This window comes from Nicotiana sylvestris, chromosome 6 (assembly GCF_000393655.2).
Source record: "Nicotiana sylvestris chromosome 6, ASM39365v2, whole genome shotgun sequence".
Lineage (NCBI taxonomy): Eukaryota > Viridiplantae > Streptophyta > Magnoliopsida > Solanales > Solanaceae > Nicotiana > Nicotiana sylvestris.
Window position 1 is genome coordinate 97501498 of NC_091062.1, and position 72089 is coordinate 97573586.

General features: G+C 39.7%; 1 long non-coding RNA gene and 1 other non-coding gene across 2 annotated transcripts; both read left to right on the forward strand.

Moving 5' to 3' along the window:
- The first annotated feature begins 26969 nt into the window (after positions 1-26969).
- On the forward strand, positions 26970-42415 carry LOC138872207 (uncharacterized). Its single transcript, XR_011400666.1, has 3 exons — positions 26970-30769; positions 33690-33757; positions 42168-42415. It is a non-coding gene; the product is annotated as an uncharacterized lncRNA (long non-coding RNA).
- Positions 42416-45660: 3245 nt separating this feature from the next.
- Positions 45661-45767, forward strand: LOC138872240 (small nucleolar RNA R71). Its single transcript, XR_011400708.1, has one exon. It is a non-coding gene; the product is annotated as a small nucleolar RNA R71 (small nucleolar RNA).
- The last annotated feature ends 26322 nt before the right edge of the window (positions 45768-72089 follow it).

Consider the following 72089-nt stretch of genomic DNA (forward strand, 5'->3'; position numbering starts at 1 on the left):
GGTTGACATTTGCGAAGGGTGGGAATTTTCTGAGGGGTTCGCATTTGCGAACAATTTGTCACTTTGGCGGAGCTGTCCCCTTCGCATTTGCGAAGATCTTGTCGCATATGCGACCTTGGCAGGGGAAGTTTGGCTTCAAATTTGTGATGCATTTTTCGCAAATGCCACCATCGCATTTGTGAGCCAGATGTCGCAAATGCGACATGCGACATGCGACATACGACATCTGCGACTGAAGCCAACTGCTTTTTATTCCGAGACTTAGCCCATTTCCCTCATTTCCCACTTGGACTTAGGGGATATTTTAGAGCATTTTGAGAGGTGACTACATCATCATCAAGAGGTAAGTGATTTCTTCTAGTTGTGAGTTAAATACAAGTTTTATATATGGATTTAGACATGAAAAATTATAGAAAATTTGGGATTTTGAAGAAAAACCTAGAAATTGGTATTTTTTGATTTTAGCCAAGAATTTGGGCATGGAATTGAAAATAAATTATATATTTGAGTTCGTGGGGGTTATGGGTAAAGTTTATCTTCGAAATTTTTTGAAATTTGGGCCCGTGGGCCCGAGGGTGATTTTTATCGACTTTTCGAACGGAGTTGGAAATTGTTGTAACTAGGATTATAAGGAGTATTAGAGTATATTTTATTGAATTGCTCAGTTATTGACTAGTTTTGGAGCGTTGGATATCGATTTTTGTTGTTTGAAAGGCTTGGGAGCCAGCAATGGAACTTCGGAGCGAAGTAAGTCTCCTTTCTAACCTTGTAAGAGGGAATTAACCCCATAGGTGAAATAAATTCATATGTTCTTCTATTTGTGGGGGCTACGTATGCACGAGGTGAAGAGTGTCCTTACGTAGCTACTAGCTATGCCTATGTTCGGGTAATTTTATGTTTACATCATGCCTTGTTGATATTGTTATTTGATTTATGGTTATTGTTTGCCTTGAGAAGAAGCAAGATTGATGTTGCATATTAATTGTCTTGAAAAGAATTAAAATTGAGGAATTTAAGATTTTAAAAGTTTTTTTTGAACTTCGTATTTTCGAAAAGAATTGAGGAATATTATAATACTTACGAAATCTATGTGTAACCGCGTTGCAATTATATTCCGTGAGTGGGGTAAATTTCCACTACTCTCATGGGAGAGGGCCGTTCGCCTCGGAAGATTAAATAGATTCATCTATGGTTCGTGTCGTTCGACCCTCGGTAATGCACAATTTATATTTATATGTTGGATTGGGTCGTACGACCTCGACATGATTTGTGCATGATTGTATTGGGTGCTTTGGAATTTGTAATAGTTGACACAACTTCATTGGCCTGAGATATAAATAGATAAATGATGAAAAATGAATTTGAAAAAATTCTTATCAATAAAAAGAATTGTTTACTTACTTCATAATATTGAGCTTACAACCGTTCTATGTAACTCACACTTAACTATATCATTATTATATTATTGTTGGCCCATAGTAAATGTCGGAGTTGACTTCTCATCACTACTTCTTCGAGGTTAGACTGGATACTTACTCGTACGCGTTGAATTATGTACTCATACTACACTTGCTACACATTTTGTTGTGCAGGTGCATAGATGTCTAGTGGCTTTGTGGGCGCAGTGGCGCGGTTGATATGGGGACTTAGGTGAGCTACATCTTATGTTACAATCCGCAGCCAACATAGTCTCCTTCAAAGTATTTATATCTTTTTTCCTGTCCAAATTTGTCTTCTGGATAGATGCTACATTTTATTTTATTTCCTAGTTGATGCTCATGCACTTGTGACCCCAGATTTTGGGGTGAGTATGTGTCGTTCAGTATAGAAATTGTTAACAACATTGTTATTTACACTGAAAAATCCATCTTTTACTATTTAATTGTAGGAAATTAAGATTTCAAAATTATTAAAATGAGAACTAAATTAACTATTTAGTGTTGGCTTGCCCAACAGTGGTGTCCGACGCCATCACGACCTTTAACAGATTTTGGGTCGTGACAACATGGTATCAGATCACTAGGTTCACTTATGACTCACGAGTCATAAGCAAGCCTACTAGAGTTTTGCAGATTGGTACAGAGACGTTTGTACTTATCTTCGAGAGGTTACAGGGCCGTTAGGAGCATCTCCCTTCTTGATTCCTCATCGTGGGATTTAATTCCTTTGAGGCTTATGCCTTTGTTTCTTTCCTACTCTATCTTATGTGATATGAGGCGCTTGTTATAAATCAGGAATTTAGGAATTGTAATGGTACTACCGATGTAGTGCAGGATGTTTCTCCTTGCGTATTTGATTGGACTATTATCATCACCTTGTGTAAGGTCGTCCTATCGTTTCAGCTAAGTATCGGTGCTACATAAGGTTTTGAGAGTTGGCATTGAATGTTATGACGATTTGTGCATTGCTATCACACAGTGTTGGTGTAATGGTATCTTGTCTATGCATCAAAGCAGTGAATGACTTGGAAGGAGGTTTACTCAGTGCATGATTCAAATATTCTGTATTTTATTTTCGGCGGAGGAAAGACAATCAGACTATGAATGTTCAGGTATGGCTTGACGGAGTAACGAGACTTGGTATTTTCATGCGTGGTGGAATTTTCATCTGTGATGTGGTGTCGTTGCACTGGATTGAATGTGTTAAGTTTGTCGGTGTTATGGTCTTCATCAATTTGCCTTCGGGTAGGGTAGTGCGAGATGGTGCCAGGGAAACAGTCATTAGAGATAGCAGAGTACAACAATTTCGGATTCGAATGTATATTTCTAATGTTGATGGCTCGAGAAAAATTGATCTTCGGAAAGGTTTAAAGTTTGTAGCGATCTATTGGTTCAAGTTCTACAGAGATAGATTCTGATTTAAGGCAACAACAAGGCAGGGAAGGATGAGGAAGGACATGTGGGAGGTGTCTAGTGGTGGTTAGATTTCTAGAAGACCAAGTGTGAGAAACAAGAGTGGAGTGGTTGCTTAAAGGAGAGGGTTTGACAAAAGTGGGAGAGTGGCAAGGTAGCATATGGGTTACATGGTAGGATAATTACACTCCTTGAGGAAAGTTAGAGTGATTAGGGATATTATGGTGGATAGTGACTAGGTCTATGCGCTTAATTTGGAATATTGGCTACTATATGGAGGAAGATTAGATGCAACAAAAAGGAGTTTGCTTGATAAGAAGAGGAATGCAACATGACTTTGGATTGAAATGTATTGTAGCACCTTTAATTGATGTCCATGATGAGTGAACGGACTTGCACAACTATTGAATAAGCTCGGGCTCAGGAAGGTCTACTGATTTCGTAGTGATTTTACCTAGTGCATCGACGTTGGAAGATGTCGGTTTGTAATTTTCACATATGGGATATCTCCTGTGAGCAGGTTAGCGGTCGCGTGGTGTTACGAAGCTTTTACGTAGAATTCTACTAGCTATCTAGTAAGAGGTTGGATATGTAAATGTGGCTAGTAATTCAGATTGTTCATAAAAGGTTTAACAGAAAGATTTTGAGAAATTTGGCAGGTTGATTGTGCAAGATCATATCGACGATGAAGAAAAAATCTTGGTGGGTTCCAGGTTTATGCAATGGTAGCTTCAAGCTAAGTGGGAGAGCCCCACCACCTACAATTGGATTGTATGGTTATCTACTTGTAAGGTTTCTGATTATCAGCATATTGATGGGTTATTACGACTAAGGAAAGAGAATATCAGTGGTAATTTGAGCAAAGGATTTGAGGAACGTGTGCTATAATTGGCCTTATCGATTCATGTTCAGGCATTTGGAACACTCAGGATTTATGCTTCGTGTATGGGTGAGTTACAAGGAAGGCGATTCAGTTGGGTGCTTCTTTGAGAGGGTGTTCATATGCTAGTAGAACCTTGGAGTTGATTATATTCGGGACCGAGTCAGAGTGGGTGACTCTCAACAACGGTCCTAGTGGATTCAAAAGTTAAAGTGTGGTGCCTGAGGATTTTGAGTCTGTGGTATGGTTGAGTATCAAGCTTTTGCAGCAGATTATGAAAGGAGCTTGCATTATTCTATGTTATCTTTGGTCTGCGGGGTAATGTAAGAGGAATGGGAGAAAATGACTTCGGATTCATGGAGGAATTATCAGAATGGGTGTACCGGTTCAAGATGCGAATATGCGCACAAGGAGGATATACGATGGTTCGTGGGATTTGGGACAGCGTGGTCTCGTGAAATAAGATCACTCGGGGTGAGTGCGGATCTAGGTTCGTAATGTAATGAATCGAGCTATTATTATTTCTAAGGAAAGTTAAGAGTAAACTGGGAGAAGACGGGTCGGCTAACAATGGTTGAATTGGCATGATGGTGACAATGATTGAGTTATGCATGTAATTTGTGGCGGTACATGCGAGGCTCGACAGCCCATGTAATTGATTTTATTTGGAGGTATTCAAGTATTATGGCATGTTATGTGTAGATTGATCCCGGAAGGATCCTGGTGGTTTAGATCACTGCTTGAGGATCATATTTTCTGCAGTTATGAGAATTCAGTCGTGTGTTGCTATGGTTCTCCTAAAATGAGTTAAATAAAAGGTTTTTATATGATGAAAGGTTCAATCTATTAGTGGTTCAGGAGTTATGATGAAATTCTTATACTCTTGCATATTGGCATGATTAGGTGCAGTGAGTAGCATGGGAATTGGAAGTTGAGGATCAAGGTTGCGGTTCGGTGTTGACAAGAGTGCCACAAGCTCGGATGAACAATAAAGGATTTAGATATTTAAAGTAAGCTTGTATTCTCTTTAAGGTCACTTGGACGGTGACATGTGTAGGAGGCTTTTTGTGCTGATTGCGGATCCTTGATTTGCTTTGCAATGTTTGTGTGGTCGGTGGTATAGATGTGCAGGCTTGTTGCTTGGTATGGAAGGTCATGGGATCGTGTCCCACGGGAAGATTGTATAAGTGTGAAATGTAGTCACTTGATTGATTGAATATTTAAAACCAAGTGTGGAGATTTTTGGTACTATCGCTAATGTGAAAATTTATGTCTGAAGGGTGCTCAATTCATTTGGTTGTGGACAATGGAAGTGTGTTCAGGATTTGTTTCACGGCCCTAACCCCGAACTCGGTCGTGATGGCGCCTCTCGTGAAGACAAGGCCAGCCAAATGAACCAAATTATCATTTTTTTTCTAAATAGCATAAATATAGTCTAAACATGGTTTAATAGCACTAAATAGCGTAAATCCCACCCGACACAGCCCTAACCGGGGTGTCACAAGTCATGACCATCTACGCGTCATAATGTAAGTCTTCTAGATCCAATAACTAGTACAAATATTCGAAAGGAATAGAAAAGACAAGATAATAGAGACACGGGGTTGCGGACGTCAACATCTACCTCGTAATCCCTAAAAACCGCCTGGAATTGGAGGAATCAACACTCAGGACTGGAACCAGCAACGCCTGAATCTGCACACATGGTGCAGGATGTAATGTGAGTACTCCGACCCAGTGAGTAATAAATATAAATAATGACTGAAGATAAGAAATCACGTAAAAACACAAGGCATTCCATACTGAAGTAGTAAAATCACTTTAAATAGTAAAACAGTGAAAAGTCAAGTAAAAATCCTTTTTTCCAACAAGTAAAACAAGTAGTTTATAAGTGAGTAACAAATGGAAATTCACCCCTCGGGCATATGTATCAACAAAACCGCCTCTCGGGCAATATCTCAGAACAGTACCAGCCCCTCAGGCTCAATATCATAACAGTGCCAGCCCCTCGGGCTCAATATCCGAACAGTAATAGCCCCTCGGGCTCAATATCAGAACAGTAATAGCCCCTCGGGATCAATATCAGAACACAATGGGTACCTACGCTCACTGGAGGTGTACAGACTCCAGGAGGGGCCCCTTACGGCCCAAGCGCAATATCAAGCCATCTCGTGGCATCAAAATAGGCCCTCGACCTCATATCAATCAAGCCACCTCGTGGCGTATATAAGTATCTCAGGCCCTCGACCTCATATCAGTACCAGTGTATCCTCACAACTAGGCCCTCTACCTTTAATCAGTCCAAAATCATCACAAGCCCCTCGGGCAATAGTAAAACAATATTTCTCAACCCAAAACATCATTTAAAATATCATTTAAATCTCAAAACTGAGTAAAATGACTGAGTAGTAAAATAGTGGAAAATAACAGGACTGAGTTCAAGTAATAAGTCAAATAGTGAGGAAATGGTAGTAAAAATCCCCGAAGGATTCAAATAGTTGGCACAGAGCCCAAATATAGCAATTAGCCCAAAGCATAATGAAAACAAATAAGTCTCAGTCAAATATGCGGTAAAATCATCAATGCGGGATGGACCAAGTCACAATCCCCAATAGTATACAACCACACGCTCGTCATCAAACGTGTGTCTCACATCAATATAGCACCTCCAAATCTCCAATTAGAGTCTCAAATCCCAAGCCCTATTGCTTCTATTTTTAGCAAGAATTCAATGATTTTTCTAGGTGGATTTCACAACATAAACGAGTTTTAGGTCCGAAATTATTACCTCCAAACGTTTCTCCTTGAATCCCTCTTCATTCTCCTTCAAAAAGCTCTCTAAATGATCAACTATGGCTGAAAAATGGACCCAAATCGTGGACAAGAGGACTTAAAAACATTCTGCCCAGGCTTCATCGAGGTGTACCTTGTGCTGTGCAGGTTGTACATCCTCTTACCATTTTCCCTGTTGTACACCTTCTGTTAAAACGCCTATAATTTCTTGTGAAAATATCCAAATTACAAACGGTTTGAATATTTAAAAACTAGACTCGAAGATCTTTCATTTAATAGATTGTACACCATATAACTCTTTATATATTCCGAGATATGAGCTTCTAAAGTGCATCAGAAAATTCTGTCAAAACTGATCCACCAGCCATATTCGATCCATCATAACCTTCTGATAGAATATCCAAATCCTGAATGGTTTAACTTTCTGAAAACTAGAATGCAATGGCTACAACTTTCATGTTTTGAAATTTTTCTGATTTCTTATAGATTTCATGATACGAGCTTTCAAACTAGACTCCTCGCACCACAAATTTTCTGGTGCACAACTGAAGCTCAAAAAAAATCTGCAACTTTTCCAAAGATGAAATAGTCCGTTTAACCACCCAAAACTCACCCGAGGCCGCCGGGACCTCAACCAAAAGGACCAACACATCCTAAAACCTTATTCAAACTTGTTCCAATCATCAAAACGCCTGAAACAACATCAAATTACTCAAAACACATCGGATTCAAGCCTAAATTTCTAAAATCTTCCGAAATATGTTTTTGATCAAAAACCCAGCCAAATCACTTCCGAATGACCTGAAATTTTGCACACACGTCCCAAATGACACAATGAAACTACTGTAACTCTCAGAATTCCATTCCGACCCCTATATAAAAATCTCGCCTATCAACCGGAAATCACCAAAATATCAACTTCGCCAATTCAAGCCTAATTCTTCTCTACAACTCCAAAACCTATTCCGATCGCGCTCCTAAGTCACAAATCACCTCCCGAAGCTAACCAAACCATAAAAATTCCAATCCAAGATCAAATACAAAAAAGTCAAATCTTGGTCAAACCTTTTAAATTTTAATCTTTCAACAGAGACTGTTCTTCCAAATTCATTCTGATTAACCTGAAACCCAACACCAACGATTTACATAAGTCATATTATACCACATGGGGCAAGTCATGCCCAAGAACTAGAGAGCGAAGTGCAAAAGCTCAAAACAACCGGTCGGGTCGTTACATCCTCCCCCACTTAAACACACGTTCGTCCTCGAACGTGCCCAGAGTTGTTTCAGAAGCCAAACAATTGCTGAATAACTTTAACATGCATATACCCGGGGGTGATCCCATGTCACCTTATCTCATATAGGTCCGATAACACAATGCAACTAAAATTTCACAATCCAACCTAGCCCATAAACCTTAGAACGCCATTTCCACTTCCAAAATCATCCACAAGATCATAATCTCACATCTATATTCAGAATAATCCCGAACCAACTGTAATAACCCATACCTGCAACCTCAGGTAATTACATGATAAACCACATAACTCAAACGTTCGTAGCGATAACTTCTATTCACAGCAGCTGCCCACAACAACAGAATACCGGTAGAAAACCTCTTATTAACTAAAGCCTCATTCCAACACTTTCATATATTGTCAATGATAAATGAAATACGCAATAAACCATAACCATTTCTCAGATCAACCATTCATGAAGCCACTTCTCCTTTGGCAAATACCATAGCAAATTTCCAAGCCGAACCTCGATATTATCCTTCCAACATGCTGAAATCGAATCCGTTCGTATTCATTAATGATCCCAATGATCTTCTCTAATACAACACACCACTCTGGTGACATGACACATCAGTATAGGCCTAAGACACAACTTGCATAATATGCGCACCAATAAGCAACGGACCGAACATAATCAAATCATGAAAATGACTCAAATAAAAGAGCTGTACCTCAAGCTTACTAGTACCACCACAACACAAGGATAAGAACCCATCTCACATTATAGGAACAGAACACACGAATCTAACCTGCAAGGTCATACCTCCACATAAACTCGCTGCAATGCGCGACCTTATCCAAATACTACTCCACATGGAATGAAATTGACGACCACGCGCAATTGATGTCTAGAATCAAAGTAAATCATCATAACCACGGTAAAGCAAGTACATAACACCGCACAACCCGAAAGGGTATAACAAATGTGCCATTCTCAAGCAATATCCAATACTCCTCCTGCTCGAATATTACTGAGAGACCCCAATAACACCGCACCACATGTGCCGATAACCAATAAATCCTAACGCCTCGCAACACGGAAAGGTAACTCATAAGTCTCCCCAGATTACTAATAAGCTCAATAACCAACGAATCAACACCTCTCCCAACAATACAATTCGGAGCCAACCAAGCCGACTCAAGTTAGAACACACATCCACATTGGCCTGCCAACGAACTCCTTATCAAGCAAATCCTGAAGCTGCTCCTTCCACCCCTTTAACTCTGCCGGTGCTATAAAATACGGTGCCCGACATCAAATTAATACCGAGATCAACAACCCTGCCCGGCGACATGCCCAGCCACAAGAAACACATCCGAAAAGTCCCTCACCACCGGAATTGAATCAATGGTAGAAGCCTCTACACTGACATCCATCATGAAAGCCCAAATAAGAAAGACAATCCTTCACAGCTGTCTGCTGGGTCTTCGAAATATAAAACCACTCCACTAGGGAATAATCCTATGGACCTCGCCACTCAATTCGAGGCATTTTCAGCATAGCCAACAATGCCGCCTTAGCGCAATAGTCCAGAATGACACAACACGGAGACAACCAGTATGAACCCAATATCCTATCCAAAATCTAACATGCCAAGCACAAAAGATCCGCTCAGATCTCCAAACACCGATAGTCACTAAACAGTGCTGATACACGCGACTCACATCCACAACATAGCCTGAATATGAGAACTTCCTTGTCTTCAAATCCATATGGCACATAAATCAACATACCTGATCCCAATTCCGCCATCCGAATGCATACCGCCCCTCAAATACCCAATCATTCCATGAAAGATACTCTAAAATTCCCCTGTATTACTAAGCAAATTCGAATATCAATAGTCGATCTAACAAGAAAGCACCGCAATACTACCGAAGTACCATCAACTTAATCACATTGCCTTTCATGAAACATATACCCTCGTCCAATTACTCTAGTTAGCAATACCATTTCCTTAATCATATGAAGATCATCCCCCTAGTCATCTGAAGCTCATTTCTCTAGTCATCTGAAACTGCCTGTGCTGCCTAGAATTTGTATGACTTTCTGCTCAAAACTGAACCGTAACCTTACACACGCAAATCTCAATCCTCCACAACATACCGCATACACCATACCATCCTAGGATAACATGAGAACTTCATCTTCCTTTCGAGCCACAAACATATACGTACTCAACTAGTCAAGAACTTTCCATTGATCCCATCTAGAAGAAAATCACTATACATCCCATGCTCCTCATGCCCATAGAAAATATACATCTCCAACCGAGGTAGAAACCATCAAGAACTCTCCGAGTTCCCCTTGCACAAACCAGACCTGCCAGGACTGAATCCTTCTAACTTGACCAAGCTATGCAAGCCATCAAAACCTAAGAGCATTGTCGCGAAATACCTGTAGGAACTCATTACCTCGTATACACACCCAAGGAACTAATCATATCCTTACCATACCGATCCGGCTTACTACCCAATTATCCCATTTATTCAAGTTTCCTTCTGATTTACCTTCAACTTGATATCCCCTCTTGTTGTAGCACCACAATTCCTCAACCCAGACTTGCCACATGAGACCCAAGCATAAAACCACACTGTCTAAGGCTCATAAGCCGTTGAGTACTCTCTTAAATGTTTCCAAAAGCACCACGTTCAAAATACCTACCCCAAAGGTACTTCTTGCGAATTTGGAATCATTACCTTCCTAATATTGATATATAGAATCCGATAGTTAATGTAGAAAGTACCACAAGTCTTGACATCTTCCAAATGAAAACTCAGTTCCTAACCACATATACAATTTTAAAATACCCAATTGTTACATGTAGAATCTTGAACACATTAGAACCATTCTCGAGAGTCATTCACTCTATTCAAACTGCAATTAGTCTGATCAAATGAACCGAACAACCCGTGCCTCATTGGCACTCTGACACCGCAGAATGTAACCTCATCCCAATATAACCAAGCAACTTCCTTCTCTATGCACTGAGCATTCTTTACAACAACAACTCAAGACATCCCGTGATTCTCACATACCTATGAAGCATAATATAACCTTCGTCAAAATTTTCCTTTATTTGAAGCATCCTCGGTGTCAACCTTCGTAGGCCATAACTGATTCACCTGAACGTCTCAAACCGGAACCAACATAGCACATAACCGTGCAATCTCTTAATCAATAGCAGACTCCCCCACTTGGCTCGGAGCCATAGACCAAAACACACACAATAACTCATAACACATATACTCTATTGCTGCCACAATAGCATAGTGAGATTAAACTCAAATCTTTATAAGCTCGTGAAACACAGACCATTTGATACCTTGAATCTTCTGCAAATATCGTATTCATCCTTACAATAGTCATGCCCACTCTCTTAAGCGACTCAAAATTCAAATTTCAACACTTATATTTCACTTGTAAATGAGACCTTCTAAAAGACACATAAGGATCACACAACCTCGGAACACTTCGCATGAGATAACCCACCTGCCTTGTCTTCAACTAACATTTCTGTATACCTTCCACCGTCACAAATATTACGCAGTCACTTAGCCTTCCTAAGTCTGAACTCATACCGTAACATGAAATTTACTTCACTCCCAACTAGGACACATGAAAAGACTCTTCGCACACCCATAACTCGGGGCAATACCTCAAATTAAGAGAAAATCAAGCACCTAATAGTTCTTCTATCCTCCAACAGACCCTCCTCGTCGCTTCCAATTCATAACAATACATATCGCAGTCACAACATACTCATCACATAGCCATGCAGCCGTCACCTCCACTAATAGGGACACTACCGAACATATCAGTTCGAAGACACTTGCTCACACAATCAGCACCTCAGCGCTCAAGCTATAAGCAAAGATCCCGCCTCAAGTCCTCCAGACTGGCCCAACATCAACTCATAGAGATCATGTATCGCCCCTCGATCGGGGAATCACAAGCCATCAATGCACACCTGATACTGAGTGTTCATGCACGCACACGAACGCGTGGAAGGAATTCAAAGAGTTACATTTCAAGCTGAATCAAAGGACACATGATAAGAATTCAAGAATGTGAAGTTTTTCTAAAGGTTCTGCAGGATCTCGAGGATAAATACAGACATCTCCGTACCAATCCACGAGACTCTACTAAACCTGCTCATGACTTGTGAGACCTATGTAACCTAGGCTCTAATACCAACTTGTCACGATCCTAACCCCGAACCCGGTCGTGATGGCGCCTCTCGTGAAGACAAGGCCAGCCAATTGAACCAAATTCTCATTTTTATTCTAAATAGCATAAATATAGTCTAAACATGGTTTAATAGCACTAAATAGCGGAAATATAGATACAATGCGGAAATCCCACCCGACACAGCCCTAACCGGGTTGTCACAAGTCATAAGCATCTACGAGTCATAATTCAAGTTTGCTAGATCCAATAACTAGTACAAATATTCGAAAGGAATAGAAAAGACAAGATAATAGATACACAGGGCTACAGACCTCAACAACTACCTCGTAATCCGTGAAAGTCGCCTGGAGCTGTAGGAATCAGCACTCAAGAGCGGAACCAACAACGCCTGAATCTGCACACATGGTGTAGGGAGTAATGTGAGTACTCCGACCCAGTGAGTAATAAATATAAATAATGATTGAAGATAAGAAATCACGTAAAAACACAAGGCTTTCCATACTGAACCAGTAAAATCACTTTAAATAGTAAAATAGTGAAAAGTCAAGTAAAAATCCCTTTTTCCAACAAGTAGTTTACAAGTGAGTAACAAATGGAAATTCGCCCCTCGGTCATAGGTATCAACAAAACCGCCCCTCGAGCAATATCTCAGAACAGTACCAGCCCCTCAGGCTCAATATCATAATAGTGCCAGCCCCTCGGGCTCAATATCAGAATAGTAATAGCCCCTTGGGCTCAATATCATAACAGTAATAGCCCCTCAGGCTCAATATCAGAACACAATGGGCACCCGCGCTCACTAGGGGTGTACAGACTCCGGGAGGGGCCTCTTACGGCCCAAGCGCAATATCAAGCCATCTCGTGGCATCAAAACTAGGCCCTCGACCTCATATCAATCAAGCCACCTTGTGGCGTATATAAGTATCTCAGCCACTCGGCCTCATATCAGTACCAGTGTATCATCACAACTAGGCCCTCGACCTTTAATCAGTCCAAAATCAACACAAGCCCCTCAGAAAATAGTAAAACAATATTTCTCAGCCCAAAACATCATTTAGAATATCATTTAAATCTCAAAACTGAGTAAAATGGATGAGTAGTAAAACAGTGGAAAATAACAGGACTAAGTTCAAGTAATAAGTCAAACAGTGAGAAAATGGTAGTAAAAATCCCCAAAGGATTCAAATAGTTGGCACGAAGCCCAAATTTGGCAATTAGCCCAAAGCATAATGAAAACAAATAAGTCTCAGTCAAATACGCAGTAAAATCATCAATGCGGATGGACCAAGTCACAATCCCCAATAGTTTACGACCATACGTTTGTCATCAAACGTGTGTCTCACATCAATATAGCACTACGATGTGCAAATTCGGGGTTTCAAACCCTTAGAGCATCATTTACAATCATTATTCACCTCGAACCGGCTAATTCTTTAGCTCGCGATGCCTTTGCCCCTCGAATTGGCCTCCACGCGCGTCGAATCTATCAAAAATCAGAACGAATACGTCACAATATGCAATGGGAACAAAGCCCAAGCAAAAAAAAATTGAAAAACATCAAAAATTCCAAAATTAGCAAAACCCGAGCCCTGTGCCCACTTCTCGAAATTCAGAAATTTTTACATCAACGGGTTCCTTATCTCCTCACGAGTTCATACATATCAAAAGTTCTCAACTCCGACCCCAAATGGTCCTCCAAATCCCCAATTAGAGCCTCAAAACCCAAGCCCTGTTTCTTCAATTTTTAGCAAGAATTCAATGATTTAGGTCCAAAATTCTTACCTCCAAACATTTCTCCTTGAATCCCTCTTCAATCTCCTTCAAAAAGCTCTCAAAATGATCAACTATGGCTGAAAAATGGACCCAAATCGCGGACAAGAGGACTTAAAAACATTCTGCCCAGGCTTCATCGAGGTGTACCTTGTGTTGTGCATATTGTACATCCTCTTACCATTTTCCCTGTTGTACACCTTCTGTTAAAATGCCTATAACTCCTTGTGAAAATATCCAAATGACAAACGGTTTGAATATTTAAAAACTAGACTCGAAGATCTTTCATTTGATAGGTTGTAAACCATATAACTCTTTATATATTCTGAGATATGAGCTTCTAAAATGCATCAGAAAATTCTGTCAAAACTGATCCACCAGCCAAATCCTGAATGGTTTAACTTTCTGGAAACTAGAATGTAAGGGCTACAACTTTCATGTTTTGCAATTTTTTTGATTCCTTATAGATTTCAAGATATGAGCTTCCAAACTGGACTCCTCGCACCATAAATATTTCCGGTGCACAGCTGAAGCTCAAAAAAAATCTGCAACTTTTCCAAGGATGAAATAGTCCGTTTAACCACCCGAAACACACCTGAGGCCCCCGGGACATCAACCAAAAGCACCAACACATCCTAAAATCTTATTCAAACTTGTTCAGATCATCAAAACGCCTCAAACAACATCAAATTACTCAAAACACATCGGATTCAAGCCTAAATTTCTAAAATCTTCCAAAATAAGCTTTTGATCAAAAACCCAACGAAATCACGTCCGAATAACCTGAATTTTGCACACACGTCCCAAATGACACAACAAAGCTATTGTAACTCTCAGAATTTCATTCCGACCCCTATATCAAAATCTCACCTATCAACCGGAAATCACCAAAATCATCTTCGCCAATTCAAGCCTAATTCTTCTGTACAACTCCAAAACTCATTCCGATCGCGCTCCTAAGTCTTAAATCACCTCCTGAAGCTAACTGAACCATAAAAATTCCAATCCGAGATCAAATACAAAAAGACAATTCTTGGTCAAACCTTTCAAATTTTAAGCTTTCAACTGAGACTGTTCTTCCAAATTCATTCTGATTAACCTGAAACTCAACACAAACGATTTACATAAGTCATAATACACCACATGAGGCAAGTCATGCCTGAGAACTGGCGAGCGAAGTGCAAAAGCTCAAAACGACCGGTCGGGTCGTTACATTTTGACGGCTAATCTTGTGTGTCAGGGGTTATTGTGGATCCTTGAAATGTTATAACCCCAGTGCGGTCAGAATCGGCTTGAGGTCCATGGATGGATCTAAAATATGAAGGAGGGCTCTATATCAAGCTGAATGTGTTCATTTCAGCATAACGCTCCTTATGGAGGAGTATTCGGATGTTGGATGTTATTCCGTCGTCGGCTATTTCATGTAATACTATATTGTGCCACGTGGGTTGTGAAACGGCTTGATAAATTGCATATATGTTGAGGTTCCATGTAACGACGGTGTTATGTGAGCAGGATGGTGTAGACATGTGATTTTTGATCCTCCCCAAGATTTTTCATATTTTAGTGCGTAAATATTTAATTTAGGTATAATATAGATATTTTAAGTAATCTTGACTCTTTTACTTTATTTTATTATAAGAAAACAAAATTACAAAAATAGGTTCATTAATGTTTTATAGTCATTTTTAATCTTAAAAAAAATATATACAACAATAGTATCGTATTTTTATTTTAATATGATATTTGAAAATACCAAAAATAGATTTGTTTTAATGGTTAGTTTTATTTTAATAATCATTTGAATAGTAGTAATAATTAATAAAGGGGCCCGTATTTTTAATCTCGTTTGCAGCAAAAGAATAGAACTTGGGCTCGAGCAACCCATTTTTAGGCCTAATTTTGGACCTAGCCCACAATTGTCAAGCCCATAATTCCTTGGCCCATACCCCTTAACCTAAAAACCCTACAAAAAAACCTACAATAAAAGAAAAATACGCCTAACACTCTAAGACCCCGAAGGAAGGATCAGCGCCGTTTTTGACCTTGAGACCCCCCACCCCCACGTCGTCATCTTCCCCACATCCCTAACGAGACCTAGTGTGAGTCAACCAAAAGCCAATGCCGTTCAACCCAAATGACCCCTGCTCTCTCCTTTCACCCCAAACCAAACGACCCCATCTCCGCCCTACCATATCGAACCAGCAGCCATACACACACACGCATAGAAACGAGAAAGGGACAGTAGCTGCAAGTTAGGTTCGACCGAGGTTCTAGTCGCCTGGTTCGTTTCATTATTATTTTGTCCAAATTCCGGCAGAATCCAGTTGGTTTTCCGTCGAAGTTCCTATTTTTCCGGCGAGATCCATTCGAAGCTTCTGATCTGAGGTCAGTTTGAAGTCGCCGTTTGAGGTTTTCCGGTCGCTGGTTCTGTTCTTCACTGAAATTTCATGCTGGAAATTTTTGATTATTGTGAAAGAAAATTTTCCTCATTAAGGTGATAACTATCAATGGTATGTTTCCTGAACCTCTTCTAAATGCTTCCACCAATGATAATATTCATGTCAATGTGTTCAACGATATGTATCAATATCCTGTTCTCATTACATGGTATATTTTCTTCTTTAATTTACTACCACTATTTATTTAATAGATATTATGTTTACGTTGTTGCTAATTAAATAGACATTTCTTCTTATTATCTGCATTTACTGTTTCATCAGTACAGACTATTGAGATTAGAGGGGGCGGTTATAATTGTCCTTTGATAATCTCTAGTTGCAGTGGAATCTTCATCTTTATTAGACCGTTTTTGTTTTTTTGTTTACAAACTTTAAACTTTACATATATTTCTTAATAACAAATTAGTATTAGTACCCGTATATAGTATGACTATATTTCGATCCTAACTGATTTTTGGATTGAGGTTTAATTGGTTGATTTTGCCTTTATGATTCTAGAAAAATTGGCGAAATCTGGTTATTTTCGTCTATTCACGTTAGAGTAAGTTGAGATGTGCCATAAAATCACATAATCTATAGCCCTCATATTAATTTTATAACTTAGTGTAGAAAACCTTTAGGGCCGTTTAAAATACAATTGTGATTGTGTACACATTCGCGTGACATTATTACAATTCTAAAAACCAATTCGGAGTATGCATTTGCGCAACTTCGAACAAACCTTCTTAATAATAAAAATGGGTTTTCGTAGGTTATTAATTAAATTAGTTCATATAGACCGAGGTGTGTCGTCTACCATTTAATCATACAAAATGACAAATTTTAGTAGTTTGCTTTAGGCACGCGCAACTTTGGCCAAACCTTTCTTTTTTTATAATAATAAAGTGTTATTAATTGTGGACACGTTCGCGTGACATGATTTTTTGACGCACCAAACAAATGGGTACACGTACGCGTGACCCATTTCAAGATAATTTTCTTAATTAAAAAGCGATAAAGGATAAATGCATATAGGGTCTAAAGTCAGTAATTAAACAATTTTAATAAGCCAAGTATGATCAAAGCGACCGTGCTAGAACCACGGAACTCAGGAATGCCTAACACCTTCTCTCGGGTTAACAGAATTCCTTACTCGGAGTTCCGGTTCGCAGACTGTAATACAGAGTCAATCTTTTCCTCAACTCGGGATTTGAACCGGTGACTTGGGACACCATAAATCTCCCAAGTGGCGACTCTGATTTTTAAATAAATAAACAATCCCGTTTCGATTGTCCTTTAATTGAAAAAACTCTCTTATATTTATACCCTTTACGAGGTGTAGTAAAAAGTAGGTGTGACAGCTCTGGCGACTTTGCTAGGGATCGAACCCAGAATCTCTGGTTCAGGGTTCAAGAATTCGATCTTGTTAACATGATTTTTACTTGGCTTTATTTATTGTTGATATTACTGTATTATGTGAACCTTTTGTGCTAAATGCTATATGTTTACCGCTTTGATATTGTTTGAGTTGTATATAACTGTCTTCTTACGCCACCCATCTGAGTCTTCTGGAAATGGTGCATACGTTCGCGTAACCCGCTTTTTTCGTAGAAATTATACCAAATAGAACGAGGCTGGGCAAGCGACAAGGCCGGGTAGACTTCAGTGCTCCCGGTACATCGCCCCCTCCTCAGCCCCAGTTGTCCGGTCGGGTACCCCAAGTCTAGACCAAAACCCCAGGATTTAAACCTAGAAAAACACAGCCTCATGTCAGATCCCTATTAGGAACGTTTGTTTGCATCATGTGCATTTGACTTAGGGGACTCAACACAGGGGTTGGGTCCATCTAGGACAGGTGTACCCAAAATAACAGACCATCTTGATGCATCCTATGTGCTACATGTTGCATTTATTCAAGGGTAAAAGGGTCATTTGGGGGACCAATGATAACTGAGGGTAAATGAAGAAGTGAAAAAAAAGAAAAAAAGAAAAAAAAACAATGAAAAAAGAAAGAAGAAAGAAAAAAAAAGAAAAAAGAGAAGGGGAAGTGTGAAAATAATGCAAGCAGGGTCTAGTTATGTTTTTTGTTACATTTTTAAGAAAAAAGACAAAAAAAAACATGAAGAATTCAAAAAAAAGATTTTGCACTTTTTCATCATTTTTCAAAAATCAAAAATAAAAAAAAAAAAAGAGAAAAAGAAAATCCAAAAAGATTTTGCATGTTTCGTCATTTTTCAAGAAAAAGCAAGAAAAAATGTGATTTCTATGAATTAGTAATTTTTTTTATTATTCTCGCTCGTATCCAATTTGCCCGAACTACGCGAACCTGATTCTCGTCTCTCGGGGCGGGATACGTAGGCAACCCACATACGGTCCGGTTTTCTTAGTAAATCTTAAGTTCTTGGCTTTGCGGGGTGCCAAATTTTACACTTCTAGCCACATTTTGACCAAATAAGTCATTTTGCAAAAATAGTCCAAATTATGTCTTGCATGTGTCTAATAGGGAGTGTTATTATCTCACATAGTGTTGGTTAAAGTTTTCTCATACAGGTGTGGATTTATTTACCGAAGTTTGAGCATGACAGACACCCCGTGACCATCCGGTCAGGATCGCTCAGTCAGGAGTTGCTTAAGGAGATTTGTTTTATTTTTATGTTTTGAGTCTATTCCTCATTTTATGTCATCTTTTACTTTCTACTTTTGTACAGTAATGTCAAGTCTTTTTATTATTGTTATTTTCTGTTTTATATTTGAAAAAAATGTGTTGTAACTCAAAAATCCAAAAAAGAGATGTTGCATTTTATATTTCGTTATAAATTTTCTTTCGAATGCTAATTCTAGAAATGAGAAAATTTTGAGGTTGTTTTTCCTTTAGGCAATTAATATCTAGGACTTAAAATGAATTGTTTTTAAGTTTCCTTTAGTATATTAGGAACAAAATTCAAAAAAAAAGAGAATTTTCTTTTAGTACTTCTTTAAAAGCTTTCTTTAGAGTGTTAATTCCAAAATCCAAAAAGAGTTTCTTTTGAGGTGTCTCTTTGGGAAATTAATGAAAAATGAGAAAAAAAATCTTTTATTTTCATTAGAACTTTAGGATATTGTACATAGAAAAAATACTTTATCTTTTGTTTATCATTAGAATTTTTTGTTTAGGTAATCAAAATTGAAATCCAAAAGCATTTTGTTTTATCTTTTTCATTGCTCATTTCGAAATATCGCGTTAGGATATCAAATGAAAAATTCAAAATATGTTTCTGTGGTTTATTGTTTTGATTTCCTCCTTTAAAAAAAACGAATCAAAAAATATTTGTTTTCTCTTCTAAGGGTTTTCCTTAATAACTTCCCATGGAGTGTTTGTTTAAAAAAAAAAGCAAAAACAAAAAGCAAAATATATGCTTGTTAAGCTTGAGTTTAGAATAGGTTATAGAACATTAAGTCTAGAAAATTGAAAAACAAAAAAAAAAGAGATTCGTTTCTTTTATTTCCCTTTTCTCGTCAGAGTCATTAAGGTAGAAACAGAGAACGTCAGTTTGTTTCCTTTATTCCTGATCTTCCCGCTACGCAAAGATCTGATTCAAGCGGCGTCGTGATACTTAGGCAACCTACATAGGGTTCGATCAAATCATTTTTTTTTATTTTTTTTAAAAATAAAAGAAAAAAAGAGAGAGAGAAAGATGGTGAAATTATGGGATGTGAGAATTGAGAAGGAAGAAAAAAGCGACAATCAGAAAGAAAAAGGGAAAGAAAATGAGCGAGCTAAGAAGTGAGAGGAAAGAAAAGAAAAGAGAAGATTCAAATGGACAAAATTGGGATGATGCCAAGTGACCTTACGACCCTCGAAGTCATTCTAGAACCATTAATTGTTGCTAGGTGCACTGCACGCAATGTGATATTTTTGGTGTTAAATGCCCTAATGCTAACGGGATGACCCCATTTTGTTCCTTCTGATATCTTCATAGCAGAAAGGTGGTTGGTTTGTGGTTCTCGAAGTAGTAACTCCTCTCCACAACATAAAGTCAAAAGGCAATGGCAGACAACAACAAAACTGAGTTGGTTGATACAGGTGCCCAAAAGCAATTGGTTGAACAGGACAATGAGTTGGTTGAAGATGTGAGGATGTTAAGACAACACATGGTGGACATGTATCAGGCCTGGATGACTGGGAAGGCACCACCCCCGCCACCATATAGCTTTCTAAATACTACCCTTACCCAAATACCGGTCACAGTGCCAGATGATCCCTCATACTCTCCAAATCCACCCGCTTATCATGGCTTTCCCAACCACCCTAGTAGTTTCGTCACTCATCTTCCAATTACCTTTCCCAAAAATTGCCCTCCTGTCTTATCCACCATCCCAACAATGAACACCCACTCAAAGCTCACGATGCCCAATATTACCCCTCAGAGGTTGCCCACAAAGTTCCCAACTCATACAAACAGAGCCCTCGGGATAAGTTGCATGTTGAAAATGAAAGGTTCACAGGAAGAGAAGGGAAAGACGGGATACCCAGGAGGCTGAAAGGTATAGAACAATCCTTGAAAGACAAACAAGGAAGGGAAGACCAAGGTAGCATGACTTACAAAGAACTGTCTGTGTCCCCTGACGTTCGCCTACCTGCGGGGTTTAAAGTGCCAAAATTTAACTTGTATGATGGGCGTGGCGATCCGGTAGCCCACCTGAGGGTCTATTGCAGTGAAATGAGAAGCGTTGGAGAGAAAGATGACCTGTTGATGGCATATTTCAGTAAGAGCCTGACTGAGGAATCTTTGGACTGGTATATTTGTCAAGATGTTGGTAAGTGGCCTATATTGGGTGACATGGCTCAAGATTTTGTTCTATACTTTCAATACAGATCAGGCGTTACCCCAGACCGCTCCTCCCTATCTAGAATGGAAAAGAAGCCGGAGGAAAACTTTAGAGAATTTGGACTCAGATGGAGGGAGCAGGCTACTCGAGTCAATACCCCGATTGGGGAAGAAGAAATGGTTGTACTCTTCCTAAAAGCCCAGGGGCCCACCTACTTCAGCCATTTGATCCCGGCCTTGGGAAAGCCTTTCAATGATATGTTAAAAATGGGGGAGATGGTAGAAGAGGGAATCAAATCAGGCAAAATCATGAGTTTTTCGAAAGACATTCAGAACATCCCAGTAAGCTTGGGTGGAATAAAGAGAAACAGAAAAGATGATCTGATGGGCTTTCCCGATCAACACTTCCAACCTCGACATCGTCCCCGTGGATATCCTTGTGCACCAGATGATCCTCACAAATGCCACTTCTCTCCACAAAACTCCCAAAGTCGTACATCATTTTCCCAGTACCCAGCTCCACGAAATGCCTATCCACCCCCACGGGCCTACCGAAAACCCCCTGGATCAGGTTTTCGGCCCAATCAAGCATTTAAGAATGAGAGGTTGCTGAAAAAAGAAAAGGCTTTCACCCCTATTGGAGAATCATATGCCAGTTTGTTCCAAAAGTTGAAGCAATTGGACATGTTGAAGCCGATTCATATAAAAATGTCAAACCCTCTGTCAAAGAAGTTTGATTTTTCTCAAAGGTGCGCATATTGCTTAGATGCCCTGGGGCATGACATAGAGAAGTGTTGGAATCTGAAGAAAGATATTCAGAAGCTTATTGATGTAGGCGACATTGTCGTACAAAATCCAGATATAGCAAACACTAGCTAAAGTCCATCACCTGTGCATAATGAGACGCATATGGTGGGTATGGTTTATTCTGAAAAGGAATGTGATAATTCTTCTGGGAGCCTTGGAGGTCCACGTGCTACTAAGCTTTCAGCGCTATCAGGGGTTGATCTTAAGAACGAGCCAGTAAAAGGAACCCAAAAGCAATTTGTTAAGAATAATGTGATGAAGACTTGTGGAGGTCCTAGTATTGCTGATGTAGAATTCAGTGGCTAAGATACCATGATTGGTAATTGGAAAGACGCTCCAGTTCTTGGTCAGCCGGAGAGGAGGTTTTGGTGGTTTAGTTTGTTGTCATTTCTATTGTCTGGGTTATTGCAGGGTTGTAATCCGGACATCGTCTTGTGATTCAAATCCTTCTATCCTTTATTTTGTCTAGTTCCTTTAGTCATATTATCTCACTTAGTGTTTTCTAGGTTTGTAGCCCCAGTTTAGTTTGTCTGTTTTGTTGTCTAAACCCTTTCACCATCTGTCTAATGCCATTTTCTGTTTTCTGTGATTTCTAGTCATATTCATTTAGTTCTTTTTTCTTTTTATAGTTCTTTTCCTGTTGACTCTAGTGACATGACATGCACGCGTAATTCTTAGCCTGATCTTAAAAAGTCAGTTTAGTCATGAAGCGATAAAATAATTTTGAAGATGACAGGGACATCTGAGGGGGATAATTAAAGGCATTTTGATATCACTTCAAGCCCGAATTGTGTGAAACGGGGGTAGACAGAACATAAAAATACACTATTGAAATGCATCATGCGGCATCAGGTGAAGATAACGACAAGTTTGCCCCAAATTTGTAGGGGGCCGTTCGTGGTAGTGAGAGTGAGAGTGTTATCTAATGGTGCTTCGTATTTAACAGATATAGAAGGCAAATGTGTAGATATGGCTATCAATTCTGATGAAGTCAAAAGATATTACGTATGATTTCTTTGGTTTGTTTAATTGTGTTGTTTGTGTTTGGCATGCTTTGAAGATTGGAATGACGAAGGCATTTTATTCTGCTATCTAAACACTTTATCCTTTGTCACCCCTTTGAGCCTTATTTATTTTCTTTCATATCCCTATTTTGTAATCAGAAGCAGAGTTTAGAAATGTGATACAGAAAAAGGGAGAGAAAAGAAAAAAAAGAGAAAAAGAGAAGGAGAAATGGAAAAAGAGTAAAGAAATGAAAAGAAAATGAAAAAGAGAGGAAAAGAAAAGGAAAAAGGAAGAGAAAACAAAAAAAAAGGAAAAAAAAAACAAAATTTTCCATGAACTACGTTCGACATGATTCCTTTTAAGGATACGTAGGCAGCCTCACGGTTCGGTCCTATCAGAATAAAAATCCAAAAGTTCCCAAGCAAGAAACTGGGGCAGAAGTTGTGGTTGTTGTAAGAATCTAATTCCGAAAGTTGTAATTTTGAACCCATGTGAATTGTTTTGAGCCTTTGATACCCTTTCTTTTTAACCCTATCCAAAAGTCCACGTTACAGTCCAAAGAAAGACCTTCCGATCAGTCTTCGAGAGGTGCCAAATCAAGTAAGGAGAGGTAATTCATACCGGAGGCAACACTCTAGTCCAAGCAGAAAAATAATAAAATGAGAGAGTCTTATTGGTGAAAACCCTCACAGGCACCGTAAGGCAACGGGAGCTGAGAGAAGTCAAAAATGAGAGAGTCTTATTGGTGAAAACCTTCACGGACACCTTGAGGCGACTGTAAGTTAAGAAAAAGAACAAAACGAGAGAAGCTTGATGGTGAAAACCCCTCAGGCACTACATGTCGAATAAGGATTGTGAATCAGATTGGATAATCGGAGCATGGAAGCCCACTTTCACGGTTTGGAGTATAATAGGAGTTGAAAATTAGACTTGCTCAACAGAATAGGCCACAGGTGCATGTCATGGTCATTAGAGTTGGTATCCACAACTGATAGTTTTCTACTTTGTAGTTTTCTCGTTAGGAATCATCCTTTTCCATTGTCCTTCACTCTGTTCTTTTTGTCTTGTTCACTTCCTCTTCCTGAGTCTGTGCGGTTAGAACAAGTGAGAAATGACTTCAAAATTTGTCACCGGCTGTCCAATTGCACAAAACAGGGTTTGAATAACACATCAAATGTCATAAGTCAGAAAAGAACAACAAGCACATTGAGCTAGTAATAATCAACATGCTTTGGGGTCCATGAGAAATACAAAGGTTTGGTATATTTCAATTCGTGAACAGTGCAACAGATAGAAGATGTTGGGTGAACAGGTCAAAGGTATTCTCTGCGATGAGATTAACAAAGAAAGTGGTTAACTAGTGACAAGCGAGGTTTTTCAAGCAGAAATCAAAGTTATCGTGACAAGTGAGGGAGCAATAGACCTCAAGGCCAAGACCAGTGATTTAAATCAGGAAAGAATAGCATGCATACTGAGTGGATGTCAATTGACGTGCTTTGGGATTCATGATAAACACAAAGGTTCGGTACATGTCAACACAAGAGCACGATGCAGCAGATGGAGGGTGTTAGGTGGACGGATCAAAGGTATTTTCGGTGAAACACAAAGGTTGGTAAATGTCAGTTCATGAGCAATGCAAAAGATAGAGGGAATTGGGTCTGAACGGAGAAGGGGTATTTTTGTGATAAGGACGACAGAGAAAGTGGTTAGTCCATAAACAAGCAAGGTCCTCGAGTGGAAATCAGTTATCATGAGAAGTGAAGAAGCAATCGCCCTCAAAGTCAAGGCCACAAACCAACCACCACATTTTAAACTAACAAGATTTTTCTTTGATTGAAACAGGGGCAGAAATTTCGTTTGTTTCAGAGAAATCCTCCGTGGAGAAAGGCTGTCACCAAACAGGTTTGATTTTTGATTTTCAGGACCCTCATGGTAAATAGGACCTAGTTTAAAGTTCAGAAAATAGCATAATCTAGCATAAATGTATCCCAAAAGAATATAAGTTGGTTTAGAAGTTTGCATGTTCGAGATAGGATTCAATTAGGAGTTTCCACGACTCTCCTGAATAATGGGACTTAGCTTTAAGATTTCGATTAGATAACAACATTTAGCGTAAACTCTGCTGTAAGGTAGTATAATTCAGCCATGAAAGTTGTCACCCTTAAGATAAAATTTGACCTTTGATTTTCAGGACCCTCCTGGATAATGGGGAGTAGTTTAGAAACCCTCTTAGATAACAAAATTTAGCAGAAGTCACACCTTTAGAAGATATAATGTAGATTTAAAATTGTCATTTAATTAAGAGTTGTCAAGACCCCCATGGATAATGGGACCTAGCTTTCAAATTCTTAGTAATACTTGGTAATATGACTTAATTTTACACTCACATCTGTGCCCAGCCACCAAACTGGGGCAGAAAATTTTTCTTTGTCTATTTTGTTGCAGTCAGGAGCCCGCCTGAAAAGCAGGAAATACATTCAAGTTTAGTAGTCAGGAGCCCGCCTAGAGAGCAGGGAATACATTTCAAGTTCAGCGGTTAGGAGCCCACCTGGAGAGCAGGGAATACATTTCAAGTTAGCAGTCAGGGCCCCCGCCTAGAGAATAGGGTTAGTTTTACTTTAGTCAAGCTTAGTTTATAGTTTTCCTAGTCTATTCTTTAGTTTAATTTCATCATTGCATCAATAGTACAAGTGGTTTACAATTTTGCTAACAACTCACAAATCTTCCTAGTGCAAACTGGGGCAGAAAAATTTCTTTGTTTTGTCTATTTTGTTGTAATCAGGCGCCCACCTGGAGAACAAGGGGAAACAACTCAAGTTTATAGGGAAAGCAGTTTCGAAGGAAGACAGTTCAAGTTTCAGGTGAAAATGGTTTAAGGTGCAAGGGAAAACAGTGTTAAGTAACAAGAGAAGACGGTTCGAGTTCAACAGTCAGGCGTCCACCTAAAGAAAAGGAAAAGCATCTCAGATTGCAAGTCAAGTCAGCAACCAAAGAATCTCGCGGCAAGAATGCAAGTCAGCAGTCCTAGATGATCAACAAAAGTTAATCAATAAAGGAAAAGAGAGAAAGGCAACAAGTTAATCCAAATGCAGAAGTTGATGAAGGATGTGAGCTGCTCAAGACATGGCCAAGGCCACTGTCACTACATGTCCGGTCTTGGTCCAAAAATCTGAAGAAGAATGAGCTAGCACCTGCAACTGGCAAGCGTTAAGGTTCAAATCTAAAGTCTGCATGAAGAACCACTCAAGACTCAAGATCAAGCTTCAGAAGACTTATAGATAGGAATCTTGTAACTCGTAATTGATAGGCTTAGCTAGTCTTTTTCATGTTTTGATTTTTGATGTAATAACAGGACTGCGGACCGGAACCTCGACAGAACGGCACCTCGACCGGCTCTCCACCTTGGTATACTTCATCACCTCATTCACTTCTGAACTACACATGACCTGATTCCTTTATAGCCAAGGATATGTAGACAGCTCAGATACCAGGGCTCGGTCACATTCCCCTTTTCTCTTAATTTTAGTCTCTCCAAATAAGGGTCGGGTCAAAAACTGTCTAGTCATTCTTTGTCAGAAAATACTACGTCTTTCTAGTCAAAGAGGGGCAGCTGTAGACATGTGATTTTTAACCCTCCCCAAGATTTTTCATATTTTAGCGCGTAAATTTTTGATTTAGGCATAATATAGATATTTTAAGTAATCTTGACCATTTTACTTTATTTTATTACAAGAAAACAAAATTACAAAAAATAGGTTCATTAATGTTTTATAATCATTTTTAATCTTAAAAAAATATATACAACAATAGTATCGTATTTTTATTTTAATATGATATTTGAAAATACCAAAAATAGATTTGTTTTAATGGTTAGTTTTATTTTAATAATCATTTGAATAGTAGTAATAATTAATAAAGGAGCCCGTATTTTTAATCTCGTTCGCAGTAAAAGAATAGAACTTGGAATCGAGCAACCCATTTTAGACCTAATTTTGAACCTAGCCCACAATTGCCAAACCCATAATTCCTAGGCCCATACCCCTTAACCTAAAACCCTACCAAAAAAACTACAAAAAAAGAAAAATACGCGTAAGACTCTTAAGACCCCGAAGGAAGGATCAGCGCTATTTTTGACCTTGAGACCCCCCACCCCCACGTCGTCATCTTCCCTACATCCCTAACGAGACCTAGCGTGAATCAACCAAAAGCTAGCGCCGTTCAACCCAAACGACCCCTGCTCTCTCCTTTCACCTCAAACCAAACGACCCCATCTCCGCCCTACCATATCGAACCAGCAGCCATACACACACACGCATAGAAACGAGAAAGGGACAGTAGCTGCGAGTTAGGTTCGACCGAGGTTCTAGTCGCCTAGTTCATTTCATTATTGTTTCGTCCAAATTCCGGCAGAATCCAGTTGGTTTTCCGTCGAAGTTCCTATTTTTCCGGCGAGATCCGTTCGAAGCTTCCGATTTGAGGTCAGTTTGAAGTCGCCGTTTGAGGTTTTCCGGTCGCTGGTTCTGTTCTTCACTGAAATTTCACGGTGGAAATTTTTTATTATTGTGAAAGGAAATTTTCCTCATTAAGGTGATAACTATCAATGGTATGTTTCCTGAACCTCTTCTAAATGCTTCCACCAATGATAATATTCATGTCAATGTGTTCAACGATATGGATCAATATCCTGTTCTCATTACATGGTAAATTATCTTCTTTAATTTACTACCACTATTTATTTAATGGATATTATGTTTACGTTGTTGCTAATTAAATAGACATTTCTTCTTATTCTCTGCATTTACTGTTTCATCAGTACAGACTATTGAGATTAGAGGGGGCGGTTATAATTGTCCTTTGATAAGCTCTAGTTGCAGTGGAATCTTCATCTTTATTAGACCGTTTTTGTTTTTTTGTTTACAAACTTTAAACTTTACATATATTTATTAATAACAAATTAGTACCCGTATATAGTATGACTATATTCTGATCCTAACTGATTTTTGGATTGAGGTTTAATTGGTTGATTTTGCGTTTATGATTCTAGAAAATTTGGCGAAATCTGGTTATTTTTGTCTATTCATGTTAGAGTAAGTTGAGGTATGCCATCAAATCACATAATCTATGGCCCTCATATTAATTTTACAATTTAGTGTAGAAAGCCTTTAGGGCCGTTTAAAATACAATTGTGATTGTGTACACGTTCGCGTGACATGATTACAATTCTAAAAACCAATTCGGAGTATGCGTTCGCGCAACTTCGAACAAACCTTCATAATAATAAAAATGGATTTTCGTAGGTTTTTAATTAAATTAGCTCATATAGTCCGAGGTGTGCCGTTTACCATTTAATCATACAAAATGACAAATGTTCGTAGTTTGCTTTAGGCACGCGCAACTTTGGCCAAACTTTTTTTTTTTTTATAATAATAAAGCGTTATTAATTGTGGACACGTTCACGTGACATGATTTTTTTGACGCGCCAAACAAATGGTTACACGTACGCGTGACCCGTTTCAAGATAATTTTCTTAATTAAAAAGCGGTAAAGGATAAATGCATATAGGATCTAAAGTCAGTAATTAAACAATTTTAATAAGCCAAGTATGATCAAAGCGACCGTGCTAGAACCACGGAACTCGGGAATGCCTAACACCTTCTCTCGGGTTAACAGAATTCCTTACTCGGAGTTCTGGTTCGCAGACTGTAATACAGAGTCAATCTTTTCCTCGACTCGGGATTTGAACCGGTGACTTGGGACACCATAAATCTCCCAAGTGGTGACTTGATTTTTAAATAAATAAACAATCCCGTTTCGTTTGTCCTTTAATTGGAAAAACTCTCTTATATTTATACCCTTTACGGGATGTAGTAAAAAGGAGGTGTGACAGATGGCTCTCGAGATGCAGATCATATATCGCACCTTAGTCATACTTGAGTTTTGTAGCGTATGACGCTATCTGTCTCCCCGAGAATTTCATTATGCACTTCGCGTGCTTGTGGTTGATATTCGGGTATTTTACAGGTATGAGCATTTTAGCTCGATAAGTAATTCCTTTATAGATTATTATGTGTTGATCGGGTGGCACTCCACCATCGGTACGTTGTTTAGATCGGGTTGCACGCCGCCACGGGTACCATGGTTGGATCGGGTTGCACACTGCAATGGTATTATGTGTGGATCGGTTTGTACGCTGCAACAATGTGATCTTGAGTATAGTTTCCCATATCTATTCTGGTGTGTTTTGTTTCTCATTTTCTGAGAAAGGTTCATAACACTTTTTGGATGCTAATTAGTTAAGTGGGTTGAGTAGTTCTTTCCAGAGTTCATATTTCCCTTTGGTATGACATTCGATTTTGTAGCTTGTTGGCACATTGTGGCATCATATGAGACTTTTGGCAATGTCTGAGGTGGTTTATTGCTTGAGCAACTTGTACTGGGTGAGACGAGATTATTGGACCTGGGATTAGTGCGATCAGATTTATATGAAGCATTACAGAGCAAATATAGATATTCAGTCCAGGATGAGGTAATAGTTCTTGTTAAGAGGAGAAACTTAATGAATTGTTGAGCAAATATACATTGTGTGGGCATTTGCGACATTTGCGACTGGAGCCAAGGGCTTTTTATTCCTAGACTTAGCCCATTTCCCTCATTTCCCACTTGGAATTAGACAATTTTTGAGAGCATTTATAGAGGGGATTCCATCATCATCAAAAGGTAAGTGATTTCTTCTAGTTGTGAGTTAAATACAAGGTTTATGGATTTAGACATAAAAATTTGTAAAAAATTTGGGATTTTGAAGAAAAACCTAGAAATTGGTATTCTTGGATTTTGACCACGAATTGGGGCATGAAATTTGAATTATATATTTGAGTTCGTGGGGTTATGGATAAAGTTTATCTTCGAAAATTTTCGGAATCGGGCACGTGGGCCCGAAGGTGATTATTATCGACTTTTCGAACGGAGTTGGAAATTATTTTAAATAGAATTATAAGGAGTATTAGAGTGCTTGGGAGCCGACTATGGAACTTCAGAGCGAGATAAGTCTCCTTTCTAACCTTGTAAGAGGGAATTAACCTCATAGGTGAAATAAATTAATATGTGCTTCTAATTGTGGGGGCTACTTACATACGAGGCGACGAGAGTCCATACGTAGCTTCTAGCTATGCCTATGTCCGGGTAGTTTTAGGTTTACATCATGCCTTGTTGATATTGTTTTTTGATTTATGGTTATTGTTTGCCTTGAGAAGAAGCAAGATTGAGGTTTACATCATGCCTTGTTACACTTTGTATTTTCAAAAAGAATTGAAGAGTATTATAATAACTTAAGAAATCTATGTGTAACCGCGTCACAATTATATTCCTCGAGCGGGGTAAATTTGCACTACTCTCATTGGAGCGGGTCGTTCACCTCAGCAGATTAAATAGATGCATCTATGGTTCGGGCCATTCAACCCTCGGCAGTGCACAATTTATATTTATATGTTAGTTCGTGTCGTTTGACCCTCGACAATGCACAATTTATATTTACATTTTGGATACTGCTTCATTTATACTGCTATGGTTTAGAATTTATAATAATTGATACTACTTCATTGGTCTGAGATATAAATTTATAAATGATGAAAAATGAATTTGAAAAATTCTTATCAATAAAAGAATTGTTTACTTACTTCATGATATTGAGCTTACAACCATTCTATGTAACCCATGGTTAAATATATCATTGTTATATTATTGTTGGCCCATAGTAAGTGGCGGAGTCGACCTTTCGTCACTACTTCTTCGAGGTTATACTGGATACTTACTGTATATGTGTTGAATTACGTACTCATACTACACCTACTGCATATTTTATTGTGCAGGTGCATAGATGTCTCATGGCTTTGTGGGTGCAGTGGCACAATTGATATGGGGGCTTAGGTGAGCTGCATCTTATGTTACGATCCGCACCTAGCAGTGTCTCCTTCAGAGTATTTATATCTTCTTTCCTTTCCAAATTTGTATTTCGGATAGATGTTGTATTTTATTTTATTTCTCAGTTGATGCTCATGCACTTGTGACACCAGGTTTTGGGGTGATTATGGGTCGTTCAGTATAGAAATTGTTAAAACATTGTTATTTACACTGAAAAGTCCATCTTTTACTATTTAATTGTATGAAATTACTATTTAAAAATTATTAAAATGAAAACTAAATTAACTATTTAGTGTTGGCTTACCTAACAGTAGTATCCGACGCTGTCACGACCCAATAACCATTAAAGGTCGTGATGGCGCCAGACACCGCTGTTAGGCAAGCCAACAATAAATAATTAATTTGGTTCTCATTTTTAGTATTTTTGAAATAATAATTTCTTTAGGTTAAATGATACATGAAGAACTTCACAGAGTAAATAATAATATTTTTAACAAATTTCAATATTAAATAATCCCCTAATAATCCCAGAACCCAGTATCACAAGTACATAAACATTTACTAGGAAGTAAAAATAACATACAACAACTGCCCGGAATACAAATTGGACAGAAAAGAAAATACAAGTACTCTGAAGGAGACTCTGGTGGCTGCGGATCGTCTCATAAGATACAACCCAACTAAGTCCCCGTATAAATCGCGCCGCTACACCAACAAGGCCACTGAACATACATGTGCTTGTACAACAAAATGTAGAGCAAGTGTTGTATGAGTACGAAAATAGCACGTACCCAGTAAATATCCAGTCTAATCTCGAAGAAATAGTGATGAGAGGTCGGCTCCAACACTTACTATGGCCATCAATAATGTTATTAGTTGTGGAATTATTAAAAACGACAGTAAACTCAGGGAAATCATGAGGCAAGTAAACAATCCTTTTGGTAACAAGATATTTTGCTAATTCATTTTTTTCCATATTTATCAATTTATCTCAGACCAGGGAGGCAATATCATTATTCATAAATTTCAAGGCAAGCAATACAAGCATGCAAAAATCATGCCGAGGTCTTATGGCCCAATCCAATAATTATTTAAACTATGCATTACCAGAGGGTGGAATGACGCGAACCATAGATGCATTTATTTAATCTGCTAAGGCGTTCGGCCCGTTTTACAAAGATAAACACATTCAAACAGTCAATCGAGAATTTATCAAGGGGGAGTTATACAAGGAAATGCAATTTCTCTTTTAACAGCCACGAAATGATGATTAGCCTTTTAAAAAATTTATTTACCAAGTTCGATATGATTTAAGCATTTTAAATTGACAACAAGATTGCAAATATTACAAGTAGAGCATGCTTTTAGGTCCTAGACTACCCGGACTTAAGCATAATAGTAGCTACGCACGGACATTCGTCACGTCGTGCGTATGTCGCCCCCACAAATAGGAGCACATATTGATTTATTTCACCTATGGCGTAAATTCCCTCTTACAAGGTTCGAAAGGAGACTTACCTCGCTCCGAAGTTCCATAAGCGGCTTCCGAGCCCGTTAAACAACTCGAATCAATGCTCAACGCTCCAAAACTAGCAAATAATTATGCAAACCCATTAATATATACTCAAATACTCATTATAATCCAATTTATAACAATTTCTAACCTCGATCGAAAACTCGATAAAAATCACCCTCGGGTAAGCTTTACCCATAATGCCACGAACTCAAATATATAACTTATTCCAAGTTCCATGTCAAAAATCGTGGTCAAAATCCTAAAATATAAATTCTAGGTTTTTCCACCGAAACCTCAAATTCCCACTAATTTTCCATGATTAAATCCATATAAAATCATGTATTTAACTCAAATTGGGAAGAAAGCACTTATCCCTTACTAGTTGATGAAAATGGCACTCCACACTGCTCCAAAATCGGCTTCCATGGATGAAATAAAATGAAATTGAGCCAAACCTTTCGTTTTAAAGAAGACGCTGCCCAGCCCTAACCTTCGCACCTGCGGTCCAATAGCCGCTTTTGCAGCTCCGCACCTACGAAAATCCATCGCAGGTGCGGCTCTAACTCAACCCAGCAGCTTCCGCTTTTGTGATCTCCCTTCCGCATCTGCGCCTTCGCAGGTGCGGATCTTCCCTCGCACCTGCGCTCCTGCCCGCTTCTGTGACTACTAGGCCGCTTCTGCGGCTTCGCACCTACAGCCAAAACCTCACAGGTGCGGTTACACCAGATGTTAGCTTCCTCAATTCTTTTTAAAATTCTAAATTCGATCCGTTAACAACCCGGAATCCATCCGAGGCCCTCGGGACCTCATCAAATCACTCCAACCTGTCCCAAAACATAACGTGGACCTATTCGAGGCCTCAAATCACATCAAACGACATCGAAATCATGAATCACACCCCAATTCGATATTTATGAAGTTTAGAACTTCAAACTTCTTCGTCCGATGCCAAAACCTATCAAATCACGTCCAATTGACCTTAAATTTTGCTCACAAGTCATATTTGATATTACAGACCTGCTCCAACTTTCAGAATCAAAATTTGATCCCGATATCAAAAGGTCCACTTCCGGTCAAACTTCTCATAACATTTAAATTTCTAGCTTTAGCCAAATGACTCGAAAATGACCTACAGACCTCCGAATAAACTTCTGGACGCGCCCCCAATACCAGGATCACCATACAGAGCTATTTCCTGGCTCAAAATCCCAAACGGACATCGAAAACATTGAAAGGTACTTCAACCTAAATTTATGAAATTCCTCCCAAAATGAAAATTTTATCCGATACTAAAACATGGGCCAGGGGGACTTTTTGGGTAATTTTCTTAATTTCGTGTGTTAGCTTCGAATTAATTAGTGGAATTAGTTACTTGAAGTTATATTTACATTATGCAATTGATTTGAATAGATTTGGGCCATTTGGAGTCGGCTACTCATGGCAAAAACATGATTTCGAGTTGATTGGGCCGGTTCGAGGTAAGTGGCTTGCCTAACCTTGTGTGTGGAACTTCCCTTAGGATTTGGTATTGTTGTTATATGAGTACCGTGTACGTGAGGTGATGAGTGCGTACACGTGCTAATTGTTGAAAATCCCATTTTCATTAAGCTAATACCATACATTCTTGTAGTTTAGCAAATACTTGTACTTGAAGCCTCTTATTTAGATTAGGGAAAGCATTGCTACGTGACTTAATTGCCTTTCCTGCTTTAATTTCCTACTTGTACTCTGTGTAGCATGTTAGAGTAGAGATTCTTGTCTAATTCTTGAATAGAACTGTACACTTTTCTGAGATGGTTGTGTATTTACTTTGGGACTACGGGACGATATACCGGGAGATCCCCCCTGCTTGTTTACTTTGGGACTACAGATCGGTGTTCCAGTAGATCCCTCTGCACATTTATGATTGGGACTACGGGATAGCACCTGGTAGATTCCTCGTATTGGATATCTACTTTAAGACTACGAATTTGGTTTTCGGGAGTTTCCCTTGAACATTTATAATTTGGACTACGGGACGATATCCTGGGAGATCCTCGATCGAGGTTAGGCTTGGCTCTTATTGAGTACCGCTATGGTGTACTCATGCCCTTCCTGCACATGTTTTTCGTGTACAGATCCAGGTTATTTCGCTCAACCATACCATTAGTGAGGTGAGGTGATCTTCAAAGACTTTGAGGTATATCTGTCGTGTCCGCAGACCAAGGAGTCCCTCTCTATTCTCCCCTATAGCTTTAGCTCTCCCGTATTTACTTTCGTTTAGACATTCTGGAGATTAGAATACTTGTAGTTATTCAACAGCTTGTGATTTCATGAGATTTCAGGTTTTGGGAGTTAATTCACTTTGAGAGTTTATATTTTTATATGCCGAGCGGCATCTTAAATGTTTTATTTATGTTTATTCTACAGTTTTTGGCTAGTTTTATCTTTCATTTCTTTTTTCACAAATCGTTAGGCTTACCTAGTCGTAGAGACTAGGTGCCATCACGATAGTTCACAGAGGACGAACTTGGGTCGTGAAAGTTGCTATCAGAGCTCTAGGTTCATATGAGTCATGAATCACAAGCCAGTTTATTAGAGTCTCGCGTATCAATACAACTACGTCTGTACTTATCTACGAGAGGCTATGTATATGTTTGTAAAATTCCACTACATTTGATCTCCTTGTCGTGTGAGATTGATATCACAATTCTAAACTTATGTCTTCTATTCTCTGACAGATGGTAAGAACATGTGCTACCGGAGATGACCAGACACCCGCGCCCCCTGCTAGAGTTGTCAAAGGTCGGGGCTGGGGTAGAGGCCAAGGACGCGCCCGTGGTGCAGCCAGAGCACCCACGCGAGCTGTCACAGAAGAGCCACACGCCTACTGCTACTACTATTCCAGCTCTTCAGGAGACTCTTGCACAATTCGTGAGCATGTAAACCACTCTAGCTAAGGTAGGGCTGATTTCCCTTGCTGCAGCCACATCCCAAGCTGGGGGAGGAGCACGGACTCCCGTTGCCCTCACTCCTGAGCAGTGGGTCCAGGTTGATCAGATCCTAGAGGTTATATCAGTACCGCCGGTGGCCCCAGTTCAACCTGAGGACAAGGCATCGGCTTCAGAGGATGAGCAGTGGAGGCTTGAGAGATTCAAGAAGTATAAGCCTCCTGTATTCAGTGGTTTAGAATCAGATGATGCCTTGGGATTTTTGGAGGAGTGCTACTGTATCCTCCGCACTATGGGTATATCAGGATCGAGTGGGGTTTCTTTCATTACCTTCGAGCTTCGAGGAGCCGCCTACCAGTGGTGGCGTACTTTTGAGCTAGATAGTCCAGCTGAGGCAACATCCCTTACTTGGACTCAGTTTTTAGATATGTTCCTGAGATACTTTGTCCCTCAAAGCCTTAGGGACGCATGGCGTGCAGAGTTTCAGCATTTGTGCGAGGGCACTATGACTGTTTCGGAGTATGCTGTCTGTTTCGTTGACTTGGCTAGGCATGCACCAGCCTTGGTTGCTACAGTTCGTGAGAGGGTTCATCGGTTTATTGAGGGGCTTATTCCTAGTATCAGGTCTAGCATGGCTCGTGAGTGGGAGATGGATATCTCTTATCAGCATGTGGTGAGCATTGCTAGGAGAGTGGAGTGTATGCATGCTCGGGATAGAGAGGAGAGAGAGTCCAAGAGGTCTCGAGAGTCGGGCCATTATTCTGGTTCCCGTGCTCCAGCTACAGTTCGTTAGTTATATAAGTCGCCCCGTTCATTCAGCTCTTCCAGCAGCCAGTGGCATTTCAGCTCCTCCTAGATCTTAGGAGACTTATTATGCACCTCCAGTATCTAGTGCGCCTCCTGCGTGGGGTATTTTCAGTGGTCAGTCCAGCAGACCTGGCCCGAGCCACTCATAGCCACCACACCATCCCAAAGCTAATTTTGAGTATGGCCACACTTGCCATATGGTGAGGGATTGCCCTAGACTTAGGAGGGGTGCACCTCCACAGACTCCTCAGCTACATCGTGCCCCGTAGAATTTCCAGGCTATGGTTCTAGTACCAGTTGCTACCCCACCTGCTCAGCCAGCTAGAGGTGGAGGTCAAGGAAGTAGAGGTCGCCCTAGAGGAGGAGGCCAGGTGAGATATTATGCCCTTCATGCCCATACTGAGGTTGTCGCCTCCGATTCTGTCATCACAGGTATTGTCCTGGTTTGTCATAGAGATGCATCGGTTCTATTCAATCCAGGCTCCACTTATTCTTATGTGTCTTCTTATTTTACCCCACACTTGGGTATATCTCGGGATTCTTTGAGTTCGCATGTTTATGTTTCTACTCCTGTGGGGGATTCTCTTATTGTGGACCGCGTTTATCAAACGTGTTTGGTTGCTCTTAGTGGTTTTGAGACTAGAGCCAATTTATTATTGCTCAGCATGGTAGACTTCGATGTTATCTTGGGCATGGACTGGTTGTTGCCCTATTATGCTATTCTTGATTGTCACAACAAAACCGTGATGTTGGCTATGCCAGGTGTACCGTGAGTAGAGTGGAGGGGTACGTTAGATCATACTCCTAGTAGAGTTATTTCTTTCCTTAAAGCTCAGCGAATGGTTGAGAAGGGGTGTGACGCGTATCTGGCCTATGCGAGAGATGTTAGTGTTGATACCCATATAGTTGATTCAGTCCCAGTAGTACGGGACTTCCCTTATGTGTTTCCAGCTGATCTTCCGGGTATGCCACCCGATAGGGATATTGATTTTGGCATTGATCTGTTGCCGGGCACTCAGCCCATTTCTATTCCTCCGTATCGTATGACCCCTCCTGAGTTGAAGGATCAGTTACAGGAATTGCTTGATAAGGGTTTTATTTGGCCCAGTGTATCACCTTGGGGTGCTTCTGTCTTGTTTGTGAAGAAAAATGATGGTTCTATGCATATGTGCATTGATTATTGCCAGTTGAACAAAGTTACAGTGAAGAATCATTATCCTTTTCCTTTTATTGATGATTTGTTTGACCAGCTATAGGGTACACGAGTGTTTTCTAAGATTGACTTGCGTTTAGGTTACAATCAGTTGAAGATTCGGGAGCCAGACATCCCAAAGACTACTTTTAGGACTCGGTATGGTCATTACGAGTTCCTTGTTAAGTCATTTGGGCTTACCAATGCCCCATCAACCTTCATGCATTTGATGTACAGTGTGTTCCGGCCATATCTTGACTCGTTCATCATTATCTTTATTGATGATATTCTGGTATACTCCTGAAGTCGGAATAATCATGGGTAGCACCCGAGGACAGTGCTTCAGACTTTGAGGGAAAAGAAGTTATATGAAAAGTTCTCGAAATGTGAGTTTTGGTTGGATTCCGTGGCATTCTTGGGTCATGTGGTATTGACTGAGGGTATACAGGTGGATCCAAAGAGAGTGGAAGCAGTATAGGGTTGGCTCAGACCATCCTCAGCTATAGATATCCATATTTTTCTTCGCTTGACGGGTTATTATCGTCGATTTGTTGAGGGGTTTTCATCTATTGCAGCACATATGACCAAACTGACCCAGAAGGGTGCTCCGTTCCAGTGGACAGAAGAGTGTGAGGCGAGCTTCCAAAATCTCAAGACAGCTTTGACTACAACCCAGTATTGATATTTCTTACAGTTTCAGGGTCTAATACTGTCTATTGTGATGCCTCGAGGATTGTCCTTGGAGCGGTATTAATGTAGGACGGTAGGGTGACTACCTATGCATCCAGATAGTTGAAGGTACATGAGAAGAATTATCCTGTCCATGATCTCAAGTTAGCTGCTATTGTTCACGCCTTGAAGATCTGGCGTCATTATTTGTACGATGTTCCTTGTGAGATCTATACTGTCCACTGGAGTTTGCAAAATCTGTTCAAGTAGAAGGATCTTAATTTGTGCCAGAGGGTGTGGTTAGAGCTACTGAAGGACTATGATATTAGTATCTTGTATCACCCAGGCAAGGCCAATGTGGTGGCCGATGCTTTGAGTCGCCGGGCGGAGAGTTTGGCTTATTTACCAGCAGCAGAGAGGCCCATGGCAATGGATGTTCAGGCGTTAGCTAGCCAGTTTGTGAGATTGGATCTTTCGGAGCCCAGTCGGGTTCTAGCTTGCGTGATTTCTATATGATCGTATCAGGGAGAGTCAGTATGATGACCCTCATTTGCTCGTCCTCAAGGACAAGGTTCTACACGGTGATGTTAGAGATGTGACTGTGGGTGATGACGAGGTAATGAGGATGCAGGGTCGAGTATGTGTACCTAATGTTGATGGGCTTCGGGAGTTGATTCTAGAGAAGGCCCATAATTTGCGGTATTCCATCCATCCGGGTGCCACTAAGATGTTCCAGGATTTAAGGCAACACTATTGGTGGAGGCGGATAAAGGAGGATATAGCTGGGTTTGTAGCTTGGTGCCTCAATTGTTAGCAGGTAAAGTATGAGCACTAGAGACTGGGTAGGTTGCTTCAGTAGATAGAGATTCCGGAGTGAAAGTGGGAGCGGATCACCATGGACTTCATTGTTGAACTCCTACGGACTTTGAAGAAGTTCGATACCATTTGGGTGTTTGTGGATCGGCTGACCAAATCCGCGCACTTCATTCCTGTGTGTACTACCTATTCTTCGGAACAGTAGGCGGAGATTTATGTCTGGGAGATTGTTCGTCTGCATGGTATTCTAGTTTCTATCATTTCAGACAGAGCTACTCAGTTCACATCGCGGTTCTGGAGGGCCGTACAACATGAGTTAGGTACTAGGGTGGAGTTGAGCATAACATTTCATGCCCAGATAGACAGACAGTCCGAGTGCATTATTCAAATTCTTGAGGATATGCTCCGTGCGTGTATGATGGAGTTGGGAGGTTCTTGGGATCAGTTCTTGCCACTGACGGAGTTTGCCTACAACAATAGTTATCAGTCCAGCATTCAGATGGCACCGTATGAGGCTTTGTATGGTAGGTGGTGTAGATCCCCGGTGGGTTGGTTTGAGCCGGGTGAGGCTAGATTATTAGGCAGAGACTTGGTTCAGGATGCCTTAGAGAAGGTTAAGGTGATTCAGGATAGACTTCAGACAGCCCAGTCTAGACAGAAAAGTTATGCGGACCAGAATGTTCGTGATGTTTCCTATATGGTTGGAGAGTGGGTCTTGCTTCGGGTTTTGCCTATGAAGGGCGTTATGAGATTTGGGAAGAAAGGGAAGTTGAGTCCGAGGTTTATTGGTCTTTCTGAGATATTGAGACGTGTTGGGGAGGTTGCTTATGAGCTTGCCTTACCTCCTAGCTTGGCAGGAGTTCATCCGGTATTTCATGTTTCGATGCTCCGAAAGTATCACGGCGATCCGTGACACGTATTGGATTTCAGTTCAGTCCAGTTGGACAAGGATCTATCTTATGTTTAGGAGTCGGTGACAATATTGGACAGGCAAGTTCGGAAACTGAGGTCAAAGAACATTGCATCAGTGAAGGTTCAGTGGCGGGGTTAGCCAGTTGAGGAAGCGACCTGGGAGACTGAGCAGGATATGCGCAACTGTTACCCTTATCTTTTAACTACTTCAGGTATAGCTCTATGCTCGTTCAAGGACGAATGAATATTTTAAGAGTGGAAGGATGTAATGACTCGGCCGGTCATTTTAAGAATTAATGCCCCGATCCCCTATTAACTGCTTTCCCTGTGTTTATTTCTGCTATTATAAATTGTCGGGAGGATTCGTTTGGGGTTTCATAGTGTTTTGGGATACTTAGTCCCTAAATGAGAGCTTAAACTTTAGAATTTGGACCATAGTCGGAGTAGTGTGAAGACGGCCTCATAATGGAATTTTGTTGGTTCCTTAGCTCCGTTAGGAGATTTCGGGCTTAAGGGCATGTTTGGATTGTGTTTTGGAGGTTCGTAGGTTAATTAGGATTGAAATACTGAAAGTCGAATTTTTGAAGTTTCCGGTTTGATAGTGAGAATTCGATATTGGGGTCGGAATGGAATTTCGGAAGTTGGAGTTGGTCCATTGTGTCATTTGGGACGTGTGTGCAAAATTTCAGGTCATTTGGACGAGGTTCGATAGACTTTTTGATCGAAAGCGGAAATTGGAAGTTTTTGGAATCCTTAGGCTTGAATCCGAGGGTGTTTTGATGATTCGATGTTGTTTTGAGTGTTCCAAAGATTGGTACGAGTTTGAATAGTGGTATATGACTTGTTTGTATTTTTGGTTGAGGTCCCGGGGGTCTCGAGATGATTTCAGAAGATTGTCGGAAGAATTGGGAGTTGTTTAGAGCAGCTTCAGCTCCTAAACTTCTATTATAACCGCACCTGTGGATTGGGGACCGCATGTGCGTGATCGCAGAAGTGTGGGAGAAGCTGTATATGTAGCCATGCGCTAGAGGACCAGAAGTCGCAGGTGCGAGAGGTTGAGCGCACCTGCGAGACCGCAGGTGCAGTAAGTGAAGCACAGGTGCGACCCCAGTGCAATAAGTGATTTCCGCAGATGCACACCTGGGACTGCAGGTGCAGGTCAGTAGGTGCGAGGAAAAGGTCGTAGGTGCAGAAAGATTGGGCTAGAACCTATATAAGGGTTCCTTAGCAATTTTAAGCTCTATTTCACCATTTTTATCCGGGATTGAAGCTTTTTAGGAGATTTTTGAGAGAGAATTCAAGTGAGCTTCGAGGAGGTAAGATTTTTGGAACCAAGACTCATTTATATGGTGTTATTTCATTGATTTGACAAAGAATTTATGGAAAATGATGGTTAGAATTAGGGGGTTTAGGGTTTGAGATTTGAGACTTCGATTTTGGGATTTGAGGGGTTGTTTGTGGTCCGATTTTGATGTATTAGGTGTGTATGAACTCGTGAGATTGTAAGGACTCTAGTTTTGCAAATTTTATCCGATTCCAAGACATGGGCCTGAGGGACTTTTTGGGCAATTTTCTTAATTTCGCGTGTTAGCTTCAAATTAATTAGTGGAATTAGTTACTTGAAGTTCTATTTTCATTATGCAATTGATTTGAATAGATTTGGGCCATTTGGAGTCGGGTACTCGTGGCAAGAACATGATTTCGGGTTGACTGAGCTAGTTCGAGGTAAGTGGCTTGCCTAACCTTGTGTGGGGGAACTGCCTTTAGGATTTGGTGTTGTTATATGAGTGTCGTGTACGTGAGGTGACGAGTACGTACACGTGCTAATTGTTGAAAATCCCGCTTTCATTAAGATAATACCATGTTTTCTTGTAGTTTAGCAAATACTTGTACTTGAAGCCTCTTGTTTAGATTAGGGAAAAAATGCCTACGTGACTTAATTGCCTCTCCTGCTTTAATTGCCTACTTGTATTCTGTGCTGCATGTTAGAGTAGAAATTCCTGTCTAATTCTTGGATAGAATTGTACACTTTTATGAGATGGTTGTGTATTTACTTTGGGAGTACGGGACGATATCCCGGGAGATCCCCCCTGCTTGTTTACTTTGGGACTACAGATCGGTATTCCGGTAGATCCCCCTGCCCATTTATGATTGGGAATATGGGATAGCACCCGGTAGATTCCCCATACTGGATATTTACATTGGGATTACAAATTTGGTGTTCTGGAAGTTTCCCTTGCACATTTATGATTTGGACTACGGGATAATATCGTGGGAGTTCCTCTGTAGATTTACGTTTGGGACTACGGGACGATATCTCGGGAGATCCTCTATTGCTATTTTTATGTACTGAGTTAGGTTCTTTTCAGTGATTTTATTCGTTAGAGACTGTTAGCATTTTAATTATATTGTCGTATTATATACTGTTTTACCTTGTTTTTCATCTATAATCAGTAGGGCCCTGAACTTCCTCGTCACTACTCAATCGAGGTTAGGCTTGGCACTTACTGAGTACCGTTGTGGTGTACTCATGCCCTTCCTGCGCATGTTTTTCGTGTGCAGATCCAGGTTCTTCGGCTCAACCATACCATCAGTGAGGTGAGGTGATCTTCAGAGATTTCGAGGTATATCTGCCACATCCGCAGACCGAGGAGTCCCTCTCTATTCTCCCATCTAGCTTTAGCTCTCCTGTATTTACTTTCGTTTAGGCATTCTGGAGATTAGAACACTTGTAGTTATTCAACAGCTTGTGATTTCATGAGATTCCGAGTTTTGGGAGATGATTCAATTTGGGAGTTTATATTTGTATATGCCGCGACATCTTAAATATTTTATTTATGTTTATTCCGCAGTTATTGGCTAGTTTTATCTTTCGTTTCTTTTTTCGCAAATCGTTAGACTTACCTAGTCGTAGAGACTAGGTGCCGTCACAACAGTTCACAGAGGGCGAACTTGGGTCGCGACAACTATACCACAGCGGTACCCAGTAAGTGGCAAGCCTAACTTCGGTCGAATAGTGACGAGAAAGGTCAGAGCCCTACTGGTTATATACATAAAACGAGGTAAGACAGTATAAAATGTAAGAATATAATTAAAGCACTAACAATTGATCGATAATAAAATCACAGGGAGAATGTAACTTAGTACATAGAAATAGCAACAGGGAATCTCCGGGATATCGTCCCGTAGTCCCAAACATAAATGTGTAGAGGATCTCCCGGAATACCAATCCGTAGTCCCAAAGTAAATATCCAGTGCAGGGAATCTCCCGGGTGTTGTCCCGTAGTCCCAAATATAAACGTGCAGGAGGATCTCTCGGAATACCGATCTGTAGTCCCAAAGTAAACATGCAGGGGGATCTCCCCAGATATCGTCCCGTAGTCCCAAAGTAAACAAATAACAGTAGCAAGAAGGAATCTACATTTCTATTCATAAATAAACATGAATTTTACTCTAAACATTCTGCACATGATACAAGTAAGCAGTTTGAGCAGGTAAAACAATTAGAACACATAGGCATGCGTTTCCTAAGCTAAACAAGAGGCTTCAAGTACAAGAAATGCTAAATTACAAGACAGACATAGATATTTACTTAATAAAAATGGGGTTTTTCAGCAATTAGCACGTGTACGCACTCGTCACCTCACGTACACGACACTCATATAACAAACAACACCAAAATCCTAAGGGGAGTTTCCCCACACAAGGTTAGGCAAGCCACTTACCTCGAACCAGCTCAATCAACTCGAAATCACGTTCTTGCCACGAGTACACGACTGCAAATCGATCACTCACGAGCACACTCGAACAAAAATCACGAAAATTCGATGTCAGAATCTCATTCAAAACTCGGATTATAAATTGGGGAACTTTTCTCCCATTTTCAAACTTTTATCCCCTAAATTCCGTATTTAGAAGAGGAAAACAACAATAGATTATAGCTCTAACATCAAAATCAAGATAGAAATTGTTACCCAATGTTTCTCCTTCAAAAACCCTCGAGAAATTGCCCTAAACCGAGCTCCAAATTATTTTTCCCAAGTTATGAGTTCAAACCCTCGTTTTTCCCTTTTACTGCACAACAATTTTTGCACCTACGAGGGCTCTACCGCACCTGCGGTCCCGCTTCTGCAGCCTTTTATCCGCACCTGCGACTTTTCATTAAACGACTGTAAGTTGCACCTGCGACGCTATACTCGCAGATGAGGTCCGCTTCTGCGGTTCTTGGGCCACATTTATGACCAGCTTCAATTGGGTCTCAGACCGCACCTGCGGTCATCATACCGCTTCTGCCGCGCAGCACCTGCGGTCCTACACACGCAAGTGCGGTTATGACAGGTTCAGCAACTCAGATTTTTGCCTTGGTCCAAATTCTAATCCGTTAGACATCCGAAACTCACCCGAGGCCCCCGAGACCTTAACCAAATATGCCAACCAATCCTAAAACACCATACGAACTTATTCCAACCCTCGAATCATATCAAACAATGCTAAAACCAGGAATCACCCTCCAATCCAAGCAATATGAACTAGAAATCTCAAGAATCCTACACTCGATGATAAAACTAACCAAATCAAGTCCGATTGACCCCCAAAATTTATACACAGGTCACATTCAACCCTACAGAGCTATTGCAACTCTCAAAATCGGATTTTGACCCCGATATCGAAATTTCACTATCGAACTGGAAACTTCAAAAATTCAACCTTCGGTATTTCAAGCCTAAATAAGCTACGGACCTCTAAAACACAATCCGAACACGCTGCTAAGCCCGGAATCACCTAACAGAGTTAACGGAACAAACCGAATTCCATTCCTAGGCCGTCTTCACACTGCTCCGACAACGGTCCAAATTCTAAAGCTGAAGCTCTCATTGAGGGACTATGTGTCCCAAAACACTCCAAAACCCAAAACGAATCCTCCCGGCAACTCACAATAGCAGAAACAAAGACAAGAAAAGCAGTTAATAGGGGATCAGGGCGTAAAATTTTAAAACGACCGACGGGGTCGTTACATAGTAGAGTCTCCTTGAGAGTATTTATATTTTATCTTCCCGTCCAATTTGTATTCCGGATGGATTATGTATTTTAATTTATTTTTCCTAGTTGATACTCATGCATTTCTGACACAGGGTTCTGGGATGATTATGGGATTTTTCAAAAATGAATTTTTTAAAGACATTATTATTTACTCTTTGAAGTTCATCACTTATTATTTAATTGAAGAAAATTATGATTTAAAAAATACTAAAATAAGAACGAAATTAACTACTCGGTGTTGGTTTGCCTAACAGTGGTGTCCCACGCCATCACGACCATTAATGGATTTTGGGTTGTGATACTTTCCTGACACAAGAGTTGCCAGTTGGCTTAACTGAACTTCCAATTTTTTGAGGGATGCGTTGTGGCTTCCCATCTTTTCATCAGTCGCCTTAATGTACTTGTATAAGAGGTCATCAAGATTTGAATGAGTTCATTGAGGCCTTTGCTGATATGGGGCAGCTTGATGATAAGGTCTGAAATTCGTTTGGCCACAATTTTTGATTCTGGTATCCCGGTGGACCCTGTACTTGTTGCTTTTGGAAGCTATGAGAGTTTTTGGCACCATTTGGGTTACTCCATTGAAATCCTGGATATTTTTGTGCCATTGAACTTCCAAAAGGGTACTGTTTGTAACTGATGACATTAACTTGTTCATCACTTTGGTTGATCGCTTGGCATTCATGGTTCAGATGATTTCCTCCACATATGTCACAAGTTTCAGTCTGTCTTGGTTGTTGTGTATTCACCTGAAAATATTCAAACTTCTGTGCCAAGGAAACAATCTGTTGTGTTAGTGTATTTAGAGCATTTACCTGATTTACCGTAGTAGCCTTCTTGATGATTACACGCTCAGATGGCCATTGGAAGGCATTCTCAGAATTCGCATTCAACAATTGCAATGCTTATTCTGTAGTTTTACCCATTATGGAACCTCCTGCGGCTGCATGAATAACATTTCTAGAAGAGGGTTTTAACCCGTGATAAAAAAATATACAACTACATTTGTTCAGGAATGTCATGATATGGATATTTTCTCAGCATTGCTTTTAATCTTTCCCATGCTTGATAAACCGACTTAGTGTCAGTTTGCAAAAAATTAGATATATCTTGTCTTGACTTTGTTGTTTTAGCAGGAGAAAAATATTTGTTCAAAAATTTCTGAGTCATCTGGTCACATGTGGTAATAGACCCTTGAGGCAATATTCGCAACCAAGTCATGGCATCTTCTTTTTTTTAAAAAAAGAAATAGCCTTAAATTGATAGCTTCAGGAGGTACTCCATTATACTTAGCAGTTTCAACAATTTTCCAAAAATCAATCAAATGACTATGTGGATCTTCACTTGAATCTCTTGTAAAGATACAAGATTGTTGAATTGTTTGAATCAGGTCGGTCCTGATTTCAAAGTTGTTAGCTGCTACTGGAGGTTTCCTAACACTAGATTCACAGTTGAAGCGGTCAAGTCTAGCATAATCCCTTAGGATTCTATTTGTTGGTCTTGACCCCACTTCATCAAACAACTCATCTAAGTGGACTTGTGGTGGGATTTCTTGTGGGTTGTCATCATCACCTAGTTAATGCTCCATTCTATTGCAGGGTACGTGTTGAGAAGAAGATGCTTGTCCTTTCTTGCATAATCAAAGAGATCTTTCAACTTCAGGATCGTAACTCACCAGCTTTTTGTAGAAGAACGCATAATAAACTACCTGGAATTCTTAAAGTAAAGAAAATTAAACATTTTTTACTTAGTTCCTAGAAATGAATAGTACTAAAATAAAATACTAGAAGTAAAATCAAAATAATAGTAGTAATTAATTAGTAGCATGTGGTAACCATAAATAATAATAGTAAAGATGATTACAACGATGAAAGAATAAGGTAGTTATTGGAAAAGAAATACTATTGTTATATGTATTACTGAATAATTACAATAGATATTATATAATATAAAAAACATAATGTCACGATCCCAAATGCCACGGTTGTGATGGCGCCTATCACAGTACCAAGCAAGCCAACCGAATATTTACCACAACGAAATCTTTTATAAAAATTATTTTCTAGTATCGAATAATTCTTAACTTAGTCATATGAAATAGATGAGTAAAACAGAACATGCGGAAAAACCAGTACAAAATACCAACACAGCCCAACAATCCGGTGTCACAAGTAAAGAGCCTCTAAATACAACCCAAACGGCCTGACTAATACATCATAAGTCTAAAATAGCAGAAAACTAAGATAGGAAGGAGGAAAGCAGGGCTGCGAACGCTGTGCAGTTACCTTGCAGTCTCTAGTAATGCTCTGAGAGTGCTGGGAACCCTCACTCTGCTACTCGGGCACCTGGATTTGCACACAAGGTGCAAGGAGTAACATGAGTATGCCAACTCAGTAAGTAACCAATGTAAATAAGGTCTGAGTGCAGTGACAACAAGTAAAAATTATATAATAAGTTTCAACAGAAATTTCAAGTCGAATTCTGCAATTTAAAAGCCAATCATCTCATAAAACTTCAGTTTCAATTAAAAATACTTTGAAATCATTTATTTAATAGTTTTCAAGAGAGGCTCAGTATAAAAAGAAGAGTAAAAGCAAAAAATGTCATAAATGGGCCCCTCGGGAAAGGTATCACTCATAAGTATAGCCTCTCGGGCAAGCCTCTCAGTTACTCATGACTCATCTCTCGTTAATCAGTACTCACACTCAGAACTCCAGCTCAATAGATATCTCATAATAACAGTAATAGTAATAACTGCTGCGGTGTGCAGCCCGATCCATAATTTATAGTCGACTACGCTCACTGGGGGTGTACAGACTTTGGAGGGGCTTCAAGCCCTAACTCCCCAATTTTAGACTTCAAATCCCCCAAATTTCATTTTTAATTAGGTAGGAATCAGAATAGGATCAAGTATTAAGTCCATAAACCTTACCTCCAAGAAGTTCTCTTTGATTCCCTCTTCAATCTCCCTCAAGAAGATCCCAAACCGAGTAAAAAATGGTGAACTTTGGCCAAAAATCGCAAAAATGGCCTGTTAAACATTCTGCCCAGCTTTAAAATTACTTAATCGCGATCACGAAGCACAAACTTCGCTGGCCCACAATTTACCCTACACGAACGCATCGTTCCCCACACGAACGCGATACATAGCAGCCTACACCTACGCGATCGTGGACCAGGGATCGCGTTCGCGAAGAACAACGTGTGGTCAACCTCTGGTCTACTTTACCTTACGCGAAAGCGACCTACCACACGCGTTCGTGAATAAGAACCTTGCAGCCTTATGCGATCACGTCCTCAGCTATGCGATCACATTGAACAAAATCTCACCCCCGCTGGCTAAGCCTATGCGATCACGATCCCCTTTACGCGATCGCACAGAACAAATGTCTGCAACACCAACAACAGAAATCTACAACTTTCCAAACATAAATTTGATTCGTTTAACCACCTGAAACTAACCCGAGGCCCTCGGGACCTTAACCAAACATGCCAATATATCCCATAACATCATTCAAACTTGTTCCAAACTTTGGAACGCTCAAAACAACATCAAAACACCAAATTAACATCGGATTCAAGCCTAAGAATTCCAAAAACTTCCAAATTTCGCTTTCGATCAAAAAGTCTATCAAACCTCGTCCGAATGACCTGAAATTTTGCACACACGTCACAAATGACACAATGGACCTACTCCAACTTCCAAAATTCTATTCTGAACCCTATATCAAAATCTCACCTAACAACCGGGAAAACGCCAAAATTCCAATTTCGCCAACTCAAGCCTAAATCTACTCCGGACCTCCAAAATACATTCTGATCACGCTCCAAAGTCCAAAATCACCTATCAGAGCTAACAAAATCATAAAAATTCAAATCCGAGATCGAATACTAAAAAGTCAAAACTTGGTCAAACTTTTCAAATTTAAAGCTTCAAACATAGAATTTTTCTTCCAAATCTATTCCGAATATCATGAAAATCAAAACAGACGATTTACATAAGTCATAATACAACACATGGGGCTAGTCATGCCCGAGAACTGGCGAGCGAAATGCAAAAGCTCAAAACGACCGGTTGGGTCGTTACATCCTCTCCCACTTAAACATACGTTCGTCCTCGAACGTGCTAGAGTTGTTTTGAAACCCATCTAATCGTTGTGTAACCTTACCGTGTGCATACCCGGGGGTGATCCCACGCCACCCTATCTCATATAGGTCTGATAACACAATATAACTGAAATTTCACAATCCAACCTAGCCCATAAACCTTAGAACCACATTTCCACTTCTGAAATCATCTTCAAGATCAGAATCTAACATCTATACTCTGAATAAGCCGAACTAGCTATAACAAACCATACCTGCAGCCTCAGATGCAATTACATGATATACCATATAGCTCAAACTCTCATAGCGATAACTTCTGACCACAATAGTTTCTCAGAACAACCGAATATCAATAATAAACCTCTTATCAAATAAAGCCTCATTCCAACACTTCCGTATACTGCCAATGATAAATGAAACACGTAGAAAGTCATAACCATTCCTTAGATCAACCATTCGTGAAGCCAGATCTCCTTTGGCAGTGACCATAGCAAATTTCTGATCCGAACATCGATATTATCCTTCTAACATGTTGAAACCAAATCCGTTTGTATTCATTTTAGATCCCAACGATCTCATCTAATCCAACACAACTACTCTGGTGACATGACACATCAATACAATCTAAAGCCACCACTCGTGCAATCCGCGCACCAATAAGCAAATATCCGAACGTACTCAAATCAAGAAAAATGACCTAAATGATGTATCGCAAGCTCACTAGTACCACCACACACAATGCTGAGACTCCATCACACATCGTAGAAATAGAACACACGAATCTAACCCGAAGTGTCATACCTCCACATAACGTCGCTGTAATGCGCGACCCTATTAAAACACCGGTCCACATGAAACACCTCAGGTCACTATGCTCAAAATCGACAACCACGTGCAATTTGATGTCTAGAACCAAAGCAATCATCATAACCACGGTGAAGAAGTTGACATAACATTACACAAACCCAAAAAGACACAACTATACGCCATCCACCAAGAAATACCCAATACTCTTCCCGCTCGAATCCCACTAAGAGACCCCAATAAAACTGCACCACATGTGCCTATAACCAACAAATCCTAACGCCTCGCAATACGGAAAGCTAACTCATAGATTTCCCCCGATCAATAACAAACTCAATAACAATCGAATCAACACATCCCTCAACAATAAAACTTGGAGTTAACCAAGCCGACTCCATGTAGAACACACATCCCTATTGGCCTACCAATGAACCCCTTATCAAGGAGTTCCTGAAGTTGCTCCTTCAACTCCTTTAACTCCGTTGGTTTCATACGATACGGTGCCCGGTACCAAATCAATACCGAAATCAATAATTCTATCCGCTGACATGACCAACAGCAAGAAACACATCCAGAAAATCCCTCACCACGAGAACTAAATCAATGGTAGGAGTCTCTACACTGACATCCATCACGAAGGCCAAATAAGAAAGACAATCCTTCCCAGCCATCTGCTGGGTCTTCAAAAATGAAACCACCCTACTGGGAACATAATCCGTCGAACCTCGCCACTCAATCCGTGGCATTCTCGGCATAGCCAATGTCATCGTCCTAGCGCAACAGTCCAGAATTATCATGACACGAAGACAGCCAGTCCATACCCCATATCACACTAAAATCTAGCATACTAAGCAATAAGGATCCACTCGGGTCTCCAAACCTCCAATAGTTACCACAAAAGCCCGTTATACGCGGTCCACAACAACGACCTAACTTGTTATGAGGACTCCCAGTCTCCAAATCCATACAGCACGCGAATCACCATATCCGATCCCAACTCCACCGTCTGAATATACAACACACCTCTAATACCCAATCATTCCACGAAAGGTACTCCTATAATTTTTCTGTGCCACCCAGCAAACTCGAATATCAGTAGTCGATCCAACAAGAGAGTGCCACAATACTAATGAAGTATCCTCAAATCAAACACAACGCCCTTTCTAAAATTCACACCCTCATCAAGACACACCAATCAGTGATCTCATTTATCTAGTCATCTGAAACTGTCCATGCTACCTAAGAATTTATGACCTTCCTTTCAAAACTGAACCGTGACCTTACACATGAAAATATCAATCCTACACAACATACCGCATATACCATACCATCCTAGGATAAACATGAGAACTTCATCTTCATTTCGAGCCACAAGCAACTACGTACTCAACTAGCCAAGAACTTTCTAGTAATCCCATCTAGAAGAAAATCACTATAAATCCCATGCTCCTCACGCTCATAGAAAATATACATCTCTAACAGTGGTAGAAACCATCAACAACTCTCTGAATTCCATTCGCACAACACTAAACCGTCAGGGTTAAATCCTTCTAACTCAACCAAGCTACGCAAACCATTAAAACCCATGAGCATTGCTGCGAAACACCTATAGAAACTCATTACCTCGTAAGCACCCAAAGAACTAATCATATACTTACTATGCCGACCTAGCCTACTACCAAGTTATCCCGTCTATCCAAGTTTCTTCTGATTTACCTTAAACTTGATACTTCTTCTCACTATAACACCACAATCCCTGACCCAGACTCGCCACACGAGACCCAAGCATAAAGCCACACCTTCCTACGGTTCATAAGCCGCTGACTACTCTCTCAAATATCCTCAAAATCACCACATTCAAAATACATTCCCTGAATAGACTTCCTGCGAATATAAAGCCATTACCTTCACCTTCCAGATACTGATGTGTAGAATCCATAATGATATAGAAATACCATGAGTCTTGACACCCTCCAATGCAAACCTCAGTTTCTAACCAAATATAAAACCTGAAAATCTCCAATTATTACATGTAAACTCTTGAACCTATTAAAACCATTATCGAGAGTCATCCACTCTACTCAAACCGCAATTAGACCGATCAAACGGACTAAACGACATGTGCTCCAATAGCACTCTGACACCGCAGAATGTAACCTTACCTTAATGCAACCAAGTAACTTCCTGTTCTATGCACCGTACATCCTTTACCAATAACATCTCAAGTCATTCCGTGATTCTCATACACCTATAAAGCATAAGATAACCTTTATTGAAATTTCCTTTACTCGAGCCATCCTCGGTCTCAACCTTCGTAAGCCATAACTAATTCACCAGTATGCCTCAAACTGGAACCAACATAGCACATAACCGTACAATCAACTAATCAATAGCAAACTCCCCCACTTGGATCAAAGCCATAGATCAAAATACATAATAACTCATAATGCATATACTCTATTACCGCCATAATATCGTGGTGAGTTTAAACTAAATCCTTCATAAGCTCGTGCAACACAAACCATCTATTACTTCAAATCTTCTGCAAATCTCGCATTCACCCTTGTAACAGTCAAGCCCACTCTCTTAAGCCACCCAAATTCAAATTGTAATACATATATTTCACTAGTAAAAGAGGTCTTCCAAAAAATGACATAAGGATCACACAACTTCAAACGCTTCGCAGGATATAACCCACTTGCTTCGCCTCAGACTAACATCTCTGTATACCCTTCCACCGTCATAAACTTCATGCAATCACTCAATTCTTCCTGAGTCTGAACTCATATCACAACGTGAAATATACTTCACTCCCCAACTAGACAACATGAAAAGATCCTTCAACACACCCACAACTCGGGGCTATACATCAAATCAAGATGGAAATAAAGCACCAAATAGTTCTTTCTACCCTCAAAAAGACCCTCCTCATCACATCCAATTCATATGAACACATCTCACAGTTACATCATACTCATCATGTAGCCATCCAGCTATCACTTTCACTAATAGGGACACTACCAAACATATGAATCCAAAAGCACGTGCTCACACAATCAATGCCTCAGTGCTCAAGATATAGGCAAAACTCGGCCTCAAGTCCTCCAGACCGGCCCAATATCAACACTTATAAATCACATCTCGCCCTCCAGTCAGGGAATCACAAGACATCGATGCACATCTGATACCAAGCGCTCATGCATGCATACGAACGCGTGGAAGGAATTTCAAGAGTTACATTTCAAGCTGAATCAAAGATGCACGATAAAAATTCAAGAATGTGGGATTTCCTAAAGGTTCTGCAACCTCCCAAGGATAAATACAGACATCTCTGTACCAATCCACGAGACTCTACTAAACCGGCACATAACTCGTGAGACCTATATAACTTAGGCTCTGATACCAACTTGTCATGATCCCAAATTCCCCGGCCGTGATGGCGCCTATCACAGTACTAGGCAAGCCAACTGAATATTTACCACAATGAAATCTTTTATAGAAATCATTTTCTAGTATCGAATAATTCTCAAATTTGTCATATGAAATAGATGAGTAAAACAGAACATGCAGAAAAACCAGTACAAAATACCAGCACAACCCAACAATCTGGTGTCACAAGTCATGAGCCTCTAAAGACAACCCGAACTGACTGACTAATGCATCATAAGTCTGAAATAACAGAAAACTAAGATAGGAAGGAGGAAAGCAGGGCTGTGAACCCGTGCAGCTACCTTGCAGTATTCGGTAAAGCTCTGAGAATGTTGGGAACCCTCACTCTGTTGCTCGGGCACCTGGATCTGCACACAAGGTGCAAGGAGTAACGTGAGTATGCCAACTCAGTAAGTAAGTAAATTAAATAAGGTCTGAGTGCAGTGATGAGCAATAAAAATCATATAATAAGTCTCAACAAAAATTTCAAGTCGAATTCTGCAATTTAAAAGCCAGTGATCTCGTAAAACTTCAGTTTCAACTAAAAATACTTTCAAATCATTTATTTAACAGCTTTCAATAGAGGCTCAGCATAAAAAGAACAGTAAAAGCAAAAAATGTCATAAACAGTCCCCTCGAGCAACCTCTCAGTCACTCGTGACTCAGCTCTTGTCAATCAGTACTTACACTCAACACTCCAGTTCAATAGATATCTCATAATAACAATAATAGTAATAACCGCTGCGGCGTGCAACCCGATCCATAGTTTATAGTCGACTATACTCACTGGGATGTACAATCTCCGGAGAGGCTCCTACAGCCCAAGCGTCATATCACTGCAGCGCGCAACCCGATCTAATATATATATATTGATGTGGCGTGCAACCCCATCTATATAAGTATCGCTACGGCGTGCAGCCAAATCTATAATATATACATATAATATTAATGTGGAGTGCAACCTGATCCATAATATATATATATATATATATATATATATATATATATATATATATATATAATCCTCACCGTTAGGTCCTCAACCTCTCTCAGTCATTAAACTCACAGCCACTCGGGCATATTAGTGGAAATCAGGAAACTCAGCCCCAAACAGTTTTCATATTCAAGAAGTAGAGTGATGAAACCGGATAAAAATAATAAATAGGTAAAACATGACTGAGGATATGCTTTCAAAACAAATAGAGGAAAGTAGTAAAAATACCCCAAAGGGTCTAAATAGGTGGCACAAGGCCCTAAACATGGCATACAACCCAAAATATAGTATCAATCTCTAAAATATGGGATATCATAAGATTTCAAATCACATACACGGCTTAATAGCCGCTACGGGACGAACCAAGTCACAAATCTCTAGAGGTGCACGCCCACACGCTCATCACCTAGCATGTGCACCACCTCATTTATCAAAACAATACGAAATACCGGGGTTTTATACACTCAAGTCCAGATTTACAATGGTTACTTACCTCAATCCGGATTAAATACTACTCCACGACGCCTTGGTCTCTCGCCTCGGCCTCAACTCACGCCGAATCTATCCATAATCAGAATTATAACATCAATATATGCTAAGGGAACGAAGCCCATGCGAAAATAATTAAATTATACCAAAAATTCCAAAATTGGTACAACCGGACCCCCAAGTCCACGTCTCGAAATTCGATAAAAGTCACATCAATGGAATCTTTATCCTCCCACGATTTCATACATACCAAGAATACCAAAATTCGACCACAAATGGCCCCTCAAATCCCTAAATTAAGGTCTCCAATTTCCAAGCCCTAGCTCCCCAATTTTAGGCTTCAAATCCCCCAAATTTCATGTTTAATTAGGTAGAAATAAAAATAGGATCGAGTATTAAGTCCATAAATCTTACCTTCAAGAAGTTCTCTTTGATTTCCTCTTCAATCTCTCTCAAGAAGCTCCAAAACCGAGTAAAAAATGGTGAACTTTGGCTAAACATCGCGATAATGACCTTTTAAACATTCTGCCCAGCTTTTAAAATTACTTAATCGCGATTGCGGGAAATCTATCGCGATCGCGAAGCATAAACTTTGCTGGCCCACAATTTACCATACGCGAATGCGTCGCTCCCAACGAGGACGCAATACACAGCAGCCTACACCTACGCGACCGCGAACCAGGGATGCGTTCGCGAAGAACAACACATGGTCAACCTCTGGTCTACTTTACCTTATGCGAACGCGACCTACCACACGCGTTCGTGAACAACAACCTTGCAGCCTTACACGATCGCATCCTCAGCTATGCGATCACATTGAACAAAATCTCACCCCCGCTGGCTAAGCCTACACGATCTCAGAGAATAAATGTCTGCAACACCAACAATAGAAATCTGCAACTTTCCAAACATAAATTTGATCCGTTTAACCACCTGAAACTCACCCGAGGTCCTCATGACCTCAACCAAATACGCCAACATATCCCATAACATTATTCTAACTTGTTCCAACCTTCGGAATGATCAAAACAACATCAAAACACCAAATTAACATCGGACTCAAGCCTAAGAATTCCAAAAACCTCCAAATTCCGCTTTCGATAAAAAGTCTATCAAACCTCGTCCAAATGATCTGAAATTTTGCACACACGTCAAAAATGATACAACGGACCTACCCTAACTTCCGAATTTCCATTCCGACCCCTATATCAAAATCTCACCTATCAATCGAAAAACACCAAAATTCCAATTTCGCCAATTCAAGCCTAAATCTACTCCGGAGCTCCAAAATACATTCCAATCACGCTCCTAAATCCAAAATCACCCAACAGAGCTAACCAAAGTAAAAAAATCCAAATCCAAGATCAAATACTAAAAAGTCAAAACTTGGTCAAGCCTTTCAAATTTAAAGCTTCAAACTGAGAATTGTCCTTCCAAATCTATTTCGATTATCCTGAAAATCAAAACCGACGATTTATATGTCATAATACAGCACACAGGGCTAGTCATGCCCGAGAACTGGTGAGCAAAATGCAAAAGCTCAAAACGACCGGTCGGGTTGTTAAAGATAATAAATAATAGTACGTTATTATTATTATTATTATTATTATTATGATATAAGGTAAAAATGATAGTTTAATTATAATACTAATAGTTATAATACTATTAAGTTGATAGTGATATTACAAAAAATAATAAAAGTAATAATAGTTATAATAATAAGTTCTCAAACTAGTAACAAAACAATTAATCTAGACTAGATGTCTGCCAATCCCGGTAACGATGGCAAACATTTGACGAGCGTCTAGCGTATATGAATTTTAAACTCGTACTATATCGAATTATAGTATAGAAAGATGTCGATCCTATAGAGATTGGTTTATCTATTCTACAAATGGTTTTTGTTTTAATTACTATTTGAGAGAATCGAAAAAGTTGAGTTGAGAGTTAACTAGCAAATTCTCACGACCCAAAATTCATTAAAGGTTGTGATGACGCCTAACTCCGTTGTCATGCAAGCCAACAATAATTGATAACTTAATTACTCCTTTTAGTATTTTGAAATCATAATTTCATTCAATTAAATAATAAAAGATAAAACTTACAGAGTAAATGATAATATTTTCACGATTACAATACTGAACAACCCATAATCACCCCCAAAATTCGGTGTCACAAGTGCATGAGCATCAACTAGGAAATATAGTAAAATACATCATCTGCCTGGAATACAATTAGATATGAAAGTGTAAATGACTCTGATGGAGACTCTATGCGCTGCAGACAAGTAACATAGGATGCAACTCACCTATGTCCCCGCAATAACCGCAAAACTACTATCTATATATGTACTTGCATAAAATATGCAGCAAGTATAGTATGAGTACGTAAATTAATGCGTACTCAGTAAGTATCTAGTCTAACCTCGAAGAAGTAATGACGAGAGGTCGACTCCGACACTTACTATGGGCTAAAAAGAAAATACTGATATTATAATTAAGCATGGATTGTATACAATAGCTGAAAACTCAATAACAAGAAGTAAGTAAACAACTCTTTCATTAATAGGGAATTTTCAAATTTACTTTCGTCATTTAACAATTTATATCTCAAGCCAATGAAGCAATATTATTTATTATTAATTCCAAAGATTTATCATGCACAAATCATGCCAAGGTCGTACGGCCTGATCCAACATAAAATATTTAAACTATGCACTGCCAAGAGTCGAACGCCACGAACCATAGATGCATCTATCTGCTACCGAGGCATTCAACCCGCTCCACAAGAAGAGAAATACATTAAAACAACCAATTCAAGATTTATTAAAGAGCAAATATTCAAAGAAATACCAATTCTCATTAACGGTCAAGTAAATGAAGCTTAACCTTTTACAATTCCTTTATCAAGTTTTAAAATGATTTAAGCAATTAAATTAACAAGTAAGGTGCAAACATCACAATGATAACATGATTTGGGTCCTAGACTACCCAAACATAAGCATAATTAGTAGCTATGTATGGACTATGATCACCTTGTGCATACGTAGCCCCACAAATAGAAGTACATATTAAATCAACTCACCTATGGGGTTAATTCCCACTTACAAGGTTAGAAAAGAGATTTACTTTGCTCCGAAGTTCCATAACCAGCTCCGGCGCCACTCTTACACCCCAAACCATTGCTTGACGGTCCAAAACTATGCAACCAATGTGCAAACCAATCAAAACGTGTTCTAATTCACATAATTAATTAATTTAAACAATTTCCAACTCCGCTCAATAAGTCGATAAAATCAATCCTCGGGCCCACGTGCCCAGATTCCAAAAAATTTCGAAGATAAACATTACCCATAACCTTACGAACTCTAATATATAGTTTATTCTCAAGTCCATGCCTAAATTCGCGGTCAAAATCCAAAAATACCAAATTTCTAGGTTTTCCACCAAAACCCCAAATTTCCACAAACTTTCCATGAATTCCCATGTTAAAATCTATGTATAATCCAAGCATTTAACTTGAAACAGGTAGGAATCACTTACCTTGGAATATATGATGAAAATCTTCCCTTGAAGCCTCTCTAAATTCGCACAAACCAAGAGAGAAATGGGCTATATCACGCTTTTAAAACATTATGCCCAGCACAGTTGCCCCTTCTTCAGGTTCACGACCAAGGACTCGCGTTCACGAACCTTTGTGACCACCACCCTTCACGTTCGCGTTCCACTAGCCGCATTCGTGAAGGCCAACTTCTCTAGGCCCCGCTCCCTTTTCCTTCTATGCGTTCGCGATAGCTCTCTCGCGTTTACGTAGGTTGTTCCAGACTCCCTTCTGCGTTCGTGGCCCTTGTGCCACATTTATGATGAACAACCATCAGCCCAAAAATCCTTCCTTCGTGAATGCGGGACTCCCTTCGCATTCGCGAAAGACAATACTAGAACCAATAACAACAACAGCCAAAACAGCCCGAATTGATTCGAAACCACCCCGAATCACACCCGAGGTCCTTGAGACCCCGTCCAACCACACCAACCAGTCTCACAACATAACACAAACTAGCTCGAGGCCTAAAATCACTTTCAAAGAACATGGAAATCATAAATTGCACCCCAAATCGAGCTTAATGAGCTTTAGAACTTCAAATTTCTACATTCGATGCTGAAACCCATCAAATCACGTCCGATTAACGTCACATTTAGCACAAAAGTCACATTCGACATTACAGACCTATTCTAACTTCCGGAATCAGAATCCAACCCCGATATGAAGTGAAGCTACTCAAGATCTCATGTAATGGTCCGACTGGTCGTTTTGAGCTCTAGCGTGTCATTCGACAGTTTGAGGCAATGAGCATCTTCATTTAAGGTATTATCACTTGTACACATGGTTGAAATTGGAATTTTGGAAGTTCAAAGTTGATTTGGAAAGATAATTTCTCATTTCAGAAGCTTTAAGTTGGAATAATTGACTAAGGTTGGACTTTTAAGTAAACAACCTCAGAATAGAGATTTGAAGGTTCCAGCAGGTTCGTATGATAATTTTAGACTTGGGCGTATGTTAGAATCGGATTTCGGATGACCCGGGAGCGTTTCAGAGCCTATTGTGGAAGTTAGCATTTTGGAAGAATTTCATAAATTTGGGTTGAAGTGCATTTCAATGTTATCAATGTCCATTTGGGATTCTGAGCCTAAGAATAGCTCTATATGGTGATTCTGGTATATGAAGTACGTCTGGAAGTGGATTTGGAGGTCAGTAGGTCATTTTGGAGTCGTTTGGCAAAAGTTAGAAATTTGAAGGTTTTTGTGAAGTTTGACCGGAAATGGACTTTTGATATTAGGTTCGGATTCTGATTTCGGAAGTTGGAGTAGGTCCGTAATGTCGAATGTGTCTTGTGTGCAAAATTTGAGGTCAATCAGATGTGATTTGATAAGTTTCGGTATCGAGTGTAGAATTTTGAAGTTCTAAAGTTCATTAATCTTGAATTCGAGTGCAATTCATGGTTTTAGCGTTGTTTGATGTGATTTGAGGCCTCGAGAAAGTTTGTGATATGTTTTTAGACTTGTGTGAGTGTTTGGCTTGGAGCCCCAGGGGCTCAGGTGAATTTCGGAATAGCTTCGGAGTGTTTTGTGAAGAAGTTGGATTGTTGGTTCAGGTGTGATCGCATTTTCAATGTATTGGTCGCAAATGCGAACATCAGATTTGCGAGGAGGGATTGACATTTGCGAAGGGTGGGAATTTTCTTAGGGATTCGCATTTGCGAACAATTTATCACTTTGGTGGAGCTGTCACCTTCGCATTTGCGAAGATCTTGTCGCATATGCGACCTTGGCAGGGGAAGTTTGGCTTCAAATTTGTGATGCATTTTTCGCAAATGCCACCATCGCATTTGTGTGCCAGATGTCGCAAATGCGACATCTACGACTGGAGCCAACTGCTTTTTATTCCGAGACTTAGCCCATTTCCATCATTTTCCACTTGGACTTAGGCGATATTTTAGAGCATTTTGAGAGGGGATTCCATCATCATCAAGAGGTAAGTGATTTCTTCTAGTTGTGAGTTAAATACAAGGTTTATATATGGATTTAGACATGAAAAATTATAGAAAATTTGGGATTTTGAAGAAAATCCTAGAAATTGGTATTTTTTGATTTTGACCATGAATTTGGGCATGGAATTGGAAATAAATTATATATTTGAGTTCGTGGGGGTTATGGGTAAAGTTTATCTTCGAAAATTTTCGAAATTTGGGCCCGTGGGCCCGAGGGTGATTTTTATCGACTTTTCAAACGGAGCTGGAAATTGTTGTAACTAGGATTATAAGGAGTATTAGAGTATATATTTATTGAATTGCTCATTTATTGACTAGTTTTGGAGCGTTGGACATCGATTTTTGTTGTTTGAAAGGCTTGGGAGCCAGCAATAGAACTTCGGAGCGAGGCAAGTCTCCTTTCTAACCTTGTAAGAGAGAATTAACCCCATAGGTGAAATAAATTCATATGTTCTTCTATTTGTGGGGGCTACGTATACACAAGGTGAAGAGTGTCCTTACGTAGCTAATAGCTATGCCTATGTTCGGGTAATTTTATGTTTACATCATGCCTTGTTGATATTGTTATTTGATTTATGGTTATTGTTTTCCTTGAGAAGAAGCAAGTTTGAGGTTGCGTATTAATTGTCTTGAAAAGAATTAAAATTGAGGAACTTAAGATTTTAAAAGTTTTTATTTGAACTTCGTATTTTCGAAAAGAATTGAGGAATATTATAATACTTACGAAATCTATGTGTAACCGTGTTGCAATTATATTCTGTGAGCGGGGTAAATTTCCACTACTCTCATGGGAGAGGGTCGTTCACCTCGGAAAATTAAATAGATGCATCTATGATTCGTGTCGTTCGACTCTCGGCAGTGCACAATTTATATTTATATATTGGATCTGGTCGTACGACCTCGACATGATTTGTGCATGATTGTATGGGTTGCTTTGGAATTTATAATACTTGGCACAACTTCATTAGCCTGAGATATAAATAGATAAATCATGAAAAATGAATTTGAAAAATTCTTATCAATAAAAAGAATTGTTTACTTCATGATATTGCACTTACAATCGTTCTATGTAACCAATGTTTAACTATATCATTATTATATTATTGTTGGCCCATAGTAAATGTTGGAGTCGACCTCTCGTCACTACTTCTTCGAGGTTAGAATGGATACTTACTCATACGCGTTGAATTATGTACTCATACTACACTTGCTGCACATTTTGTTGTGCAGGTGCATAGATGTCTAGTGGCTTTGTGGGCGCAGTGGGGCGGTTGATATGGGGACTTAGGTGAGCTACATATTATGTTACAATCCGCAGCCAGCAGAGTCTCCTTCAGAGTATTTATATCTTCTTTCCTGTACAAATTTGTCTTCTGAATATATGCTATATTTTATTTTATTTCATAGTTGATGCTCATGCACTTGTGACACCAGCTTTTGGGGTGAGTATGTGTCGTTCAGTATAGAAATTGTTAACAACATTTTTATTTACACTGAAAAGTCCATCTTTTGCTATTTAATTGTAGGAAATTAAGATTTCAAAATTATTAAAATGAGAACTAAATTAACTATTTAGTGTTGACTTGCCTAGCAGTGGTGTCCGACGCCATCACGACCTTTAACAAATTTTGGGTCGTGACAACATGGTATCAGAGCACTAGGTTCAGTTATGTCTCATGAGTCATAAGCAAGTCTACTAGAGTCTTGCAGATCGGTACAGAGACGTCTGTACTTATCTTCGAGTGGTTATAGGGCCGTTAGGAGCATCTCCCTTCGTGATTCCTCATCATGCGATTTAATTCCTTTGAGGCTTATGCCTTTGTTTCTTTCCTTCTCGATCTTATGTGATGTGAGGCACTTGTTATAAATCAGGAATTTAGGAATTGTAATGGTACTACCGATGTGGTGCAGGATGTTTCTCCCTGCATATTTGATTGGACTATTATCGTCGCCTTATGTAAGGTCGTCATGTTATTTCAGCTCAGTATCAGTGCTACTTAAGGTTTTGAGAGTTGGCATTGAATGTTATAACGATTCGTGCATTGCTATCGCACAATGTTGGTGTAATGGTAGGATGCTTGTCTATGCATCGAAGCAGTGAATGACTTAGAAGGAGGTTTACTCAATGCATGATTCAGATATTCAGTATGTTATTTTCGGCGGAGGAAAGACAATCAGACTATGAATGTTCAGGTTTGGGTTGACGGAGTATCGAGACTTGGTATTTTCAAGCGTGGTGGAATTTTCATCTGTGATGTGGTGTCGTTGCCCTGGATTGAATGTGTTAAGTTTGTCGGTGTTATGGTCTTCATCAATTTGCCTTCGGGGCAGGGTAGTGCGAGATGGTGCCGGGGAAACAGTCATTAGAGACAGCAGAGTGCAGCAATTTCGGATTCGAATGTCTATTTCTAATGTTGATGGCTCGAGAAAAATTGATTTTCGGAAAGGTTTAAAGTTTGTAGCGATCTATTGGTTCAAGTGCTACAGAGATAGATTCTCATTTAAGGCAACAACTAGGCAGCGAAGGATAAGGAAGGACATGTGAGAGGTGTTTTGTAGTGGTTAGATTTCTAGAAGGCCAAGTGTGAGAAACAGGAGTGGAGTGGTTGCTTAAAGGAGAGAGTTTGACAAAAGTGGGAGAGTGGCTAGGTAGCATATGGGTTACATGGTAGGATAGTTACACTCCTTGAGGAAAGTTAGAGTGATTGGGGATATTATGGTGGATAATGACTAGGTCTACGGGCTTAATTTAGAATATTGGCTACTATACGGAGGAAGATTAGATGCAACAGAAAGGAGTTTGCTTGATAAGAAGAGGAATGCAACATGACTTTGTATTGAAATGTATTGTCTCGCCTTTAATTGATGTCCATGAGGAGTGAACGGACTTGCACAAATGGTGAATAAGCTCGGGCTCAGGAAGGTCTACTGATTTCGTAGTGATTATACCCAGTGCATCGACGTTGGAAGATGTCGGTTTGTAATTTCCACATGTGGGTTATCTCCTGTGAGCAGGTTAGCAGTCGTGTGGTGTTGACGTAGCTTTTACGAAGAATTCTACTAGCTATCCAGTAAGAGGTTGGATATGTAAATGTGGCTAGTAATTTAGAGTGCTCATGAAAGGTTTAACAGAAAGATTTCAAGAAATTTGGCGGGTTGATTATGCAAGATCATATCGACAATGAAGAAATAATCTTGGTGGGTTCCAGGTTTATGCAATGGTAGCTTCAACCTAAGTAGGAGAGCCCCACCGCCTACAATTAGATTGTATGGTTATCTAATTGTGAGGTTTCTGATTATCGGCATATTGATGGGTTATTACGACTAAGAAAAGAGAACATCAGTGGCAATTTAAGCAAAGGATTTGAGGAACGTGTGCTATAATTGGCCTTATCGATTCATGTTCAGTCTTTTGGAAGACTCAAGATTTATGTTTCGTGTATGGGTGAGTTACAAGGAAGGTGATTTAGTTGGGTGCTTCTTTGAGAGGGTGTTCATATACTAGTAGAGCCTTGGAGTTGATTGTATTCGGGACCGAGTCAGAGTGGGTGACTCTCAACAACGGTCCTAGTGGATTCAAAAGTTAAAGTGTGGTGCCTGAGGATTTCGAGTCTGTAGTATGGTTGAGTATCAAGCTTTTGCAGTGGATTATGAAAGGAACTTGCAGTGTTTTGTATTATCTTTGGTCTGCGGGGTAATATGAGAGGAATCGGAGAAAATGACTTTGGATTCATGGAGGAATTATCAGAATAGGTGTACCAGTTCAAGATGCGAATATGCACACAAGGAAGGTATACGATGGTTCGTGGGATTTGAGCCAACGTGGTCTCGTGAAATAAGATCACTCGGGGTAAGTGCAGATCTAGGTTCGTAATGTAATGAATCGAGCTATTATTATTTCTAAGGCAAGTTAATAGTAAACTGGGAGAAAACAGGCCGGCTAACAACGATTGAATTGGCATGATGGTGACAATGATTGAGTTATGCATGTGATTTGTGGCGCTACATGCGAGGCTCGATGGACCATGTAATTGATTTTATTTGGAGGTATTCAAGTATTATGGCATGTTATGTGTAAATGGATCCCGGAAGGATCCTGGTGGTTTAGATCACTGCTTGAGGATCTTATTTTCCGCGGTTATGAAAATTCAGTCACGTGTTTCTATGGTTCTCCTAAAATGAGTTAAGTGAATGGTTTTTATATGATGAAATGTTCAGTTTATTAGTGGTTTAGGAGTTATGATGAAATTCTTGTACTCTTGCGTATTGGCATGATTAGGTGCAGTGAGTAGTATGTGAATTGGAAGTTGAGGATCAAGGTTGCGGTTCGGTGTTGACAAGAATGTCACAATCTCGGATGAACAAAAAAGGATTTAGATATTTAGAGTAAGCTGGTATTCTCTTCAGGGTCACATGAGTATGGTGAAAGGTGTAAGAGGCTTTTTGTGCTGATTGCGGATCCTTGATTTGCTTTACAGTGTTTATGTGGTTGGTGGTATAGATGTGCAGGCTTGTTGCTTGGTGTGGAAGATCATGGGAGCATGTCCCACGAGAAGATTGTATAAGTGTGACATGTAGTCACTTGATTGATTGAAGATTTAAAACCAAGTGTGGAGATTTTTGGTACTATCGCTAATGTGAAATTTATGCCTGAAGGGCGCTCAATTCATTTGGTTGTGGACTGTGCAAGTGTGTTCTGGATTTGACGGCTAATCTTGTATGTCAGAGGTTATTGTGGATCCTTGAAATGTTATAAGCCTAGTGCGGTCAGAATCGGCTTGAGGTCCGTGGATGGATCTAAAATATGAATGAGGGCTCTATATCAAGTTGGATGTGTTCATTTCAGCATAGCGCTCCTTATGGAGAAGTATTCGGATGTCGGATGTTATTCAGTCATCGGCCATTTCACGTAATACTATATTGTGCCGCGTGGGTTGTGCAACAGTTTGATAAATTGCATATATGTTGAGGTTCCGCGTAGCAATGGTGTTATGTGAGTAGGATGGCTCTCAAGATGCAGATCATATATCGCACCTTAGTCATACTTGAGTTTTGTAGCGTATGGCTCTATCTGTCTCCCCGGGAATTTCATTATGCACTTCACATGCTTGTGGTTGATATTCGGGTATTTCACATGTATGAGCATTTTAGCTCGATAAGTAATTCCTTTATAGATTATTATGTGTTGATCGGGTGACACGCCACCATGGGTACATTGTTTAGATCGGGTGGCATGCCGCCACGGGTATTATGGTTGGTTCGGGTTGCACACTACAATGGTATTATGTGTGGATCGGCTTGTACACTACAACTGTGTGATCTTGAGTACAGTTTCCCATATCTATTCTTGTGTGTTTTGTTTCTCATTTTCTGAGAAAGTTTCATAACACTTTTTGGATGCTAATTAGTTAAGTGGGTTGAGTAGTTCTTTCCAGAGTTCATTTTTCCCTTTGGTATCACATTCGAGTTTGTAGCTTGTCGGCACATTGTGGCATCATATGAGACTTTTGGCAATGTCTGAGGTGGCTTATTGCTTGAGCAACTTGTACTAGGTGAGACGAGATTATTGGACCTGGGATTAGTGAGATCAGATTTATATGAAGCATATTACAGAACAAATATCGATATTCAGTCCAGGATGAGGTAATAGTTCTTGTCAAGAGGAGAAACTTAATGAATTGTTGAGTCGGCAGTTGGTTATAAATTTCTACACATCTCTTCCGTTATGGCAATATTGCAAGAGTTGGAACAAGACTTATATGCGTCATGAGGTGTGTTGTGAGCATCAGATTCGTAAAATTTCAGCTATTGTTATCAAGGATGTTATTATGGTCAATGTGAGTTATGTGGTGCAGGGTGTGAATTCGGTAGAGGATAAAATCATGTATTAGTACATTGTGTGGTGATTAATACGGCGTTCGTATGTTGGAAACAGGCATGGCAGAGAATTTCAGATGTTGGAATTTGGGTCTAAGGCTAATTTGACTAAATAAAAGGGAGAATCTTTAGATTTGCTCGAGCTAATGTGCTCAACTGAATTGTGGTAGCACGGGTAGGTGCACGAGGTGTTAAATAACGATTTCGGACAACTCCAGAGCAATTCTTAGCACATTCACGGACGAACGTATGTTTATGTAGAAGAGAATCTAACAACCCGACCGGTCGTTTTGAGCTCTAGCGCGTATTTCAGCAGTTTGAGGCCATGAGTACTTTCTCTTCGGGTATTATGACTTGTACGCATGGTTGGAATTGGAATTTCGGAAGTTCAAAGCTGATATGGAAAGAAAATTTCTCATTTCGGAAGCTTTAAGTTGGAAGAATTGACTAAGGTTGGATATTTGAGTAAACGACCTTGGAATCAGGATTTGAAGGTTCCAACAAGTTTGTATGATGATTTCGGACTTGGGCGTATGCTCGGATCGAGTTTTGGATGGTCCGGGAGTGTTTCAGAGCCTATTGTGGAAGTTAGCATTTTGGAAGAATTTTATAAATTTGGGTTGAAGTGCATTTCAATGTTATTGAGGTTTGTTTGGGATTTCAAGTCTGAGAATAGCTCCGTATGGTGATTCTGGTATTGGGAGCGCGTCCGTAAGTGGATTTGGAGGTCTTTAGGTCATTTTAGAGTCATTTGGCGTAAGTTAGAAATTTGAAGGTTTTTGAGAAGTTTGATCAAAAATTGACTTTTGATATCGGGGTCGGATTCTGATTCCAGAAGTTGGAGTAGATCCGTAATGTCGAACGTGACTTGTGAGCAAAATTTGAGGTCAATTAGACGTGATTTGATAGGTTTCGACATCGAATGTAGACGTTTGAAGTTGTAAAGTTCATTAAGCTTGAATATGAGTGTGATCCATGGTTTTATCATTGTTTGATGTGATTTGAGGCCTCGAGCAAGTTCGTGTTATGTTTTTAGACTTGTGTGGGTGTTTGGTTTTGAGCTCCGGGGGCTCGGGTGAATTTCGGAGTAGCTTCGGAGTTTGTGAAAAAGTTGGATTGCTGGTTCAGGTGTGATCGCATTTGCAATAAATGGCAAATGCGAACATCGAATTTGCGTGGAGGGGTTCGCCTTTGCGAAGGGTGGGTATTTTTGAGGGTTTTGCATTTGCAAACAATTTGTCGATTTTGCGGATCTGCCTCCTTCGCATTTGCGAAGATCTTGGTCGCAAATGCGACCTTGGCAGGGGTAGCTTGGCTTTGCATTTGCGATGCATTTGTCCCAAATGCGACCATCACATTTGCGAGCCAGATGTTGCATTTGCGACATTTGCACTAGAGCCAAGGGCTTTTTTATTCCTAGACTTAGCCCATTTCCCTCATTTCCCACTTGGACTTAAGCGATTTTTGAGAGCATTTATAGAGGGGATTCCATCATCATCAAAAGGTAAGTGATTTCTTCTAGTTGTGAGTTTAATACAAGGTTTATGGATTTAGACATAAATAATTGTAGAAAATTTGGGATTTTGAAGAAAAGCCTAGAAATTGGTATTTTTGGATTTTGACCACGAATTGGGGCATGAAATTTGAAATAAATTATATATTTGAGTTCGTGGGGTTATGGATAAAGTTTATCTTCGAAATTTTTTGGAATCGGGCACGTGGGCCCGAGGGTGATTATTATCGACTTTTCGAACGGAGTTGGAAATTATTGTAAATAGTATTATAAGGAGTATTAGAGTATATATTTATGGAATTGCACCTTTATTGACTAGTTTTGGAGCGTTGGGCGATGATTTTAGTTGTTTAAAACGCTTGGGAGCCGGCTATGGAACTTCAGAGTTAGGTAAGTCTCCTTTCTAACCTTGTAAGAGGGAATTAACCCCATAGGTGAACTAAATTAATATGTTCTTCTAATTGTGGGGGCTACATACACACGAGGCGACGAGAGTCCATACGTAGCTTCTAGCTATGCCTATGTCCGGGTAGTTTTAGGTTTACATCAAGCCTTGTTGATATTGTTTTTTGATTTATGGTTATTGTTTTTTGATATTGTTTTTTGATTTATGGTTATTGTTTACCTTGAGAAGAAGCAAGATTGAGGTTGCGTATTAATTGTCTTGAAAAGAATTGAAATTGAGGAATTTTAGATTTTTAAAGTTTTCATTTGAACTTTGTATTTTCAAAAAGAATTGAAGAGTATTATAATAACTTATGAAATCTATGTGTAACCGCATCGCAATTATATTCCGCGAGCGGGGTAAATTTCCACTATTCTCATGGGAGCGGACCGTTCGCCTCAGCAGATTAAATAGATGCATCTATGGTTCGGGCCGTTCAACCCTCGGCAGTGCACAATTTATATTTATATGTTAGTTCGTGACATTCGACCCTCGATAGTGCATAGTTTATATTTATATTTTGGATCGGGCCGTACGACCTCGGCATGATTTGCGCATGATTGTACTGGTTGCTTTATAATTTATAATAATTGATATTGCTTCATTGGTCTAAGATATAAATTTATAAATGATGAAAAATGAATTTGTAAAATTCTTATCAATAAAAGAATTGTTTACTTACTTCATGATATTGATCTTACAGCCGTTCTATGTAACCCATGATTAACTATATCATTGTTATATTATTGTTGGCCCATAGTAAGTGGCGGAGTCGACCTCTCGCCACTACTTCTTCAAGGTTATATTGGATACTTACTAGATATGTGTTGAATTACGTACTCATACTACACCTACTGCACATTTTGTTGTGCAGGTGCATAAATGTCTAGTGGCTTTGTGGGCGTAGTGGCGCAGTTGATATGGGGGCTTAGGTGAGCTGCATCTTATGCTGCGATCCGCAGCTAGCATTGTCTCCTTCAGAGTATTTATATCTTCTTTCCTTTCCAAATTTGTATTTCGGATAGATGCTGTATTTTATTTTATTTCCTATTTGATGCTCATGCACTTGTGACACCAGGTTTTGGGGTGATTATGGGTCGTTCAGTATAGAAATTGTTAAAAAATTGTTATTTACACTGAAAAGTCCATCTTTTACTATTTAATTATAGGAAATTACGATTTAAAAATTATTAAAATGAGAACTAAATTAACTATTTAGTGTTGGCTTGCCTAACAGTAGTGTCTGACGCTGTCACAACCCAATAACCATTAAAGGTCGTGATGGCGTAGGACACCGCTGTTAGGCAAGCCAACAATAAATAATTAATTTGGTTCTCATTTTAAGTATTTTTGAAATCATAATTTCTTTAGGTTAAATGATACATAAAGAACTTCACAGAGTAAATAATAATATTTTTAACAAATTTCAATATTAAATAATCCCCTAATAATCCTAGAACCCGGTGTCACAAGTACATGACCATTTACTAGGAAGTAAAAATAACATGCAATAACTGCCGGAATACAAATTGGTCAGAAAAGAAAATACAAGTACTCTGAAGGAGACTCTGGTGGCTGCGGATCGTCTCATAAGATGCAACCCAACTAAGTCCCCGCATAAATTGCACCGCTGCGCCAACAAGGCCACTGTACATACATGTGCATGTACAACAAAATGTAGAGCAAGTGTTGTATGAGTACGAAAATAGCACGTACCTAGTAAATATCCAGTCTAATCTCGAAAAAGTAGTGATGAGAGGTCGACTCCGACACTTACTATGGCCATCAATAATGTTATTAGTAGTGGAATTATTAAAAACGACAGTAAACTCAGGGAAATCAAGAGGCAAGTAAACAATCGTTTTTGTAACAAGAGATTTCCTAATTCATTTTTTCCATCATTTATCAATTTATCTCAAACCAGGGAGGCAATATTATTCATAAATTTCAAGGCAAGCAATACAAGCATGCAAAAATCATGTCGAGGTCCTACGACCCAATCCAACAATTATTTAAATTGTGCGTTACCAGAGGGTGGAATGGTGCGAACTATAGATGCATTTATTTAATCTACCGAGGCGCTCGGCCTATTCCACAAAGATAAACACATTTAAACAGTCAATCGAGAATTCATCAAGGGGGAATTATCCAAGGAAATGGCAATTTCTCTTTTAACAGCCATGAAATGATGATTAGCCTTTTCAAAAATTTATTTACCAAGTTTGATATGATTTAAGCATTTTAAATTGACAAAAAGGTTGCAAATATTACAAGTAGAGCATGCTTTTAGGTCCTAAGCATAATAGTAGCTGCGCACGGACACTCGTCACCTCGTGCGTATGTCGCCCCCACAAATAGGAGAACATATTGATTTATTTCACCTATGGCGTAAATTCCCTCTTACAAGGTTCGAAAGGAGACTTACCTCTCTCCGAAGTTCCATAAGCGGCTTCCCAGCCCTTCAAACAACTCGAATCGATGCTCAACGCTCCAAAACTAGCCAATAATTATGCAAACCCATTAATATATACTCAAATACTCATTATAATCCAATTTATAACAATTTCTAACCCCAATCGAAAACTCGATAAAAATCACCCTCGGGCCCACGTGCCCGGATTTCCGAAATTTTTCGAAGATAAGCTTTACCCATAATGCCACGAACTCAAATATATAACTTATTCCAAGTTCCATGTCAAAAATCGTGGTCAAAATCCAAAAATATAAATTCTAGGTTTTTCCACCAAAACCCCAAATTCCCACTAATTTTCCATGATTAAATCCATATAAAATCATGCATTTAACTCAAATTGGGAAGAAAGCACTTATCCCTTACTAGTTGATGAAGATGGCACTCCACATTGCTCCAAAATCGGCTTCCATGGACGAAATAAAATGAAATTGAGCCAAACCCTTTGTTTTAAAGAAGACGCTGCCCAGCCCTGACCTTCGCACCTGCGGTCTAGTAGCCGCTTTTGCGGCTCCGCACCTGCGGAAATCCATCGCAGGTGTGACTCTAACTCAACCCAGCAGCTTCCGCTTCTGTGATCTCCCTTCTGCACCTGCGCCTTCGCAGGTGCAGATCTTCCCTTGCACCTGCGCTCCTGCCTGCTTCTGTGACTCCAAGGCTGTTTCTGCGGTTCCGCACCTACAGTCAAAACCTCGCAGGTACAGTTACACCAGATGTCAGCTTCCTCAATTCTTCTTAAAATTCTAAATTCAATTTGTTAACAACCTGGAATCCATCCGAGGTCCTCGGGACCTCATCAAATCACACCAACCTGTCCCAAAACATAATGTGGACCTATTCGAGGCCTCAAATCACATCAAACGACATCGAAATCATGAATCACACCCCAATTCAAGCTTTATGAAGTTTAGAACTTCAAACTTCTTCGTCTGATGCCAAAACCTATCAAATCACGTCCGATTGACCTTAAATATTGTTCACAAGTCTTATTTGACATTACGGACCTATTCCAACTTTCAGAATCAGAATCTGATCCCGATATCAAAAGGTCCACTTCCGGTCAAACTTCTCATAACATTTAAATTTCTAGCTTTAGCCAAATGACTCGAAAATAACCTACGGACCTCCGAATAAACTTCCGGACGTGCCCCCAATACCAGGATGACCATATGGAGCTATTTCCTGGCTCAAAATCCCAAATGGACATCGAAAACATTGAAAGGTACTTCAACCCAAATTTATGAAATTCCTCCCAAAATGCTAACTTCCATCATAGGCGCTGAAATGCTCCCGGGTCATCCAAAACCCAATTCGGACATACGCCCAAGTCCGAGATCATCATACAAACCTATTGGAACCTTCAAATCTCGATTCCAAGGTCGTTTACTCAAAATCAACCTTTAATCAGATTCTTCTAACTTTAAGCTTCCGAAATGAGAATTCCTTTCCAAATCAACTTCGAACTCCGTGAATCTCATATCCGACTATGCGTACAAGTCATAATACCTTAAGTGAAGCTGCACATGGTCTCAAACTGTTGAACGACGTGCTAGAGCTCAAAATGACCGGTCGAGTCGTTATGAACGCCATCACGACCTTTTATGGATTTTGGGTCGTGACATCGCAAACCGCTGAATGACGTGCTAGAGCTCAAAACGAACCATAAATATATACTTGAATTGAAACATGCTCTTTTTCAAAATAAGTCCCTTTCGGTTACCTTACTTGTCATAACTTGAATTTTAAACTATTCACCTCTTTCGATTTC